This window comes from Chenopodium quinoa, unplaced genomic scaffold (genome assembly GCF_001683475.1).
Source record: "Chenopodium quinoa cultivar QQ74 unplaced genomic scaffold, ASM168347v1, whole genome shotgun sequence".
Taxonomy (NCBI): domain Eukaryota; kingdom Viridiplantae; phylum Streptophyta; class Magnoliopsida; order Caryophyllales; family Amaranthaceae; genus Chenopodium; species Chenopodium quinoa.
In genome coordinates this window covers 826,787-898,034 of record NW_018743051.1, presented here as the reverse complement: position 1 = coordinate 898,034, position 71,248 = coordinate 826,787, and the positions used below count along the sequence as shown (strand labels likewise).

Sequence of the window (71,248 nt, the reverse complement as noted above, 5' to 3'; positions counted from 1 at the left end):
TGAAAAACATATCTTTACTGTTCATCGACGAAGCCACTACTTGAAGTTGTGATTTCACCCTAAATCGTTATTTTTTTTTTTGATAATTTTTTTCCCTCAAAAAAAAAATGAAACCACCCTAAATCTTTGCCGATGAACAATAAAATAATGTTTTTATTTACCACTTTTCCATTTGAAAAACAAATCTTGTTTCTCTTGTTGAGAAACTTGAAATTTCTCTAAGTTGGGATTATATTGAGAATAATGATAGTTGAGATTATTTTGAGCAGATCACTAATTAAAAGTTGGGATTGTTCCTGTAGGCGTCGTTCGAAGTGCGCCTAAGTTAAAAGCATGTTGTGAATATGCTTGGCAATCATAGGAAGTGGGAATCGACATACGATTAGGGACAACGATAAGGGACAAAGCAAAGTAGGGAGCCGCCAACAAGTTTTTAAGGAACTTGTAAACCATTCACGGATCATAAAAGGCAACCACGATAAAGGGACAACGATAGGCAACAACGATTGACCCGTGAAGGTTACACCCCATTCATAATCCATGAGATTACTAACTCCATATGGTTCGGAACCACAAAAGGAGGATCGGGGATGATGGTACAAAGTGAGTCATGGAGTCACAGTCGCCCGTATTGGCCTCTACTCGATTCTTATTGTGAAAAGTGATTCCTGCGATCTCAAAGGCTGCAAACAAAATATTCAATTTGCTCCAATCTATTATTATGCTAAATTGGTTGAATATTAATGCAACACATAATTCTAAAATATTTGTGATCACTTGATTAAACAACAAGATTAAAAAGGAACCTAAACCGGTTGTCCAAATTATCTTATTAGGCGTGATTTTCAATTACATATTCCCTTTAAACATGCATTATTGTGATCATAAAAAATATAATAGAATAAACATTAATATTGGAAGCAATTTAACAATGATAACGTTAGTCAAATCAAATATAAATAATAATAACCCTAATCATGATACTAGCAACAAGAATAAAAATAAGAGTAATTAAGTGAATCAATTACTCCCTTTCCGCGCGTTCCTTTAAATTGCTACATCATGAATAAATTGTTAGTAACTTCAATAAAAAATATAAATCAAATGAAAATTAAATTAAATAAAATTAAAGTTGATTTGGTCCAAACCCTCAGTTATGTGTACCTTTCACGCCTTGGTTTAAGGACGGAACCTCGGGTTAAGTATGGACTCCTTGGAGATCTTAGGGGAATTATTATGGAAAAATAAGGAGTCTAGAAATTAGGTTAAAGAGGGAAAAGAGAATGATTTTTGGTGTAAGGTGAGAGAGAATGATTATTGGTGCCCCGAACTGCAGAAAGGGGGGGTCCTATTTATAGGGAAAATGAGCAGAGGGAACACGCGGAACCTTAAAAAGATAAAAACACTAAAAAATAATACTGTGTCACGGAAAAGAGCACCGCGACAGGCACCGTCAGACGGGGGAAGATCCCGTGACACGGGGAAAAACTGAGTGACGCGGGAAATAATTAGGTTATGGGAAGTGAAAACGTGTTTAGGGATTACTCGGAGAAAACACGGAGCAATCTCGTGTCACGGGATGTGCACCGTGACATGGGAAGAAATGTCGTGACACGGCATTGTCCACTGTGACACAGTGCAGTATGCCGTGTCACGGTGTAAAAAGTACGCGGAAATTACATGGAATATCCCCGTGTCACGGAATGGGCACCGTGACACGGGAGAAAATTGTGCAGAATTAAAAAAATGGGCATTGTATCACGGGAATAAGCTCCGTGACACGTCAGCATTTGCCGCGTCGCGGCATTTTAGCTGTTGTACGGTAATTTCAGTTTTTTACCCGTTTTTAAAATAATCATAACTTTTGATCCGTAACTCGAAATAAGGCATATAATATATCATTGGAAATCTTATCAAGTCTACTTTCCAACCCAATTAGAATCAGTTCAAAATAATTTTAATATTTTAATATATGGCCGTTTTAGTGGAAGGGTGTCGGTTTTAGGCCGAGTTTAGTGTTTTGCTCATATCTTTTTCGTTATAGCTCGGAATTGGGCTTATGATATATGGTTGGAAAGCTTATTTAAAGGCCTATCCAACAAAATAATAATTAGATCAAAATTATATAGCCATAAAATCAGTTTCTCTCGGTTTTGCGATGTGGACACGAAAAGTGGAAAATAGGTTATGGTTTAGGGAAATGAGCTAGAAATTGGATTGGTTCATAAAATATATTGGATAGAACATGATTTAAGCACTCCAAAGATCAAATACTCAACTCGACCAATAATGGCGGTGAAAGGTGTTCATCAACGGGTTTGGTTTTGGGGAGACATTTTTAGGTGTCTATAGTTCCCATCAATTTTTCCTTAAATTAATGGATATTTTGTATAATTGGAAGATTTCACTAAAAAAAACTAAGATATTTTACATGCATCACCTTTACCAGTAATTGCATAATTCAAAGCATTCTTCCGCACTTGTTGTAGATCCTCCCTAGTAACTTCATGCAGTCCAGCCGGGATTCATCTTAGAGATAGATGAATGTATCACTATACAAAATTATATAACATTAAAACATTTTGAAAAAAAAGAAAAAAGTATCTAAACAAATTATTTATTTATTTATTATTAAATTTACCTTTCCTTAAATACTTTGTGTTGCTAGCCTCTCTAATCTTATCTCTCCTTTTGATACCGCTTTCTTGTTCTCTCAATATTGTAGGAGTTTATAGGTACTAGGCAGCGGAAAATCATGAATCATATTCAATCAAGCACCTAATCCCAAGATCGCATGCATAACATACAAGATACATAATCATACCTTTGAAGCGTGAATTCCACGTAGCAATTTGACAGGAAAATCAAGGAGAGAATAGAGCCCCAAGCGTTGCTCCTATACTTAGTCCACGAGCTTCGAACGAGCCGTCCACCAATACTAGATTGGTCGAGTGATTGAGGAAAACCGCAATCACCATTTTTCTTGGACGAATCCAACCACCACGAACCACCACAATGGCGCCGATCAAGGAGAGAGAGCCGTGAGAGAGAGGAGAGTTTGAGAGGGCTAGGTCTTGTGTTTTCTAATTAGGGTTTGATCACACTGAGTAGTTAATTGCATACATTCTACAAATCCTAGGCACCAAGTATATTTATAATCATATTATAATTAGACTAGGTTTAGGAAGCCCAAAACCCTCAAACTTACTCCATATGGCCGGCCACTTAGGGGATGAGGCCCATCATAGGTCTCGTCCTCTCGTTTCTCGATCTAGACCCTTCGTGTAACCTTATAGGATCTGTCCATTTGGGATTTGGGCTATTTTACTAGTCCAAAGATCATTAGTACCTCTAGCTATGATAAACGACGACCCAAATGTCCGAACTTAATTAATTATTTCCATAATTTGATCCATTTATATATCTAATAATTGCACACGACAAAGACATAAATCTTTCAAATATGACTTTAATGCATTGAAGGAGACCAATATCACTAAAAATGTTGTAAAGTATTTTCATATTAGATTCATCAAAGGAGTGTTTCAAATTTCTCATGGCTCTAGAATGGAGTGCTCCAATTGTCCAAAAGAACATGTAAAGAACCCAAGGATTTTTCAGAATTGAATCAAGAGTCTCTATCACTAAATTTGATATTGAACTAAATTTAGCAGCTTCTGTGATGTTCAGACAAATAACATGAAAACAAATTGCCTAGTCACCACTTTTTTCCCATTTTAGATGAGATATAGAGTGCCCAAAATCACATTGACACCAACTTGATTTTGTAAAAAATTCAACACCCCATCATCATAACAATAGGAAACATCAATGTCGACAGCATTACTACATCCTTTTATCTTAATAACAAAACCATGCACAATTGATCAATTGCGGGGATTCCTCCAATATTTTTCAAAACACACTCCACATATATATAGACTTTTTTATGGATAAAAAAGGTAATGGTCACATCTTTACCTTTAAAGAAACCTTCAATCCTTAGGGTACATACATGATGCCTTATATCATCATAGGCAGCAAGTTTTCTATAGTGTCGAGTTCCCCTCTTAAAAAAAATTTCTCTCAACATGCACATAAAGTTCTTATATCTAGTACTCAAGGGTTGTTAATCTTCGACTTCAGAATATATGTTCAAAGTGAGTTTATCTTGGATTCTTAATTTTTTTTTAAATTATATACCTTGGAGAATGACAAAGAACACTCTTGTTATATCATTAAAATTAACACATTACAATCATATATGGATTAATACAATAAATTCGCATTGAAATCAAAACAGTGCATATTAACAGACATTTGGCATGTAAACATCTCTATCGCATTGAAATTAATTACTGAATATATAATAAACAGACATTTGGCATGTAAACATCTCTATCACAGTCAAAGGTACATCCATGATAAATCTAATGTGCTACAACCCGAAACCATTGAGTTAGATCAAAGCTTAACTTATGAAGAGAGATCTGTCAAGATTCTTGACAGTAAAGTGCGTAGTACACGCAATAAGAACGTTAACATTGTGAAAGTACTTTGGTCTAACCAAGAATATGAGGAAGCCACTTGGGAGGCAGAAGATGAAATGAAAAAGAAATACCCAGAACTGTTTCAGGTATGTTGAGTTACGGGGGCGTAACTCGTTTTCTTTAAGGGGGGTGGAATACGATAGAATTTCGCGCTTTTTCCCTATGTTTTACATATTTCTGGTGCTTTTTGCACAAATTCTATTAAGTGTTTTAGGTATTAGTGCTCTCAAAGAGACACAAAGGAGTGATAAATGACAAAAAGTACAGCAATACTATACACAAAAAGGAAAAGTTTTGAGATTCGTTTCCCAAGTTTCGGGACGAAACTTGTTTTAAGGGGGGTAGACTGTAATACCCCGTATTTTTATACGTATTTTATTTAATATATATATTTTATACGTATTTTATTTAATATATATATATATATATATATTTTATAAGGGTATTTAAATAATTCTAGCATTTTAATTATGATGTTTTAATTATTTATCCCATGTAAATTGGGAATATTTTACAAAAGGAAAGTTTGTTTATTTAATTAATTAATTAATAGAAGTTGGGGTTTTATTTTAAGAAATTATGATTTTTAACAAGTTTTAGTAGGGAAGGGATTAGGAAAAACTAAAGGAGGAAAGTTTAGGGTAAAAGGGGTGATAGAGAAGGCGTATAAATATCCCTCTTATGAGGCAATTCAACGTTGCCCAGAGTGGAGAAAACCCAAGGTAAACTTCTCTTCCTTTTCTCTTTATTTTTCTCTTTCTTTTTCTTTTTTTCTCTCTCCTTCCCTTCCCCTCTTGCCGCGCACATCCACCACCGGCAGCCACCACCACCACTGGTGGGCCGCCGACCACCAGCACTAGCCGGCAGCAGCGGCGACCACCGGCAATGGCGCCGACTTGCTGTCGGCAGCCACGTTTTTCGAAAAAAAAGTTTTTTTCTTTTTAAAAATCAAATCTTTATTACCCAAAACTAATCTATGCTTTAGTATAATTATAAATTATGAGTTTGGAGATTTAATTTTGATGTTTGGTTATTGTAATTGTGTTAATTAATTTTCAGATTTGGTTTTTAATTAAAAAGCCCCAGCTTTTGAAACCCTAGGTTCTTGATTCATGATTTATTGAAGGATTATGATGTATTATAGGGTAGGCCTTTATTTTAAGTGTTTTAAAACTTAATTACAACAAGTTTTAATTATAATAAAGTGCTAGAATTTTATGTAGAACACTTGATATTATGTTTCTTGAAGAAATTTTAATTACCCATTAATTGGGACTTAATTTATGGTGTTTTAAATATAATTTCAGCTTATTCTAATTAAATTATGAAGGGTTTTAAAATAGTATATATTGCTGGAAATTTGTTTAGAGTGGATATTAATACTCTATTATGGATTTAATGCGTAGGAGACTTTGAAGTAAGCAATTTCTACTAGTCGTGACAGTTTTAATAACGTACTCAAGGTACGTACGCGTACTTAGCATATTTTGGTGATGTAGAATCATGCTAGGTTTGATTTCAATTAATTACAAGTAGTATCATGCTAAGGTTTATGTATGGAATTGTGAATTTATGATGTTTGTGGTTGAATTGGGAAGCATGAATTATTTGTGATGGTTATAGATTGGAAGATTATATTTTGGGCATTTTGTGTTTGAACCACATTTTTATTTATGGCATGTTAGAAGGCATGATTAATTAAACTACATGTTTAATTATGTTTGGAATATTGAAAAGGAATTTTATTATGGTTCAAATAATTTTTATTGATGCTTTAAGCATGAGGAAGGAGCTATATAAGTGTCTATGTACACAAGGAATAAATTGTATGTTGGTGCCTTTGTGCACTTAAGGTGTTTTTTAACATCGAGGGATAGGATTTTTGGCGCATTATGCGTTTAAGGTGTCTTTGACACTGAGGTAGAATTAAAAAGGGTTCAACAATAAATAATATGTGGTCACTAATTATTCAAGAATTAAATTGGTTTGTTTGTTTGATTGAATAATTATTGTTGATTGACTTATTATGCTTTGAGAGTCATCACGAAGTCTAATAATATGTAAATAAGGTAAAGTGAAAGAGATTACGCACCAAAACTTTTGGAATGTATATACCTTGAGAATGAACAATGGGGGGAGTTATGGGGTTTTATATTTAACCATAACTTCTAATGGAGTACAGGACGTTGTATATTCCTTTTTTTATTTATTATTATGCGCAGGAATTCCGCCACCGTTGAGTGGTTTTGTTGCTGGCACGGTTAGCTCCCGTGTCAGTTAACCTCAAATTTATTTGGGGGAGGTTAGGAGGTGGAAACCCGTTCGATGCGTAATCAATGCAAAATGAATTAATTAGTGTCTAGTCACTGTGTTTTGTTGATTGGTGTGTGTGCTTGTGATCAGGTGCAATGAGGTAAGTGTGTGTTGATAGGTGAAAGCATGTTAGTGTGGCTAATTTACGCTTATGTACTCAGTTTTGCTGATTGTGTGTGTTTGTGTATTTGGCCATGTCTTGATCTTGGCCCTATGATGACCCATTTTTAATGGAGAGTAGTGTAAACAAGTAGAGATAAACTTTTCAGGTATTGAAGCATGATCATGATGGGGCATGAGAGAAGAGTGAATCTTACTAGTTTTCATTAGGTTACAAGGTGTTTTATGCTTTATTTATTTATGATATATTTTGTGTGGACTAACACAAAGGTTTGGTTTTGGGAACGGTTTTTGAATAAGGGCCTTTAATGGTTCCAAGTTGTAGTTTGATTTTATTTGACTTGTTCGTTTGGTTTTAAACTTTATTTTCGTTTGGTTGACTTTGGGTTGACTTGTTTAATCGGTTTTTAATTTTGAGTCTTCCGCTGTGTATCTTTGATAATTGCCTTAGCCGTTTTCACGGTGGCGGTAATGTCTTAGTTATTCCTATATCGTATTTTTAAAAGAGTAGAATGGGTATTTAAAGGAAAGGAATTTCTAGGGTGTTACGGTGTGGGAATTGTTTCAGCAAAGCAAGCCACTACTAGAAAAAGGCTGATTTCCGACGGAATTGTTCCGACGGACACGAAATTCCGTCGTAAACTTCGAAATTTTCGACGGATTTTTATTCCGTCGTTTATTTTCGACGGATTTTAACATTCCGTCGGAAATTTACAACGGAACAAAAATCTGTCGGTATAAATACACTTTCCGACGGAAAATTACGTCGGAATATTTAATTTCTGACGGAATTAAAATCCGTCGGAAATTTCCGACGACAAATTCCGTTGGAAAATTAATTTTCCGACGGAATCAAAATCCGTCGGAAATTTCCGACGAAATATTCCGTTGGAATATATGATTATATATAATAAGAAAAACCCGGCCTTTTATAATCTTCTAGGGTTTTCTCCTCCTCTCTCCAGATTCTCTTTCATCAGCCTCCTCTCTCTCCAGCTTCTCTTTCTCTCTCTTCCGCTCTTCTTTTTCTCTCTCTTCCACTTCTTCTCTTTCTGTGTTTCTCTCTCTCCTCCGCTCCTTCTCTTCCTCTCTCCTCCTCCATCTTCTTCTTCTTCTCATCTTTCCTTATTTCTCTTCTATTTCTTGGGGTTTTTATGGTTAAAAATCGGCATTAATGGTTTCTTTGGTAAAATTCGACCATGAAAAGTGTAGATCTAGACTTTTCATGATCGAATTTGGACTATTAAAACCAAATTTCAAGAATTCGAAGCCAATTTCAGTAAAAAAAGGTATGTTTTTCGAGTCTACTTTTTTTTTTGGGTTTTGTGGTGGCTTGGTGCCGTGGTGGTTTCGTTTTTATGGGTTAGGTGGGTTGGTCGGTTTTATGGGTTAGGTGGGTGGTCGAATCTGGTGGTTTGGTTGGATGTGGTGGGTTTTATGGGTTAGGTGGGTTATAGTTAAATGGGTAAGGGTTAAATGGGTTAAGGTGGTGGTAGATCTGGGTTATTGGGTTAGGGTCGTGGTGGGTCTGGTGGGTGGGTTAGTTCGGGTTAGGTGGGTTAGGGTTGAATGGGTTAAGGTGGTGGTGGATCTAGGTTATTGGGTTAGGGTCATGGTGGGTCTGGTGGGTGGGTTAGTTCGGGTTAGGTGGGTTAGGGTTAAATGGGTTAAGGTGGTGGTGGCGGCTTAGAGTTTGGCTTAGGGCTTATTTGGTAGAAGTTTCCGACGGAAATTCCGTCGGAATTTTCCGACGAATTTGGTTTCCGTCGGAAATTTACGACGGACTTTTCCGGGCCCCAATTTTCTTCTGATGCATGATTTTCGTCGAAAATTTCGTCGGAAATGTGTTTCCGACTGAAATTTCGTCGGAAAAGGCCATTTTTCCAAAGAAATGTTTTCCGACGACACGTTCCGGCGGAATTCCGTCAGAAACCCTATTTCCGACGGAAAACAGGGTGTTTCCGAGGAATTTTTTCCGTCGGAAAACGGCACTTTTCTAGTAGTGAGCAAACACTGCCTTCCTAACTAAATTGGGATGAAGGGTGTTAACCGAACCCAATGCCCTTTGGTCTCGTGATCTCCAAGCTAAATATTGCAAAGGCCGGTGCGATGTTGATATGTTTGAACCAAATCAAGGAATGCCAAATGTGCGTGCAGCTATTGGGAATGGTTCACGTACTCTTTTCTTGGATCATCTATGGGTGAGTGATAAGCCTCTCAGTGATATGGAAATTTCCCCTGTTCCTATGGAATTAGCTGGAGCAACTGTCGCGGGAATGTGGGAAATTGGTCAAGGATGGAGGTGGAATATTTTTGCACCGTACTTAAAATTCTGATGTAATTCAAAACCATGAAGTGCGAGAAGATCCCAATATTGGCGACTTGTTCTACTGGAAAGGAGACTCTGAGGGACGATTTACCATTAAGTCGGCCCTTAGCATCATGCGTCATGAAACCAATGTGCTTGATGAAGAGTGTTGGGATCTCCTTTGGACATCACCAGTCCAACAACAAATTCGAGCATTTTTGTAGCTTGCTTGCCACGATCGAATTCTTGGGAATCAAAACCATTATAAGAGGCAGCTTACTGAAGATCCTAGTTGCTTTATTTGCAGTCACAGAGAAAAAAATACCATCAACTTGTTGCGGGATTGCCCTGCTGCCAAACAAGTCTAGAGAATTGTCCTTACTCCCACTTTATTTCAAGGTTTCTTTTAAGGTTCACTAAAGTATTGGCTTACTTTTAACCTTAAAGGTTCTGGCCATGATGATGATCATGGTTGGCCGACTCTCTTCGGCATCATTGTGTGGTGGATTTGGCGTTGGCAAAATTGTTATGTTTTTAATCGACGTGATGAGATCCCCATAGACATGGGAGCTTTCATTCGAATTCGGGTAGATGAAACCTTTAGGAGTTTAAATGAGCCGAATGCTGGTACTTCCTCGAGGCCTATTAGGCAGCAAAAGTATGTGGAGTGGCGTCCTCCTGATTTTGATTGGTATGTGCTTAATAGCGACAGTGCAACTAAGGGGTGTTCCGGGCCAGCAGGGGGTGGTGTTTTAATTCGTGATCAAGAAGGCAAGTTCATCTCAGGTTTTGCTGCTAATATCGGTCATTGCACAACCTTTAGAGCCGAGGTTTTAGCTCTAACTCGAGGCCTTGAATTAGCTAAGAATTTACAGATTGAAAAGTTGGAAATCCAATTAGACAACCTAGCATGTGTGCAATTCTGAAGCAGGGGACAACTATTGGAGGTGAGAATGTGCATGAATTAAAAATGTGTATAAATATGCTTAACTTACACAGTTAAGAGGTAAAGAAAACTCATGTGTATCGTGAAGGAAATCGCGCGGCGGATTGATTGGCCAACTGCGGAGTCTCTCAAGACACGGATTTTGATCTTCTTAGTTTTATTCCTTTAGGCCTTAATAGTATTCTAGAAGAAGACGCTAGCTATTTGCCAAAAAAAAAAAAAAAAAGAACGACGCTAGCGGGGTGGCTTCCCTCGCCTAGTTCTTCCTTCTTAGTTGTTTGTTTTTGTCTTTGTATTTTTTCTTTATTTTGCTTGTTCTTTTTTTGGCATTGCCTCATTAGAATAAAAAATAAATAAATAAGGGTTTTTCTACATGGTACCCTCTAATTATCGCGTTTTCTATGTTGTACCCTTCTAAATCCAAACTTCTACACGGTGCCCACAAATTTTATGTATTGTTTAATATTTACCCTTTATAAGCGTTTTTGTTGATGATAATTAACTAGTAGTTAAATTAACCACCCACCTTAGTTAATTGCTAATTTATTAGAGGACAAATAAAACCTCATTCTGCTCAAATCCCTTCTCTCGCGCGCCCCTGTTTGATTGAAAACGACTATCTCATTGAATTCCCAATTGCTACAAACCCTAAGATTTTTACTCGAAAATTCGAAGCTAATAAGGATTGATTAATATATACAATAACATATATATCCAGAATTCTTCTTTGCTTTTTTCGATCAGAAATTTTGGTGTTCTTCGTTGAGGCAAAGGTATGATCGAACAATTTTTTTTCATCCAAAATTGATAGTTAATTTCTTGTTATCTTATGTTTACAATAATTAAAATTGATTACATTAACCAAAAGAATTGGTAAATTTAACAATAGTAGTTCGTTGTTGGGTTGATTATCAGTGTAAACTTCTTGCATGCGTACTTTATGTTTGCTATGTTGAATGTCTAAATTTGTTTGAGTGGAGTTGTTGTGGTTTACAAGTATATATTGAATTTTATGGTTTCTTGTTAGCAATTTAAGTTATTTGTACATGGTTTGTTTACGAATTTGATGCAGAATGGATAGGAGGGTGTTAAGAATTAATCATGATGGTAATGTTGTCGATGTTGTGGTTGATGATGTTGATCAATGTGTGCTACTTGATGTGATCAATGATATGTGTGATGAGTTCTCAAAGAAAGGTTTTGTTTTGCCCCTGTACCCAAGCATATACTATTGTGCTAGGCAAAAAAAAAATTGACCTTACTGATGATAAAAGCTTATTGAAAATGTTTGAAGATATTGGGAAGAAGAGTATTGATTTGTGGGTTGGTTGTTTGTCACAACCTTCTTTCATTTGGAATTTGGCAATGCAAGTGAAGGCGAACAATACACCAACTGTCCAACCTAATACCTCACAACCTAGCACTAGTAGGCAGAAAATATATGTTCGAAGGTTACCCGCAATGTTGGAGGAGTTATCAACTTTTCCACCTCATATTTTTCTTTCACAAAATCAAACAAATGTGACACTTGACACTCTTGAAACTCCTCCCCACATTAAATATGATGAAGCCATTCCTATTTCCCTTGATGAGTTTGAATCCTTATCACAAGTGAACAACTCACCACTACCCGACCCAAAAGTTACAACCACAAATCTTAATATTGTTACCCCAAAACCTAAGTCATGTAGGCCTTGTGTTTTCACTCATGGTAAGAAGATGCCCAAAACAACAGCTATCCACAAGGGATTATGGAACCCTACTAATGACAACACAGAGGTGGAAACACAAGAGGTTTCCGGTTCAAGGACTAGGTTTAGGGATAGGGAGCACACAATTTTCGGTCGGGAAATGGTTGAAGTACATGAGAACGGTAGTAGTAGTGGTAGTGAGAGTGATTATGAGTATGAACCTTTAGAGTCCGATGAAGGAAGTGACCAGTTACTTGATTTTGACTTTGACGCTGAGGAGAATACAACGGAACTGCTTAAGGAAAATTATGTGGATGGTGGATGGGAACCTTTTAGTGTGAGAGGTGATGTATATGAAGATGACGGTGGGTATTTGTCAAGGATGTATAGAAATGGGGAGGTTTATGATGATGCTGACATTGGAAGGATAAGGTTAAGAGCATGGCAATTATTCGTGGATAAAGACCATTTTAGAGATGTCCTTAGAGACTTTGTGTGCAAGAGGGATTCTCACTAGTGGTCAAAAAAGCTGATAATGACAGGTACACTGCAGAATGTGCTGATATGAGATGCTCTTGGAGAATTCATGCAAGTAAACTGCCAGATGAGCACACTTGGGCAATTGAAAGCATTAGAGAAGGACATAAATGTGACCCCTTGGTTAACAACCCAATGTGTAATTGTGACTGGGCTGCTACAAAACTTCTTGAGGACATTAGGGCCAGCCTAGATATTAAAGGGAAAGCTATGAATGCTTTGCTATGGGAGAGGTACGGAGTGACTATGGCTACCTCTACAATTTACAAGATGAAGGCCAAAGCGTTGCATATTATTCAAGGGGGGCATGATGAATCTTACAAAAACCTTGTATTCTATTGTGAGTTGATCAAGGATAGAAATCCAGGATCCATAGCTTTTTGTACATGGAAAGAACTTGAAGAGCCTGGGAGAACACTACAATTCAAGTCAATCTTCATAAGCTTTGCTGCATAGTTTAGGGGGTTATTGAATGGATGTCGAGGTCTTGTTGGGGTAGATGGATGTCACCTTAAGGGAAACTATGGCGGAATCCTTTTAAGTGTCGTGTCTCTTGATCCAAATAATGAGATATTCCCGATTGCTATCGCAGTGGTTGACTCCGAGAATAAGACTAGTTGGTCTTGGTTTTTTCATCACTTAAAAAACATCTTGACTAATGATGGAAGAGATGACAGGACGATAATGTCAGATAGGCAAAAGGTATTGTGTGGTTTTTTACATTTTTTTTATGATACATAATTATTTGCTATTTTAACCTTGTCTTTGCATTTGTTGATCTCTTAGGGTATTGACCCTTCATTGGATGAGGTTTGGGCCAAGGTTCCAAGGAGATACTGTGCTAGACATTTGTGCAAAAACTTTAAGAAAGATTACCCCGGAGTATTAATGCACAAACTTTTTTGGGGAGTTGCAAATGCATGCTCTGTGTTCACATTTAGAAAGTCAATGGAGCAAATTCAGAAGTATGGAGGCTTAGGTGCTGTGAAGTGGCTTAAAGAGATTGGACCAATGGAAAGGTGGACTAAATGGAGGTTTGATCCTCAATTATGCTCAGATGAGAACACAAACAACTTTGTAGAGAGTTTTAATAACACTATAGGCGTTGAAAGGACTTACCCAATCCTGACACTTCTTGAAGGTAATTAATTTAACTTGACTTATTTACTTTTTTAAATGACATGTAAATCTTACATCAACTTGTGTCATTATATGTAGGTGTTAGAATAATCGCAATGGTTAGACATGCAACTAGGCAACAATTATGTGAGGATTGGAAAGATGATGGAGTATGTCCTAATATTCTTGCTCAAGTTAGGGTCCTAACAAAGGATTCAAGACAATGCAATGCATACCCCGCAGGAAGAGGTGAATATGAGGTGTCAGATGGGAGAAGTATACTTCCCGTATCCTTGAACAATAAGAGTTGTGTTTGTGGTAAATGGCAGGTTAGTGGAATTCCTTGTAAGCATGCTATCAAAGTTATTTTGCATGCTGGAAATGACCCATTGGACTTTGTTAGGGAGTGGTACTCTGTGGCTATGTATAAGGAGGCGTACAAGGGGAATATTTTACCAATTCCTGACTGTAACCAGTGGCCTGAGCTTTCTGTCCCAAAGTTAATCCCACCTACTATGAAAAGGAGCGTAGGGAGGCCTTCACGTAATAGGAGATGAGAAGAGGGAGAGCAGAGGATAGGAAAGAGGAGTAGCACCGTTCAATGTAGTAAGTGCAAGGAATATGGCCACAATGCTCTCACATGAAAGGGAGGAGCAACACGAAAAGAGAAACTAATGCAACAAGGAATCACAGATACAAGTTCAAAAAAGGCAGCTTCAAAGGGGAAAAGTAATCTAAGAACAAGAGAACGCAAAAGTAATGAAATGAACATGATTGACCTCATGATTGCAGAATCGCAAGCATCTAACCACATGACGCAACTAAGGTCAAGCCATCAGCATTTGCATCAACAAAGTCGAACTCAACTCAACCTTCATCAAGTGATCCACTCCATTCTATAAGTTGTGCTGGCAAGAGACAAAAGACAAGATAGATTTGGTTTCCCTAATGTGTTGGTCTTATTCACATGTATTTCCCTTATTCTTGTGGGTTTTGCATTTTGTTAAACCTGGATGTTTTTAGGATTACGGTTTTAGTAGTGATAACTACTGTGTTTTTGGACTATTTTCACTGGTATAATGGATAATATGATGAACCAAACAGATTTTTATGATTTTTTTTGGATTGCTACTGTCTAAAATTTCAGATATGTTTTTTCTGTATTGCAGATACTCTACAGACTCTGTACTATATAAGGTTTTTGTAGTCCTGTTTTGCAATTGGTTTTATAAAATATCAAACCCGATCCTGCTTAAACAAAATTGCTCTATAAATCCAGGCATCAACTACTACCCTTTTTTGCAACTCTAACTTATGAATCATGGCAACTGGCATTCTAATCATAAACAATACAAAGTAATAGATAATGAGATATATGCTCTAGAAGTTCCATGTAGGATTCCATCTTAGTATATTATATATGTTCTCAGTTCTTTAATATAAAAGAATACAAAAAATCACATCATCATAAAAAAAAGGTGCTGAATTTTTTTAGATTGCTACTGTCATGATTTACAAATTTTTTTTGGATTACATTTCAGAGATAAAAAATCACTTCATCAAAAATGAAAGACAAACAATACAAACATAACTACTGTGTTTTTGGATTGCTATTTTCATGTTTTACAAATTTTTTTGGATTACATTTGAGTCGATTTGACATCGGAGAATGACGATACGGTGAATATGGGGCTGAATTTTAGGAGTTTACGGGGGAATTTTTTTGGGTTTTAACGGGGAACGCTGCGGGTTAGAAATTGGTTGATGTTGTTTGCTAATTCATTCTTGCATAATTCAGATTTTAATTAGAGATAAGTTGATTGAGAAAGTTTAGAGAAAAAGAGTTCATTTTGGAGAAGAAAAAGAAGAAGCTATGGAAGATGGTGAGCTTGGGGGGAAAAACAACTAAATTTATCTTATAAAGTTATAACTAAATTATAAGGTTATATTATACTAACCTCTTTTTTTTTTTTCTTTTTTTTTTAAAGTAAAAAAAAAAAAGATTGCTAACCATAGTTAATAGTCTATTTAAAAGTGTTTTAACATTAACTTAATAAATGGTTAAAAGTAATTAAGTTACTTAAACTTATGGGCACCCTGTAGAAGTTTGGATTTAAAAGGATACAACATAGAAATCGCGATAATTTGAGGGTACCATGTAGAAAAACCCAATAAATAAATAAATAAATAAAAAAAAAAAAAGTGGCGCGAGTTCCACTAAAATGGTTATCAACCATTTTTAAATCTTCTAATTTTAGTAGTTTTCTACTTCATAATGTCTCTTATACAACTTCATAGTTTTCCGTCCTCCTTTCTTCAAATCAATTTGAAACCTAAAACCCCAAATCACACTAAAAATTTCAACTTTTCCCTCAAATTTCCCCTTAAATCTTCAATTAAACCCTCCATTTCCCTTAAATTCTCTTCAATTCCATCATCCGCTGATTCACTCTCCTCTTCAATCTCATCTTTCCAATCAATCAAACCCTATATTCAATCGGAATGGAGGTTAATCCTTCAAGGTTGGACTTGCAGCGCAATTTCTGTGTTTTCTCTCTCCAAAATTGTTCCTAAAGCTGGGAAATTATCCCTAATTTTGGGTGATTTTAGTTCGATTAACAACGATGTTGCTATACTTGCTTCATACTTTGTTGTTCGATTGATTGCGAATTACTTGCAACAGGCGTTCTTGTGGGAGGCAGCGTTCAATTGTGCCTATAAGATCAGGGCTTATGTTTTTCAGAGGGTTTTAGAGAGAGATTTAGGGTTTTTCGAAGGCGGCGATGATCATGGTGTTTTTGTTTCTTCTGGAGATATCTCACACCGGATCACTTCCGAGGCTTCTGATATTGCTGAAACAATCTTTGCTCTTCTAAATGTGAGTTGGAATTTATCTTTTGATATTTTCTCCTATTTGAATTTCTTTTTTGCTTGGAGTTGTTGTTGGTGATTGCTAGAATTGTTTAAATGCAAATTGGTCATGAATTTCAATGCTTGTTTTTTAATTTTGAGCATTAAAATTTGATATGATTTAGGAGTTTTAGGAAGAAAAGATAGAAATGCAAAGAAGATTTGTGTAAATGAACTTTTGTAAGTTTGTTTATGGAATGGGATTTCTTCCTTTGTACAATATGATGTCGTCAAGTTGAATGCTTGCGTCGAGGCACTTGTTTGGGTGTACCTGTACATAGTTTGAACCAAACTTATGCAATTAAAGTAATTCAATTTGACTTTGGATATCTTATAACTGTTTTTGTTGATTCTTATGACAGACCATAGTTCCTTGCACTCTCCAGTTATCGGCTATGGCGGCACAGATGTTGGTCATCAGCCCTGTTCTGTCAACGATATCTGCCTTGGTAAGGAATAACTGACCTAAACCCAATTTTTATCTTTATTTTTTTAATTTTTTTTGAACTGCTACTAAATGACATAAAGTATTGTGTATATAAAGGTTATTCCTTCTGTGGCACTTGCTATTACTTTACTTGGTGCGAGGCTTCAAAGAATTTCAAGGAAGGCACATCAGAGTATCGCTGCTCTTTCCGCTTATTTGAATGAGGTTTGTTTAGGTACCTATTGGAGTATAACAATTTCATTTTAGCATCTTGGTTGATATTTTTTTTTCACTTGACCACATTTTTGGTCCATAATCGAAACCTGTTAGTGTGGAGGAAAAAGGAAAATTTTTACATTCTAGAAATATTTAAATGCAGTTATGGATTTTCTAGCAGTTTTTAGGCCAATGCAGACTAATGTGTTGATCAGGTACTCCCCTCAATCCTTTTTGTTAAAGCTAGCAATATGGAGTGGACCGAAAGTGTTAGGTTCAAACAACTTGCTCATGCTGACCTGAACCGACAGTTAAAAAAGAAGAAAATGAAGGCCCTCATTCCTCAAATTGTGCAAGCTGTTTATTTTGGAGCTTTGCTCATCTTTTTGGCTGGGTCGCTCTTTTTATCCAAGGGATTCTTCAACACTTGCAGCTTGATCACGTTTTTTACTTCCTTGGCCTTCTTAGTTGACCCTATTCAGGTAATAGTTTGGTCTTAGCTCTCTTACTCTCCCCTGCCCCATCAACACACAACCGCAATTATTTTTTATATCAAAAAAATACTCCTCTTGTTGACCTTAGGAACAAATCTATTAAGTGGAAGGCAGAGATAAATATTGTTTCTTGTAAGAATTAATGACTCAGGAAGCCACTATATGGAGATCTTGATATGATATTGAAGCATTTCTCTCTGAATTCCAACAATAACAAAAAGAGACTAGAACTTTATGACCATTCAATAAAACTCATAAGGTTTCTTATGTAACCGGTAACCCTGTGTTTATTTCATTTTTTGTTCCTCCATCACACAATAAGGTGCTGTTTCATGCTGTCAAACTGAAAAATGATCATTTTGCAGGGTGTTGGAAAAGCATACAATGAGTTGAAGCAAGGAGAGCCAGCTATTGAGCGTTTGTTTGATCTTACTAGATTCACCCCTCGGGTAAGTAGTGGCCAGATTGGTTTTTCCCCCTCTGGCTTGGGGCATGGATATACCTTTTTTAAAATGCTTCTTACTATCTAAAAGTTGAAGTGCTGAGTTCCATGTTAACAAGATATGTAGGATTGTAGGGTTTTGTTGCCCCATCTTGAAGTGAGAATTTTTTTTGTATTTAATGGAAATCTAGACATTAACTAATTACTGAAGCTTATCCTAGCTTCTCTCATGGATTAAATATCTAATTATAAATGTATGCCAAGCTATATTGTTCATTCTAACCTGGTTCTGATTGGAATTTCTTTCTTTCTTGTATGTTCTTTTTCTTCTTTGTCTTATCTACTTTTTTCTGTACGCCGTACTCATCATTCCCCAAACCCATGCTTGGTTTCAAGATATCTTTTTTTTTGCTCCTTTCCTGGGACTATGGAGTTTATAGATGACATAATTTTGTGGAAATGGAAATCCCCTCACCAGTTCATTCCCTTCAACTTCCTATTTGTCTACGAAAACTTGACTCTTGTACTAGCTAGGCCACCACAAATAGACATATCAGCTAGAGGATAGTAACATCTGCCTTTTACTATTTGATTCCATCTTTCTTTGAAGGTTTTTCTTGCAAAATTGTACTAGCTGGAAGGGTGGCATCAATCTAAGTTGGAGTGAGTATCACTGGATAAGTGGCAGCTTTGTGGATACTGGATACCATCCCCACTATGAGGAATTTCAGATTGACTTCCATTATATTGATAGTTTTAAGATCTTTAATAAACGATTTTGAAATTTGAAGTGACTAGACTTAACTTCTGAATGCAGATTCTAATTTGAAATGCTAGTATAACATGAGAATGTGACAAAAGATGGTAGATCGAGGTATCAAAAACTACTTGAAAAGTGTACTTTCATATAAATTGAGCGCAATGGTATAAGGGCTAATTTCCAAATTCTATGGTTTTTAGATGGTTTCAATGTGAGCAATATGATATAATAGACTTCAATTATGTAAAGGCTATGAATTTCTGTTGCTGTACATTTTACTACTTTATTGTGCCAAATCGCCATGCCTTTGTGATTTAATACTGTGCTCGTTTCATTTCAATATATATATCTTATGCATTCTAACATCAACTATTGATATCATGCCTTTACAGTTTGTATTTCTGGAGGGCAATCGTACGATTCATAACTGACCTAGCTTTTCAATGAAGTTCTTACCTTCTTTAATATATAGGTGATAGAGAGAGTGGATGCAATTCATATAAATTCTGTCAGAGGTGAAGTGAAGTTTTGTGATATATCATTTCGATATAAAGATGGTTTACCCCTTGTCTTGAATGGTGTTGACCTCCACATTAAAGCTGGAGAAATAGTTGCTATTGTGGGCCCATCTGGAGGAGGGAAAACAACTTTGGCTAAACTTCTTCTTCGCCTATATGATCCCTTGCATGGTGAGTCACAACAGGCTCTCTTCTCCTCCTAAAAGGGCACATATCCTCATATTACAAATTCTATTAAGTTTTACTATTGATTTTGGTCTAACTAGAGATATTGTTTGTTTGCTTCTCTGTTTGGTAGGTTGTATATTAATTGATGGACTCAACATTCAATGTTTTCAGCTGGAAAGTTTACGGAGACATGTTGCTTTAGTGTCCCAAGATATTGTGAGTACAATACCATTGATTACCAATTTCTCTCATATTTTTTTACGTATTTGCAGTTAGAAAATTTGTATAAATAATGATGGGTTAATGTAACTTTTGGCTATGTAACAGTGTATAAATTATATGAGTAATGAGTTAGACTTAGGTAGGTTGTATGTCATGAACCAATAACTGACAATTTCACTTTCTATTGGCTTATATGATACTTGATTTAACCTAGATGCCTTTGCTGACCACTGCTTAGTTTACTTCTCATCCAACTCCATAATGCTTTGGACCTCTGATTGGAGACTTTTCAGATTGATTCTCGTATCAAACATTTTTTTTTTTTTTAATAAAAAAAATCTTATCATTAAATATCCGGTGTTGTGCCCTAAATAATTAATGCTGCAATGGATCTGAATCTGATCGTTAGTTGGGAATCGGGACCATGTTTCCTCCCTTTGCCTAATTATAAACTTTGAACACAAATTTCAGGTCTTTTATTAGAGAAAAAACCCTCTATTTTGTGTCTTGTATGAGGTTATCTCTGTGATGAAAATGGTTTGAACCTTGGAGATATTTTCTGATTAAAAAAATATTTTCTTTCCATTTTGCTGGAGATCTACTAGATGCTGTTTTCAGGGACAGTTGCTGAGAATATTGGCTATAAAGATCTTATGAGAGGAATTGACCCAGAGAAAGTTGAGCTAGCTGCAAAAACTGCAAATGCTGATGAGTTCATCAATTTGCTTCCTAGAGGGTATGAGACTTATATTGGTTCACGAGGCTCAATATTAAGTGGGGGGCAAAAGCAAAGGTTAGTCCAATAATGAATTAATTGTCTTTGTGGCTATTATTTAAAGGTTAGTCCAATAATGAATTAATTGTCTTTGTGGCTATTATTTAAATGATTTATCACTTCATGATAAGTCTATGACAAAAAATGGAATGGAAATTAGTACTTTATTTATATAACTTAACACTAACTGTACCCCATATCCTCTTACTTGGCTCCTGGCATTCAGCTGATGTTAAGATTGTAGGTCATATGCTAATGTAAGCAACTATATCCTTATGGATGAAGAAAATTTAGTTCTTTAAGACCCTTAATCTTAAAGGGGTTGGCTAACTGAATACCACAAATAAAAATGAAGAACAGTTACTTGAGATTTGGTCCATAGTAAATAATTCTAAAATTGCTGATGCTGATCCTTCAATTTCTGTTGATATTAGAGGGAAAAAAAACAGGTGAAACCTGACCTTATCCTATTCTAGGCTTTAATTGTGCAAATCAAAAGTTTAGCTTGACACAACAACCACTGACCACCATTCAGTAGCATATTACTAGGTCTTATCATTGAAAGTATTTTGTCCATAACTATTGTGATTTAATGTTTGTTACACCAATCAAACTGATTTCAGATAGCATAATAAGAAGAAATCTTTTCCAAGTTTTGTCCTTCATAAATTACACCAATTCGTATCTAAATCATGTGATTTTTGTTTAATTTGATATGTTGTATTAAAAGCTTTTTTTTGGGGTTTTAGGGCTGATGAATGATGATGCTGTGGGTTTTGTATTATTCTACTTCTGTTTTATTTATCTATATACTCACTTTCCATTTATGTTACCCCCCCCCCCTTTTTTTTCCCTGCTCCACTCACTTCTATTTTATTACATTTTTGATAAAATACCCTTTACTATCTTTACACGCTCTTTTCGTATGTTTTCTATTTGTTTCTTATGCTCTTCCATCTTTTTACTCCATCTCTCCTACTTTGTCCGCCTTTTTCTTACAAATGCCTTCTTTTTTGTATCTACCAAGTAGAATAAATAAAGAAAAAAGAAAAAGGAAAAGAAATTGGAGGTAATATATTTTATGGGGCAAATAATCTGAAGGGAAGGGGGCTAAATCTGGGACAAACTATAACAATTTATTTCTTTTCAGCTTCAATATTGTTTTATATTTCTTGTCATTGATAAAAGACAAATGCAACTCATCATATCTGTAGTAAAGGATTATTCTTTGGTTGACATTGATAGCTCATTTTCTGTTGCCCCTATGCAGGCTTGCAATAGCAAGAGCAATTTATCAGAACTCCTCCATTTTGATTATGGATGAAGCAACTTCTGCCTTGGATAGCAGGTCTGAGCTATTGGTGAGACAAGCTGTGGAGCGTGTGATGAAAAATCATACTGTGAGGACTTGTGCTTCTTCATATAGTATCTTTTTTGCACCCCCTGCCCCACCCCTCCCTCGTCATCATTGGACTTTTGTTTAATTTTCATCATGCTATATATTTTGTTTTGGCATTGAATTGGCTTCTTGTATCTTTCTTCAATACCTTGCTATTTCACTTGAGAAAAGTCCTGTATCTCATCATTGTACAATTGCTCCAATCAATTTAAGCTGTGCTGAGTCCTGAACACATTCTAAGATTACAAACAGATATTCTGATTCAAATTTGTACACTTGCCTCTTTACTTCTCTTCGTTTGTCTTTATATCCAATTTTTTTCCTGTGCATATGGTTGCAAGCCTGTAACTATGATGGAAAAGAAGGGCCCCTGAAGACTTGTCTCTCTGGCAGACTCATTAGCTTTTGTATGTTATTTGTGGCTGTGTGTAATACTAATGCTCTCAGTAGATAGGTTCATAGGTGCAAGGTTGTGCATTGCATAGTGAGCTAATTAACCAAGCTGCTGTTACTGGGTTGATTTCTGTGCTACCGCCTAGACCCTAGAAATCCATATGCACTTAGGAACTTTGATGATGTTCACAGAATCCCAACTGTTTTTTTTTTTCCCAGCTTCTTAGAAAAAGAATTGCTTTTGTGGTACTTTTTCAGCTTTGGAGACTCAGTGGTCTATTAGATGCCCTGTTGCCCCATGTTGGTGCATCTTTAATTAGGATCTGCCAGAAGCACTGCCTCTACAATTAAGAGGATTTTCATGTATATTGACCTTCTCCTTACCAGGTAGGAGAAATCAATCTGCATCTGCTGCTAATAGGAATATGGTATCCTTTGTGTGGTCCACAAATTGTAAATACCATCAAGTCATGCCAAGTAGGTGCTTACCATGATTTTCATCCTGAGTTTTCTTAAGCCTTGCGTGGCTTTGTGGGATTTATAATGTACAAGTATATAACTTTTTCATATGTTTATGTTTTTATTGATGATAAAATCAATCGCGACATCTCATGTGCTTGAGGTGATGGGACTGATGGCAATCAGCTATCTTATCCTTCTACTGTAATGGACTAGCCTAAGGAGGGGCAATATGGGTAGTCTAGTGTTATTACTTTATTACGTTAATAGTCTTATAGTCCTTAGTTTTAGTATATACAGAGAGAGGGGGAAAAGGAAGAGTACGTAGAGTTTTGGAGTGAATCCTTAGGATAGTTGTGACCTCAATTCACTGTTTGGAGAGTTGTGACCTAAAGTCACTAATATGAGATTTGTAGGCAAAACCTACTACCTTTTGTAAGAGCATCAGCAGGTTTAATATAATTTCAAGCTTTCAGCCTTAAATTTCTGCTTATTTGTATAAATATACAAATCAGAGTGCTAGTCTGTTACATCTACTAGTCCGAATTAGGTTGACTGTTGGAAGGATTAAATGCAAGAGCTTTATAGTAGTGCTGGAGTGTGATTAGCTAGATGGTAGTGCTGAATATTCTGTTATATTGTCTATTTAATCATAATTGAAATATATGAAGATAATGAAATGATAAATTGTTCTGCAAAGTTGTTAGCTTGTCACTAGTAATTGGCGCTTTGTTCCATTTGTGTGAACTCACATGCAGCTAACAAGATAATTTCTAGAACATTTGAATAAATGTGGTTGAACTGATTTTATGTGAAATCTGATATAATAATATCAGTCTTTATTTTCCATTTTCAATGAGATTATTTTAAAACCTAATGATTTTTTTTGCAGGTTTTGGTCATTGCTCACCGGCTTGAAACAGTTCTGATGGCTGAGAGAGTCTTCCTCCTAGAAGCTGGTAGGCTGCGAGAGGTTGACCGTTCAATGATAATTAATAACTTCCACGACTTGCAATCATCAGCTAATCTTGTCATATGAACTAGATCCAGAAGAATGCCATGCACTGAAAGGACAGGCTAACCCCTAACGCCTCATTCATGGCCAACCACTGTATTCTTGTTTCTGGAGCAATTGTATTTCAAAGCTCTACAGTGTGAAGCAATTGGTGATTGGCTTTAGAAAATGTCACTGGAAGAAAATGGAAGATCCTGATCTAATTTTATGAGGTACTTTCGGGGTTAAAGATTTGGATTTCCAAATCAAAGTAAATATTGGTTGCAACTTTCTTGTTCAATCTGGGTAAAGGTGAATCAGGAATTCAGGAGTTAGGATACATTTTTTGCTATGTTTACTGCGTTATAAGAATGCAAATTGTAATATTGTTTATAGATAATATTGATATAGGTAGCACAGGTTTTTTTTTTTGAAACTTGTCATCAATTTTTTCTAATTGTATGACCGTGGATTGATCATGTCTTGATGTCTATATTACTATGTATAATTTATTTGCATTATTAAGATGGATTGTTAGTGTTTTGTCTCAATGACTATTATCAAACGGTTTGAAGGCCTTTGAGACCGCCTCAAATAAGACCAACTTCGAGGTCAGCTTAACCAATATGCTGCCTGATTTGAGACTCTATTAGAGTTTTAGGTTGTAACTTCCTACTCAAATGTTCATATTTATATTAAAGCCCTGTTCTCTTCACCTTAAAAAAATAATATTAAGTAAAAATAAGTTCAGTTCAGTAAAATTAATTTCAGTTCAGTAAAAATAAGTTCAGTTCAGTAAAATTCAGTTTTCTTAAAGAAGAATTATAATAGAAAATCAGTAAAAATAATTTAAGTTCAGTAAAAATAATTTTAGTTCAGTAAAAATAAGTTCTGTTCAGTAAAAATAATTTCAGTTCAGCAAAATTAAGGTGAATCAAACAGGGCCTAAATATAAATATGGAGGACATATCCTTGAGCTTGACCAATGTAAATTTGGTTTGAGTGTCAAAATGTCTGGTGTAAGAATTTACACCAAATCCTAATTTCCATGTATTAGTGTGAGTATAAACTAATCTATTTACAGTAATAATAATTAACACATTTAAAGCACATAGAACTTTGCTTTGCTTAATTAAGCTTGTCCACTTACAACTTTCAGATAAACATATATAATACGAATACCGAATAGGCAAGAGGTTAAACTATTTTGGTCATAAGAAATTATATTAACTCAGGTTTTAAGATAATTTTAATTATGGGAAATTACATTCAACCTTTCTGATGTATATAAGATGTAAAAATTATTCTGGATGAAATATAAAGAATATCTAGATTTAAAAATATTTCTAGAGTAAAGTATACACTACATAACAATAATAATTGCTAATGTAAAAATATAAAAGTAAAGACAAAATTGATGTATTAAGTAACTTGAATTTTGTTGTGATTGCCTTTTAATTTATTTCTCTCTAATCTTCTTGTTAATTGCAAAGATGACCCCTGCCAAAATCAAGATGGCCCCAGATACTATGATGGTTGTTTTCATTTGCTGCATTGGATCATTCTTTGCACATTTCTTCTTTCCTTGGGGCTTGTTTGGTTTTGATAAATCCTTCAATGACATCAAATATAAGTCAATATGACAATATAATAGAGAACTATTATGGCATCATATTGTAATAATATTTAACTAGATTAACCCCTTGCGATGCACGGTTTTAAAATAAGAATTGAATTATAAATTTCTTAACACGTACTGAAAAAAATAACTTCCTCATTTTTCCTAACTAATTTCTAATTAAATATGAATATACAATTCCCAACAGTGCATAATTTTCATATTTAATTAAGAAATTTCAATTAAATTATATTACTCCGAATTAACTATTGTTAACAACTCGTAAATAACCAAGTAGCATAACATGTGTAGAAAAACCAAAAATTTAAAATTTAAAATGGAATATATATTCCAATATATGTTAAATAGAGTAGCTTAAAAATTCAAAAAAATTATGACATCATCCTTGCATTTGGAGGGAAAAAATTAAATAAAATAGTGACACATAGGCAAAGGTGACATCATCGGTTGTTATTTTAGTATATATATTGATAGATATTGACTCAACCCTAATTTCCCGTACAAAGTAACCTTAATTTGTAGTACCTAATAAATTATTTTTCAAAAAATTTTACTTCGTATTTTATACCTCTAGAATCGATCTCATGATCTCTTGGAACGATTCTAGGAGGGAAGCTCTAACCACTTGAACTATCCCTCACTCTCTAAGATATTAATTAGTGAATATAATATTTCTTTAGAATTTATAATATGATAGTATATCTTTTAGAAGATTGTTTCCTAATTTCTATCTTATGATATAATAAAAGGCTTTATATAAATACTCTAAGATAAAATAATATATATATATTAGATGAAACCTGTGCAACTCACGGTTTGTTCATGATAAATCATTTAATTTTGTTCATGATAATTTTAAAAAAACTGTATTCTTATGTGTCGCTCTGATAATATATTTTTTTTATTTATAAATCTACGTAGCGCTTAAAAAAGAAAACTAATCTTACGTGACATAATCATATTGTAGCATTTTAAAAAATTAATTATGTATGTATGAAATAATTGAAATATATCGATAATAAAACACTATGTAACATTTTTATCTTAAAAAAGATTTATTCAAAATACTTAGCATTCTATGTGTCACAATAACACTTATTTATCGTGGCACGACACTTGGCGAAAAACTGAAATGCCAAGTGCCGCTGTCTCGTGGCCGAGACCGGCTTTATTTATTAGTAATGATTATATTAGATAGATAATTTAGATTCTATTATAATCCTAAATCCCATCTTATTATTTACTAAATAATATCTTAAAATTGTTTCAAAAAAAAAATAAAAAAAATCTTAATAACCTAAACAATTCTAAATACTCCATATATTATTCTCTAAATAAAATCAATATGAAAATATATCACCGATATTGATTATAAAAAGGTTCAATTTTACCTTGGCCATATTAGAGGGCGTAGAATCAACTTCGAATTCCGTGTGATTGCCAGGATTCAATTCCCCATCTACATCTGTAGTCGGAAATGCTGCATCATTATTCATTGCATCAGCTAAAGTTTCTTCGTTTGCCATATTCTTATTGATTCAATTCTTTTTATTTCGTTATTCTATTTTAAAATGACTATGAAATTTGTGATTTAACAGAATATAGACTTTTTGGATTAGTGAAAACAATAAATGACAAAATCCAAATTTTATAAATCCTCCTTATTGGCTTGCAAAACAAGGTTCCTACGAATTTGTCTCTAACGACCCTTACTATAAATACTATTACTTGAGAATTTTTTTTTTACTAAATTTATTTAATTATTTTTTTTTTTTGTGCAACCATTAAAAATTCTATATTTAAACATGTCATTTGGGCAATGTGTCTTGTAATTGTTGGCTCCTATTTTTTCAAAAATAAATAAATAAATGAACGATGGAGAGCGAGGTTAGTGTCGTTTTTTTCAATTAATTGAAAGAAGAGGTTATTGTCTTGTAACAATTTATTTGTTTTTCATATTTGTCAATAATCCATAATTTTACCCATTTAATCTTTAATTATGCATTTATAAATACTCGTATTAGATATTATTAAGGTAGACACTAAGATGAATCTAATAAGATTCCATACGAATGTGTTGTAAGCGATAAATCTCTCTTTTTTTTTAAATAAAAATGAGTATTAAGTTTAGATTTCGATTACAGGCTTGGGTATTATGTTCAGATTTCCACCACACTCTGCGTTATCACTTATATATTGGCAGAAAAAAATTGCTACTCCCTCCATGTTTTAATAAGTGTTATAATTTGAATAACACATAATTTAAGACTATAATGACGTCATAGTTGGGTTTAATGGGGGTTTGGTAGTAATCGCAACATCTTAAAATTTTTTGCGGTAGTAATTCACAGCTTTTTTAATTTGCGGAAGTAATTTACAAAGTGGTATTAACTTGTGGTAGTAATTGGCAAATTTTCCTAACACATATTTACATCATGAATATTTGAAATTATCTATGAACATATAAAATATTATTATGAATATAAGGCATTTAATTATGAACATAAAAATTGAAGAAATAAAAAATAATATGATTATGAAACATGTGCATTATAAGTATTAAAAATATGTACATATTTAGAAAAAAAATGTGAATATATACATTCCAGAAAAAGAACATAATAATGCAAAATATGATCATATTCATATGTTCCCTTAAATGTGAACACTAGCTTTTCAAAGAGTAAACATAGGCATAAAAAATATGAACATATGCATTTTAGAAAGTGAACATAATTATTCAAACTATGAACATAAGCATTGGTTTCCTAATATAAAACAAAAAAATCGAACAAAGTATCGAAAAATTAGGACTTAAAGTAACGACGAAAGTCAGTGATATTCATAAAAAATTACATTAATTCAAACAAAAATCAGAGAAAATTTACCTCTTTTAGGACAATCCTTTTGATTTTGCATCTCTTCTCATATATCCATTGTTAATTTTTCAGTTTTAAGTGAAGTAAAATCATGTAGAGGAGAGATAATAGAGTTTGGAGAGAGAAATTAATTGCAGAATTTTATTTTTGAAAAATTAATGAGAAGTAAAACGGTTTTTTTATTTTTTAAAAAAAAAATTGAAAACCAAAATATGGATTTGGAGTGGGTTGCGTTTGGGAAGTGAAGGTTTGGGTTGGGTCGCGTTTTCGTTTCGGGGCATTTGGGTGTGTTTAGCAACTGGGCTGCTTCTTTATTGAGATGATGTTGCATATATCCTAGCTACATAAGGATACATGTAAGACCAATTGCTTGTCGAGTCAAAGCAGACCTTTCGAGTCGGGTTTGGGCTTTTCTAAGCTTACCCACACCCCTATCTTCGGGCCTGGCCAATATTGATCAACTCTACTTGTAGTTGTTATAGAATTCTACTTATTCAAATATCTAAATAGTTTCCTATTCCTATCAAAATTGGGTTTTCTAAAAATAATCCAATAGTTAGTTGATAAACATAGTTTTATATCCTAATTATGTTAGATAGCAATTACCTCTTATATAAATACTTAAACACCCATCACCATAATCTTGACGAAACGTTTGCCAAGAGATATCCTAGTGCAAATAATTTGTAGATTGCCAGTTACTACTATCTTACGATGTTGTCAACAATTTTCATGCATTAAATATACATTTGACAAAATTATTTCAGACCCTATGTTCCCAAAATTATTCCAATATCATAATACTACTCGTAATAATTCATCTATTATTGCTTATGACAGCAAAACAAACTCTTCCATCTTAATTGACTATGATCATGATTACCATTGCGAGTTTCGCCTTAAAATTTGCGATTTTTCGAAGATAGAACAAGAATAGTTTTAAGCGGATGTAGTGTTGTAGCTTCTTGCAATGGGTGGCTACTTGTTTGCCAGTTGTTTTACCATATTCGGTCGTGTTCGGTGTTAGCTTTGTTACGCTTGGTGAATCCCATCACGAGACGTTGTGTAGTCCTTCCTGAAACACACTGTCAACTAGCGTGGCGAAATCTTAACTATGGGTTGGGTTACGGATCCAATAAGACTGGCCTATTCAAGGTGGTTAAGTTGTGTCAACAATATGGTAGTACTAAAATTGTAGCCGAGGTTTTGACAATAGGTACGGCGGCTACTTGTTCTTGGGAGGTCATGGATACTAAATGCTCGATTGGATTGATTCGAAGCAAGGCAGTGGCTTTGAATGGTGCTCTACATTGGCTTGTAGATGATAATTTGATACTAAGGTATGATCTAGACGAGAACAAGTTCGAGTTTGTCCCAAAGATTATGGTTGTTGTTTCCTATCTAGGTGTATTGGATGGGATGCTTTGTGTAGGCTCTTCAACCACCGACGGAAAAGCTGTGGAGGTTTGGGTGATGAAGGAGTATGGTGTCGAGAAATCTTGGACTCGTTTTACCATCATACATGAACTTGATGTTAATAATGCAAGTTTCCAGCTAATTCCTGAGCTTAAAGATGGCAAGGTATTGATATTGACTACCACATTGTCATCGTCGTCGCTCAATTTCTTTCTTGATGTATATGATCCTAAAGAAAAAAAGGAGGGATCGAAGGGTGCCTTTATTGGAGGGGATAGATGAAGTAACTAGAGGAAGGATGACAGTTGATCATATTGTGCCTAGCTTCTTGTCATTGAAACTAGCTTAATAATCTTACCAATTTTATTACTAGTAATGATTAAGAAAGAGCCCAATTGTAAATAAAAGAAACACTAGTCTTTCTCATTGTAAATACATGTACACTAATATTCCAGTTTTTCTAAGATTTCAGAAGTGTGTTGAGATTTGAGAACTTTTCTTGACCTCTTTCTTAATTCTTGACTGTCAAAAATTACATGTGGTATAACACATCATCTGTTTCCAGACATATCAGAACAGAGGAATTGTTGAATTGTACATCAATAGGCAAGGGCGGAAATTCATGCGGTTGAGTTGACAGTTCAAGAACCACTTTCAAGCAGAATTTCCAGGTTACACCTTAGAGGTAAAACCTGATATGCGTTTTGGCATTGTTTCGTGTTTAGCATTTCTAAAGGCAAAATTTCCAATCAATTACTTGAACCAAAGCCACGAGGACTTGGTCTGGGTGAACCTGAATCTGCATATTGCTTTCTCGACACTGATCTTCTCTTTCTCCTTGCAGTTCCAGGTGGAGCCTATTATAGGAGAGAGACTATACCAGTTAAGACATACATTGAATTCACGTTGACACAATGTCTAAAAAAACATACAAATACACCTTTTTTTTTTTTATGAAACCTACAAATACACTCCATCACATGTATCTTCAATCATCTATGCTTTCCAAAGGAGCCATATGCCATATAATTTTTAAACTGTTTCTTTTTCTGCCAATTCAACATAACTTGAGTTGTTTTTATTACCACAACAAAATATGTAATGAATTAAAAGGAATTTGTTGTCGATCTTCATAAACACTTATTTTTATCCAAACTAGAAAATTAGGTATTTAATGTTTATAAAAGCAACTGAGGGACATAAAAACAGCTCATGAGCATGCAGAATAGGGTTTTGCATTTTCATGAATACTAAGCAACCAAAGCTGTGTTTTCATGCAAGTACTGAAGCAGCTCTCAGAAAAAAACTTACATCAAGTGCTTTTTTTTAATTTTATTTTTATTTATTTATTTTTCAATAATGAGTTGCTGGGAGTCAAAAGTATATTTATAGTTTATTATTATTTATCATAAAAATAATCACTTGCTCTATTCTCAGGATTAGAAGATGACTATGGATCATTTACATGTAATTATACATCAATATACCTTTATATCAGAATAACATATATCAATATACTTTTATATTCCGTATCTCAATAAGAAGTCTCAAGTTCAACATGCCCAAATTGGAGAATTCAAGATCACATAAAAACTTATTTATAGACAATAGAGCAAGGATATTTCTGAACCTGTTGTTCGGATTTAAGTGACTCTTGAAGATTTTCAAGGGCAGGTATAGATCCACCTTCCATTGCACCCATTAAATTCTTCATGCGGACACGCATCTGGAAAAGCTGAGCCACAAGCTGACTAACCTGGTTCATGATATTAAACCCAGTTTAAATTGCTACTTTTATGCTCCCATGAACATTTAGTTTTGCATTTTCTCAATATTAGGTTAATAGGAGTAGCCATGCATACCTGCTGTTCAGTTTTCCCTGATTCTTGGGCAACCCTTTTTCTCCTTGTTGGAGATTCAGCCAAGAGTTCCGGTTTCTCTCTTTCCTCTGAAAACCAAAAGCACTCAGAATGGCCAGAAAACATTATACTGACACGTAGATCAAACAGACAAGTAATGTAATACATAATGTGAATGGACTCTCAAATATTTCTGCATAACTGAAACAAAATCCATCATTCTTACAAGCAGATGGATGGATCAATACCAACCAGTACATAGCATTCATGCTTACAAGTCATTATTACAGCAAGGGGGGCATACACACGATAATAAGAAAAAGGGAATAAATACATCTAAAGAGAAAGAAGTGTTAACCTAATGACTAATGAGTGCCTGAAAAGGCATCAGGTGCTAATCTTGCTATTAGGCTAACCTAAGCCAGCCAAACCCCAGAGCCCACCCGTAGAGTCATACCATAGAGAAATAAGACTTACCCCACAAAGACTTCTAATAATGATTCTATTCATCGTCCAATCATTAATGTCATCCCGTCCCCTCTCCAGCCGATCCAAAAAGCCCATATCACCCACCCAATTAAGGCAGTGTGAAAAGAGTTGATTTATGGATAAATGATAGAGAGGTAAAAGTGGTTTATCCATGCCAATTCCACACCGATATTCTATTCCAAATCATAAATTCATAATAATTACTCAGGCACCACTTTCTGGCGTGCACGAAATTGCCCACTGCTCTAATTCAAAATCCCTGGCAACCCCGAAAACAGGCCCTGTTCCCCTCCTTCACAATACGGTACCTCTCACTCTCTCAGTGATTTGTCTACCTCTCCTGCATCTCCATCTCTTAAAGTATCCAAGCAAAACCCAATTTGACATGGTTGCAGTAAGCAGGAAAGTTTCAGTAACTTATTGCTAGTGCCTCCCTTCTATCCTTGTGAAAAATAGTTCACTACATTAGGGATGTGGAGGCTATTATTAAGAGAAAGTTATATAGAGGCCAAGCACTTAAAAAGGCTTAGGCACATGTGAGAATTTTCCTGACGACTTCACATCATGTAGCAGTGAGCACAACGACTAAGTTACCACGACCAAAATGATGTGGAGATCAGGGAGAAAGACACGCTCTGAAATAATCGATTATTGTCGAACCACATGTTGTGCACATCTGGGTCATCCTACAATGGGGATGAGGCTAGATGTCAAGCACTTTATAGGCTTTTACTTGAGTAGCTACTCCATTAACATTGCTTTTGGGGTGAAACCTCCTTTGGGCTCGTTAGTGGCCTAAACTCTCCACCACCTTCCTAGGTAGCCTAAGCCCATTTTCAATATTCTCCAAGCTTGAACAATCATCTACAACATTTAACTGAGAAATTTCAAGACAAATTTAAATACCTGCCCGGCTGCCCCAACCCACAAGGCCCTCCATGCCTAACCTTTCTTAATTGAAAGTCCAAATTCTAAACATCATGATATAATGGTAACCCAAGTGTTTTTTTTTTTTTTTTTTTTTTTTTTTTTTTGTGTGTGTGTGTGGGGGGGGGGGGGTTCTTACCCAATCAAGTAATTAACAACTAAGAAGCTTGTCAATGAAGAATCTTAGCTAAGCCCCTATAAGCTATAACAAAAGCTAAATCCCTGAATCATGACAATCAAACTGTAAACTGACTCTAATTGGGCACTAATCAGGGACATGGAATCATGATGTATAAATACTTGATCCATTGGAACAGTTGAAGACTTGAAGTAAGTTTGGACAATCAAACAAAACTAAAAATTAACAAAAAAAAATTATGGGAGAATGGAGATAAGTAAAATGTCTAAAAACAAGCACTAAATTTCCATGACAAATCAGAATAGAACCTGGGGTCATTGCTTCAATCATTGCTTCCATTATCTTCAAGCTCTTCTCTGCTTCCCGAATTTGTGCAGGGGTAACCTAAATTTATAAGGCGGTGGAAAAGGCTTAATTCCATACATCTCAAGTCCTCAAAAGGATTGTTGAAATAAACAAAAACAATTTATACATGGATTCATAATCAAGCAGTTTTCAGTTTCTTACCTTGGACATGCCTGGAATCATCCCAATAACACGGCTAACGGAACCCATCTGTGCAACTGCACGAGTTTGCTTTAGGAAGTCGTTAAAGTCAAACTTTGCACTCATGATCTTCTTCTGAAGGTTTTCAGCATCTTCTTGTTGCATCTGAAAATGGTTTAAGACATGATGTTGAATTGCAACCTTCAAAAAGTGTAATTCTATCATTATGTATTACACTTACAACTTCTTGTGCTTTCTCCACAAATGAAAGAACATCTCCCATCCCTAATATGCGTCCTGCCATACGATCTGGGTAGAAAGGTTCAAGATCCTCCATCCGCTCCCCTCGGCCTACAAGTTTGATCGGCTTTCCTGAGACCTAAAACCAATGGAAAAATCAACTATAGTAGGTTAGTAGATGCACATAAACTCTTGAGTAGCAGAAGATCTATCCAAAACCATGATACTTAAGCATTATTGCATAAATTATGACTGAAAAAGGATTTAACTGTTGGCATACCAACATAATGTGTAAATATAGAAGTAAAATGTCATAGGTCAGATACACATGCAAGCTTATTCCAGTTGCAAGGCTGACTATATGCAGAATAGTAAAGGGATTTTAATTTTGTTTTAACATGCTTTAAAAGGGTTCAATACTATTTTGCTTCAAAAAAAGCTTCCTAGCTGAGCTATCAGGATTCAGGAATTAAGGATGTACCCATCAATTATATTATATATAAAAAGAAAGAAAGAAAAAAAGCAGGATGTAGCTTCATGTGAGTTCCTTGGGTATTTTAAAGCCTTGGATTGGAAGAATTGGTGACTAATGGGTGTCCCAAGAATTTAACTTGAAACAAAAAAGAACATGCGAATAAGAGCACTAGTTATTTTGTTATGAACCAAAACAGATTATTCAACAAGCAAATGTTGCTCATTTATAGTTCCTTGGGTATTTTAAAGCCTTGGATTGGAAGAATTGGTGACTAATGGGTGTCCCAAGAATTTAACTTGAAACAAAACAGAACATGCGAATAAGAGCACTAGTTATTTTGTTATGAACCAAAAAAGATTATTCAACAAGCAAATGTTGCTCATTTATAGTAACCACTATTTATGAATTATAATAATACCAAGATTAACAACCACCACTAATGAATTATAATCACACTAGTCAGACCCTAAATTCCAAAGCCTATATTTCCACTGCTGATACAACACTATCTAAACCAAAGATCATACTTCCATTTTAAGGAGTATTGCAAAATTCACTTCAAACCCAATCACCCAAATCAAAATACAAGTGAAATGAAAGAAAAGTATACCAGAGAATAGCCTCCTATTCCTAGTTTGAGAACTAATGGCACAGCTTGAATGCTTGATGGATGGTGCCATCAATATTGCATTTATAATATTGGACATAGTCACATAGATGTTGCATAGAATGAAAAGTAAAAAGTAGCTCTCTTCGGATAGAAGACTTTACACATACACTTTATAATCATCATTACCTCTTTGACACTGAGAGCAGCCCCACCTCTAGAATCTCCATCAAGCTTTGTTAATATAGCACCAGTAATACCAATTTCCAGATTGAATGTGGTAACCAAAGCTGCATTTTCAAAACCAGCCCACAAAAAAAAACAGAGAGAGATGTAATTGGGAAACAACAGCATGGTTAGCTTCATTATCCTAGAAGAGACATAGATAGGCTCAATATTATCTTTGCCTTGATACAAATGTCTCATAAACTCGTAATGGAATACATAGATTAAACAAGCAGCATATAATTCTATACCTGCAGCTTCTTGACCAGTCATTGCATCTACAACCAGTAAAACTTCGGTAGGATTTACTGCTCGTTTCACTTCTTTTAACTCATCCATCATTCCTTTGTCAATCTGCCAAAATTGAAGCTACCTAAGTCCAGTATATGAAGCCAACCATGTAATAGCAACTAGACCATGGGATTGGATTGATGCAACATCACCTGAAGTCTACCAGCGGTATCCACTATAACCACATCAATATTTTTCTTTTTGGCCTCTGCTAAACCTTGCTTAGCTATATCTGAAGGATTTACATCAGTACCTGCTGTATAGACAGGCACATCCACCTGTCACAAGCTTGATGATAAACATGAGAGTGGATATACTTCATGTATAGAGACAAAGCACATCAAAGCTATTACCACGCTATGAATGTTGATATTATGATTACATAAAATCAATTATTCTTAAAAGTCAAAGAAACAAATGATAAATTCTACAGTTTTACAGAACTATTCAAGAAAAGTAGATTAAAATGGCCATAAGCTTTTTTTCAAAGAAAGGGATCTAATTGTTCCATCTTTTCTTAGAAAAGGCTGTACACTTTTGCCTCCCACTCCCTTCCCTCACATTTGGCAAAAGCATCTTTAGAGGCAGTTGAATTTCAAAAATCTCCTTACACAAAATCTAAGAGCACTTAGTGCCAATTCCATACTATCACGGTACTATTTTATCTTCCCTTACAGATTTTTTATCTTTATTTTATTGTTTTGAGGATCTTTTAAAAAATAACCATCCTTACTAACAAGGGGTAAAGCTGCACAAAACTTAATACCCACCAGTCCTCCTATCCTAAACTCAAAAAGATCCCTGATGTTACTAGTTTATACAAATAGTTGCATGAGAAAGATCTATAATTTTTATCATCAACTGGGAAAGATAAATATGTGACAAATTCAAGTACCAACCAACTTCTCCAGATTCAATCAATTTCACATGAGAATGAGAAGCATGGTATTGCAAACTCTGTATCTATCAATAATTAGCAGAAAGTATAAAGGTTTGTAAGGTAAGAGGTCGCTATTCAAAAGATGTATGGGTCCAAAAATGCATCTAATGAAACAATGTGAGTTTATGGTAACTAATAAAATTAATATTATTTACTCTTCTGGTTTGGTCCCATCATGTCAGAAACGAAATAGCTTAATTCACCATATTGATTTCAATGCAAGTTTTCTCTTTTGAACATTCAGCTGTTTTGCATTATGAGTTCACAAAAAGACACTAAGAATTTTGAGCATTTAGAGTTGAATCTTCGACATCTCAAGGACAGGTTATTTGGAAAACCAAAATGGGAAAAAAAAATCCAAAATGCTGATACTCCTCAGTAACTTACAGAGACAAGAGAACAACACATAATACAGGGAACTTTAGGTCATTACCTGCTTTCCTAGAATTACAAGTTGGTCAATTGCTGCAGGTCTGTAAACATCTCCTGCAACCAGCATGCAACTCTTCCCCTGGACGTAAATCCACATAATTTTAACACAATAGAGCAGCAGGAGAATGTGTAACAACAAAATAGTTTGTAAGCTCAAGGAAAGAATTCATTTATGTACCAGCTTCTTAAGATAAAAGGCTAATTTGGCAGAAACAGTTGTCTTCCCAACACCTTGTAATCCTGCCAATAGTATCACAGTGGGACCAGACTTTGAAAAAACAAGCTCAGAAACCTCTCCTCCCATTAACTTTACAAGTTCATCTTTTACAATCTGCAGCAGTAACCAGGCAGCAAGAATTACAATCAGTGTAACTAAAACATCAAGCTAGGATTGTGCACACATTCTACAGCTACAATCTACCAATAATATGAAGGAACCAGAAAATTAAGCCTTTGATTTTATTTTATTTTTTTCCTAGCCATTGAAAGTCTGATGCATGATGAAAACTTCAGTACATAGTCATATCAGGTCGATGCAGTGAGAAAGAAACAGGGGCAAGAGAAAGGAAAAGATAAGTAAAAGTAGGCCAATAAGTGGCTTCAGCAAATCATACTTTGACCAATTGTTGATCAGGTTTAACTCCTCGGATCAATCCAACTCCAACTGCTTGATCACTTACAGACTGAACAAACCTTCTTACTACTGGAAGGCTCACCTGTCATGACATGAATCAAAATAAAATCACGTTATCCAGGATCCAGCATGCTTTTACTCAACAGCATCACAACTGACTATAAACTCACATCCGCTTCCAAAAGAGCTCTTCTGATATCTCGCATAGGTTCAGCAATGTTTTCTTTGGTCAGGACCTCTGTTGAAAAACATGAAAAGAACATGGGTTACCATCTCTTTTCACACGAATGGTTTATATATTATATATAATCAATACATCATCTACAATTTCATATAATAATTCATTAGCACAACATAAACATAAAACTGAGGAAAAGATTTTGGATATTATCTGAACAATAGCAGATTCTGAGAAGCTTCTGTAATTTAGCAATAAAATTCTCTAAACTGCCAATACTTATGAAAAATAATAAAACCAACATAGATGTGTTACTCCAGATCATCCAATTTTCCAGCCACCACGGACGTGCTTATTCTTGCACGGACATATCCCATGGATACACAACACCACTTCACTACCTCAATTTCTCCAATCAAAGCCAGCATTATGTCTTCAATTTTATGTTTGAACCATCTCACATAAACCCAACAGACCTCTCTACACATCTTAATAAGGGAATTGGTGTAATTATTTTGACTACAATAGATCAACTTTGAAATGTCACAAAATAATTACCATATTGTCTCAAATTCTAAACATTCTATGATTATATACATCAATATAATTAAAACAAAATTAAAAATCAAAGCTAACAACCCAATACAGTATGATCATAAAATTTACCAAAAAAAAAAAAAAACAACACTACCTAAACGAAATGTGGAGTAATTTAAATTACATTTTCTAGGTTTCTTATTAATTGCAACATTTTAACGACTAAATAAAATACCTTGGCCTCGGAGTTTGGACCAAGCAGCTTCGAGGCCAGTGGTAAGCTGTCCGAACATCTCGGCCCTAATAACTCCTCGCATATCTCTTTGACTGGTTACATTCACCGCCTTCGAATTCACAGCTCTCCATAATTCCCTCTGTCATTCAAACCCCAATTTCTCCTTCATCAATCAAAAAAAAGGTAAAATCCCTAAAATTGAAAATTAAACCCTCGAAATTGGGCGAAAATTAAGAGCTTACAGAAAAAGGATTCCGGGACGAGAGGCCGACAGCAGGGGTTGAACCAGTCCATGAAGAAGAGAGAGAATTGGTGGTTTTAGTGGTGGAGGAGAGAGAAGAAAATTGGCGGGAAAATGGCGATATTGCAGTGAAATGTAAAGCTTCCATGGAAATGGGTATCTCAGTTTTCTCTCTCTAACTAAGTTTCTCTCTCTACTGTGTGAATTGGGAAGCGAAGAGAAGAGCTTAGCTAAGGTGGTACTGTAATGGTGATGGAAGAAAAGGGAGAGAGAATATCTTATCCAGCTGAAAAAGATGAATATCTTATCAACTACCAACGTTATTTTTAATTGAGATACTTTGATTAATACTGTAGTAACGGGGTATATTTTTTAAATGTTACTCGTACACGTCTACACTGGTCTCATTTGACCGTTAAGAAAATAGCTAGTTTTTAAAATCCATTTTATGCTCACCCACTCTCTCTCTACTCACTTTCTCTCTCAACAAATTAATTTTGCTCATGGGCAAATTTTTTTTACATTTCTTCTCCTAATGGTGAGCAAAAAAAAGCTCACCCACCACTATCTCTCTCTTACTTTTTCAATACCCCACCATTACTTTCTCTCTCCTACACAACACTTCTTTATTTATTTATTTCATTTATATTTTAACAATGTTACTCCAAATAAATAAAAACTAGTTTAAATTTGTGTAACTTATTTTTTTTATTGTTGTCTTTTTTATCGTTAAAATTTGTCGTAAAATTAAATACGTTATATAAAAAAATTGTAAAAAAAAGCTCATAATTTGTTAAATGTTTTTATTTATTTTAAAAGCGGTACAATACTAGAGAACAATTACATTTGCAACGTCATGCGTAATTAAACTTAGGAAATAAAATAAACACAACAACTAAAAAATAACTCGACTGCGTACGGAAAAGTAGCTACGCCATAGTACTTGGCTTTATTTAAGTCGTCTAATTTCTCCCTAATTACGTGGCCCGTATCGTTGCCAAATATGTTCGACTAAATCACGTTTCAGAGATAGATGAATTTCTCTGTCACGGAGGGAAGCTTTTCGCTGTAGAAATGCGTTGAAGTCAAAGTTGGTAGGTCGGCCTACGTTGAATTCAAACGGTGGCGTTGTAGATGTTGATGCTGGTGTTGATTCTTGTTGATCTTCTTCGTAGAACGCTCTTAGAACTTCGGCTCGAGTGTAGTTGTGGCGCTCATCTTCAACAATCATGTTGTGCATAATGATACATGCTTTCATTATGTCTCGCAGTATGTCCTCATCGTACGCCAGTGACGGTTTTCGTATTATTGCAAATCGAGCTTGCAAAACACCGAATGCTCTTTCAACGTCCTTTCGAGCAGCAGCCTGGTGGTCAGCGAACAATTTATCTTTTTGAAGTTGAGGGGTTGTGATACCCTGAACAAAAGTTGCCCACTTCGGATAAATACCGTCGGCTAAGTAATATGCCATGTTGTATTCATGGCCGTTAACGGTAAAATTTACCGGAGGAGCTCGACCATGCAGAACCTCATCGAACACTGGGGAACGGTATAAGACATTTAGGTCATTACAAGATCTATGATCCCAAAGAAGGAATGCCATATCCATAAATCCTGATCTGCAACGGCTTCCAGTATTAGCGTTGCTTTCTTGTTCCTACCGGCGTACTGCGCTTTCCATGTCGTTGGACAGTTCTTCCATTCCCAATGCATGTCTATTTATAGAGAATTTAAGAAAATTAAAATTTGGAGGATTTTAAAGTGTTTACAAAATTATATCAAAATATATCAAAATGCTAGAGAATTTAATTTTATGACCGTTGGTAAATTATTATTTTTTTTTTTACAAAATATATTTTTCTGAAAATGCTTAATAAATAAATAACCGTTGTAAACGGCTAGTAATTTGTGATTGGCTCCTCCGCTGCATCTGCCACGCGTCGCTTCTCCACTCGCCAATCGCCTGCACGCGTCAGATCTTCTTCCTTTTTTTTTTTAATTCTGGCAGCTCAAAACGACGCGTTTTGAGGCGCGCCTTTGAGACTACTTCATCAAAACGCGTCGTTTTGATGGTGGGGGAGGCGAAATTTTTTTAGTGGGTCTGACGCGTGTGGGGCCCACTTCATTTACTGTTCATCACCAAAAAAGCTCAAGTTTTGAGCATTTTTATTTTTGCTCATGAGCTTTTTTTCCCCTTTTCCCTTTTCCTCACCATTGTAAGCCTTGAGTATTTTTTTTCCTCACAAAAAAAGCTCATGAGCAAAAAAAAAAAACTCACCATTGCTAGTGCTCTTAGGGGTTGTACTTAACTTAGGCCCCGTTCGTTAGAGCTGCTCTGCTCTGCCCAAAAAAAATCTGTTCTGCACTGCTCTGCTCTATTTTCAAATAATAATTAATAATAACAATAATAATAATTAATATTGTATTGATGATAATAATTTATTATTTTGAATAATTATAATAATTATTAATATTAAAAATTAGTTATCTTTGTTAATATTTAATAATTCAAACTATTAAGAATTAATATTTAATAATATTATCAATTAATAATTTTTAATAATTATAACAATTTTTTCAAAAAAATAAATAATAATAATAACAATTTCTTTTATAAACATTTGATATTAGAATCACAATGTGTAGAAACATTATATGTATGTGGGTATTGATTGTTAGTTCATTGAGTTGAATTAGTAGTAGTAGTAGTAGTAGTAGTAGTAGCAGTAGTAGTAGTAGCAGTAGTAGGAGCAGTAGTAGGAGTAGGAGTAACAGTAGCAGCAGTAGTAGCAGTAGCAGTAGAGTTAGCTAGTAGTAGTAGCAGTATAAGTAGTAGTAGAGTTAGTAGTAATAGTAGGAGGAGGAGGAGCAATAGCAATAGTAGCAATAGTAGGAGCAGTAGGAGCAATAGTAGGAGCAGTAGGAGGAGTAGTAGTAATAGCAGCAGCAGGAGCAGCAACAGGAGGAGTAGTAGGAGTAGTAGTAGCAACAACAGTAGCAGTAGTAGTAATAGTAGAAGTAGTAGTAGTAGTAGTAGCAGCAGCAGCAAAAGTAGCAGTAGCAGTAGTAGTAGTAGGAGTAGTAGTAGTAGCAGTAGTAGTAGTAGTAGCAGCAGCAGCAGGAGTGGTTGTGGTGGTGGTGGTGGTGGTGGTGGTGGTAGTAGTAGTAGTTGTAATCCCCCGTATTTTTTAAATATTTTATAAATGAAAATTTATTTTATTTATAATATTTATTTTTTATTTTTCATAATTTAATTTCAAAAGTTTCAAATTATTAATTTGGGTCGAAATTTATTTGAACAAATTATTTTATGCACCTTTATTCTACAATTTATGTTCAATCACACAAGCCTAACCCATTTGTAATCGACCCATTATTTTTATGAGGCCCAATCTTCTTATTTACCCTACAATTCTCTCCTATAAATACCCCATGAATCCCCAAAAAAAATTCCCACACAAAAAGGTTAGTCTTATTTTTTTTCTCCTTAGTTTTATTAACTAGCATAGTGTATAAATCAAATTATTAAACCCGTAGGAAAAATAAAAATAAAAACAGAGGTAATTCATTTACTATTAAAGGACTTGGTTACTAATGGTCAATAAAAAAAAATTAAAGGAACATTATTTGAATAGTATTTTATGTTATTTGAATTTCTTTTAATTTTTTATAATGTTATATTCTATTAATTGAAAAATAATTGAATAATACTCCACATAGCTATATAAGAAATGGACTAATTTATTTATATCTCCTGTTGAGAAAAAACTATAATTTTCTTATCATACCATCCGCATCAGTAGCTACAATCAATCTAATATATACATGTTTTATTTACCCGTTGCACTCATTAAATCTATAAACACAATAATAGCCTTATATTTGACCTACCAGAACATATATTTTCCTAAGTTAACCATTGTGACAAAAACTATATATTATATAATAGTCACATATATAACCAAAAGCTGATTAAATATAGTATATAACACAAATACTTCGTATATAGGTATGGATACTGATAATTTTATATAAATAAAATATACGGAATATATATTACTAATATTTATCCCTACCTTAATTATAAAAAGGTTAACAAAACTCTTATAATAGTGCATGGACATTTATATATATAAAAATGTTCTTTTTACATATATTTTCCCCCATTTAATTTTAAAAGCCTTAAAATTGTCTCTTGATTTCGCTAAATTGATTTAAAAGGTTATGTTTATTTCAATACTTAAAGCCATTTACTATTTTCATTTCCTTTTGTTTTAATTTTTCTATTTAGAATTTATTAGACTATTAGGTTTCAAGATTGAAGTCAATATCTTTTTACCGTACAGTCACTAAATCAAAGTCGCTCAACTAAAGTTTTGGACATTGCATAGCTACACAACATCCAACACATTTAATGATTACATGCAAATAATTTTAATAAAACTACGCATTCGATATAAGTTATTAAACAATTTAACTATATATACATTTTGATAGGTTTATATCTTTCATATTAACAAAAATTTACAAATGTTATTATTATTATATTTTGAAAAAAAAAATTAGACTTTGGAGTTTTGTATAAGATAGATAAAGGATAAGTTAATTCCCGTCATATATGCATTGAGTTTTGCGTGTTCTATCCGGTTCACCCTTTGGGCTAATCCAGATTTGAGGATCAGTTCTAGGTTATTAGGTTCCATTCCCCTTCCGATTGTTGTTGCAGGGAAGCGAACACAGGTCCTCCCTACCTAGTGTAGTCTCAGTCACCACTACACCAACAACCAATTGGTGTAGTGATGATTGGGACTACACTTGGTATGGAGGACACGTGTTATAAAATATTATATTATATACATATACTTTTTTATATTATAAAAAATATTATATTATATACACATACTATTATAGTTAAAAGTATTATTATGTATAAAACAACATAAATTATTGCACATGATTGTTATATATCTAGTATAGTACATGAGCAATGCACAATTTTTAAATTCATAAGTAATAACATTGTTATTACGAATATTACAATTTAAACACACGAGTAATATTTATAATACATTTTATATCTGTCCCTTTTCCGTCAAATGTCTAATTCAATTTAACTTTTATTCTTCTTGTTTAGATTGGTTATTGATTCAGTTTTTTTTTTTTTTTTTTTTTTTTTTTTTTTTTTTTTTTATGCAAGAAAAACAAAAGGTCATTGTAAAAGACATTGTATAGAAAATGAAAGGCCGATTAAAATTAAATTTATGTTCAAGATTATGTATTTTTTTTCCAAGACAACATTTCGGCTCAGCATTCAATATTTGTCAAGGAGTACAACAAACGATAAAAGTAATTTTTACACTATTTTGTATCTTTATCAAAAACTTTTGTATTCATCCGATTACTTGAATTGAATTGAATTTAGGGTTGTTCCGATTGACTGAACTCAGCTGAAATGAACTAAACTGAACTGAACTGAACTGAACTGAGCTGAACTGAACTGAACTGAACTGAATTGAGCTGAACTGAACTGAACTTATTAATTAGTGATTTTTAACTACGGATTAGTGATCTTTGATTATTTATTGATTATTTATTACTATACATATGTGTATATACAAATGTACATATTCTTAATAATAATAATATTATTATTATTATTATTAATATTATTATTATTAATTATTGATGATTATTATTATTATTATTTATTGATTATTATTATTATTATTGTTATTATTGTTATTATTATTGTTATTATTATTATTATTTATTGATGATTATTATTATTATTTATTGATTATTATTATTATTATTTCAATTATTATTGTTATTATTATTATTATTTATTATTTATTACTTATTGATTATTATTATTATTGTTAATATTATTATTATTATTATTATTATTGTTAATATTATTATCATTATTATTATTATTGTTGTTGTTGTTGTTGTTGTTGTTGTTGTTGTTGTTGTTGTTGTTGTTGTTGTTGTTGTTGTTGTTGTTGTTGTTGTTGTTGTTGTTGTAATAAGAGTTTAAAAGAATGAAATTTGACTTTATATCATTAGCAATATCATTAGACGTAAATTAAGAGTTGAACTGAACTGAACTGAACTAAGCTGAACTGAACTGAGCTAAACTGAACTGAATTTCAACGAAAGAGAACAAGCCCTTAGGATAACTTGTAGACTATTTTGGGTAACTTTTATCAATAAAGCATAAATAACTTTCATTCATTACAGGGTAGATTTTATAATAGGTGCACAATATTTTATTGTACATCTGATTTTTTTTTAAATGTTTGTATTGATTTCATAATTGACGTCAAACTAAATTCTATCGATTTTATTTAATTTTCATAAAAAAAATATTAGCCTTTCAAAATACGAAATATTTGTTCCTTAATTATGCCACTTTAATCATATTGCTTCAAATTAGTTATTATTCTTTAAATTGACTATAAATAAAGATTGGAAAGACTTTATGGATTATTTGTAGTATTGGAAAGTATATATTTATTATAAAAAAAATTAAATCAATATTTATGTTAGGAAATCATGAAAATCTTATGCATGTATAGAAACTTGCTTTTATTGTTTGAAGTTTAACAAAAATAACTATGGTTGAATATGTAAACAATAATTATATAGATATATTTTATACATAAGATAAGCCAATGAGAGAGTGACATTTGTCATCCTCACATTGATGCGCTTGTCTTTTAGTATGATAAATATATAGATAGATAGATTTGTGTAATTATAATTATTGATTATGGATTTTGATTTTATTGTTTGAAATTAATTTAATTAGTATCAAATTGTATTTTGATGATTAAACTTTATAATTTCAGATTTTATAAGTGTCATAATTTTCAAATTTTGTAAATTTTATAACCTAGGGTTTTTAATTATTGAAAATCATGATTTTAGGGTTTTTATGAACAATTGATTTAGGGCTTTTATAGTAATGATGTTTTGAAATTTTGGTGATTATAAGTACTAATTAGTTTAACTTAATTCCATATTGTTTTGAACACTTAAATTCGTGTTTTAATTTTAAGATTTTCGTTCATTAATATTAATCCCGATCAGGTTCTGAACTCATCCGATTTTGACAAAAAAGTAGTGTTTTCCATGTGGAAACAACGTTTTAAGAAAAACTCACTACCTATGGTAGTTTTCACCACCCTCTCGTGGCCAAATTCAGCCTCTAAATATGATTTTCGGGCAGTTTTTGATTTTAACGAAGTTTTTTATACTTAAAATATTATCCTTGAGTTTGATTAATAAAATTAATTATGTTTAAAGTTAATTAAGCATAAATATATTTTTTTTATTGAAGTTTTAAGTGCTGAAAATAGTTCCTAAGTACTACTTTTGATGTTTTATAAAGAGGGTTTAATCACCCATTAAAAAGGGAAATTATTAGAGGTTTTTAAATAATTTTAAGATTTTTATTAAACTTTAAACTTGCTGTAATTTCATGTATAATGATGTATTTTATGGTTTTTATGAAGAAAATTTAAAGAACTATATATAAGCCTTTAATTTTAATTAAAGGAAGGGTTTTAAAGTGTTGTTTGATTTGGATTTTGAAGGTTTTAAAGTAAGTTAGCGTTGCTGTAAATTTGATTGATTGGGTATTGATTGAGATGTTATTGTTTGGTTTAGGAGAGGAGTTTAATGAAGGTGATTTCTAGTTTTTAAGTGGCAAACCGAATTGTTTACACGAGGTATGTACATGTCTACTTCGTTATAAGTAGTATCATGTTTAGGTACCAAAAGGAAAGAACTTAGTTTTATGATTAGGGAACACTTTGATGGAAATTGTTTGGTTATACATTTAATTAATTCATGTGCTTATGTTTATGAGACATGTTTTGGTGAATTGATTATGTTTGTATGGAATTATGGATGCAAACATGTTGAATTATATTGGATTTATTGTTTGTATGGAATGTTGATACAAGCATAATTTTATTGGATTGGTTTGTTAACCACATTTGGATTATTAAAGGATTGGAAATGAATGGTTTAAGTGGAATGAATTTATTAATTATTCCACAAGGTTATTATTTATTTATTTATTTATTTATTTATTTATTTATTACTCAATCATGACTTGTTAGTATGTTGAGTAAAGGTGGATTAAGCCGAAATGGCTAGGTGGGTTGACTATGTTCAACAATTTTGAATAATTTAGAAGATTAATGGAATTAAAGGTCAACTTGTGATGTGATCACCATTGTCCTAAATAAGATTAAAAGTGAATTGATGTATGATTGTTATGTATGGTCTTCTTGATTGAGTCGGCTATTAATTAAAATTGTAATCACGTAAAGTGAAACATGGATGAGCAATAAAACTCTGGAAAGCGTGCACTTCTGGAGTATTGGCAATTATGGGTTGGGGTACACGGTGGTAGCCCGTGGCTTTTCGAGGCTTGTTTGATCAACATGTCCTCTTCTCTTTTGGTATTTACATTTTTATTTTATAATGAAAGTTAGATGGGATCCTAGACTAACTTTGTGAGAATGGAGTCGCGCCCATTCTTGCATCGCGCTAAACTTTTATTTTAAATGGTCATTGGGACCAAAATGATTTGGTGGATTGGACAACCTCGCCTATTACTTACTCCAAATTAAATTAATTAAATTAAATATAAAAGCAGCAGCAGCAGCAGCAGCAGCAGCAGCAGCAGCAGCAAGCAGCAGCAGCAGCAGCAGCAGCAGCAGCAGCAGCAGCAGCAGCAGCAGCAGCAGCAGCAGCAGCAGCAGCACAGCAGCAGCAGCAGCAGCAGCAGCAGCACCACCACCAGCAGCAGCAGCAGCAGCAGCAGCACCAGCAGCAGCAGCAGCACCAGCAGCAGCAGCACCAGCAGCAGCAGCAGCAGCAGCAGCACCAGCAGCAGCAGCAGCACCAGCAGCAGCAGCACCAGCAGCAGCAGCAGCAGCAGCAGCAGCACCAGCAGCAGCAGCAGCAGCAGCAGCAGCAGCACCAGCAGCAGTTAACTACTGGTCTAATAGTTAGTTAGTTACTACTACGTTTAAAACTCAACGACTATGATCAAACAAAGCAACACTTGCCGCCAAGCCCGATTTATATGTCATCTTCCCGCCACTCTCACCGTTCAAAACCCATCAAATCGTCCAACTTCCACCACCTTCGCCGCCACCGTCAACGAATGGAACCTTCAATTACGAGAGCTTTCGAAGCAAGATCAATTCTTAAATGCCCTTCAATTATACCTCCGAATGCTGCGATTTGGGCAATCCCCAGATTCCTCTACATTCCCCTTCATCCTTAAATCTTGCGCCTCTCTTTCTCTCTTTTTCACTGGCCAACAGCTCCATTCCCATGTCCTTCAAACTGGGTCACTCTCAGATACCTTTGTAAGAACCTCTTTGATCTCGTTTTATTGTGAATGTTATCAACTTGATAGTGCACGCCAAGTGTTTGATGAAATTCCCCAACCATTTCAGCACCAGCCCACTGTCTGTTACAATGCTATGCTTTCTGGGTATTCGATGGAATCCCGGGTTTCCGATGTGGTGTCCTTGTTTGGTGTAATGAGGTTTTTGGGTGTGGCTTATAATGATGTTACCATGCTTGGGTTGGTCCCTGTTTGTAGTTTGCCGCCGCATTTGAGGTTTGGGATGTCTCTACATGGTCTTAATGTTAGGTGTGGGCTGGTTAATGATGTTGCTGTAGTAAATTGTTTGTTGACCATGTATCTACGATGTGGGTCGGTTGATTCTGCTAGAAGATTGTTTGACAAGATACCAGAAAAGAGTTTGATTACTTGGAATGCCATGATTAATGGATATGCACAAAATGGATTTCCTGCTCGTGTTTTGGATCTTTACCATGAGATGGAGTCCTTGAGGATCCGTCCTAATGCTGTAACGTTAGTTGGGGTTTTATCCTCTTGTGCGCACCTTGGTGCTCGTAGTATTGGTTGTGATGTGGAGAAGCAAATTGAAACCTTAGGGTATAGTTCGAATGTGTTCTTGAGAAGTGTATTGATTAATATGCATTCTAGATGTGGAAATTTGGTGAAGGCTCGTGCAATTTTCGATGATACACCCAAGAAAAGCTTAGTCATTTGGACGGCTATGATAGGTGGTTATGGCTTGCATGGGCAAGGAGAGGTTGCAGTTGATCTGTTTGATGAGATGATTAGTAGTGGGATTCAACCTGATGGAACAGTTTTTGTGAGCGTTTTATCTGCGTGTAGTCATGCAGGCCTAATTGATAAAGGTTTGACATATTTCTACTCAATGGGAAAATATTACAATTTAGTGCCCAAAAAAGAGCATTATGCATGTATGGTTGATCTATTAGGACGAGCTGGTTGTCTTAGCAAAGCTCACGAGCTCATCATTTCTATGCCAATGCAACCTGATGCAGCTGTTTGGGGAGCTCTTTTGGGTGCTTGTAAGATTCATAAAAATGTTGAATTGGCTAAATTGGCTTTTCAAAGAGTTGTTGAGATTGAACCAGCAAATACTGGTTACTATGTCTTATTATCAAACATATACTTGGATGCTGGAAATATTGAGGGTGTAAAGAAAACCCAAGTGATGATGAGAGGGCTGAAACTTAGAAAAGATCCCGGGTATAGTTATGTTGAACATGAAGGGAGGATTCATATGTTCTTGGCAGGGGATACATCCCATCCCGAGACAAATGAAATCTGCAAAATGTTGGAAAGATTGGAAAAGTCGGTAGGGAATCTTGGTGAGTTCAGGCAGAGCAATAGTAGATTACATAGTGAAAGGCTGGCAATTGCATTTGGGCTACTCAACACTCTGCCTGGTGCAGAAATTGTTGTGATAAAGAACCTTCGAGTATGTGAAGACTGTCATTTGTTTATAAAGCTAGTTAGCAAGACCGTGGACCGGCTTATTGTTGTTAGAGATGCAACTCGCTTCCATCATTTTAGAAACGGAGCATGTTCTTGCAAAGACTATTGGTAGCAAACTAGCAACTGATGAGAATAATTGATCTTTCAGCAATCCTACCTCAGAATGTTATGAGCTGTAAACACTAAACAGATTACCAAGATTATCAAGGTGTATCTACAGTATAGGAGACTGAATGGTAGGATTCCTGAAGATGTTGCTACACAACAGTACGGTGAGTATGTGACAAATGCATTAAACCAATAAAGAAATGAGGACTGATCCATTTGACTAAAGTTTTTGGTTTTTATAATGTGGATTCTAAAGCTTTAATGTACCCATCTCCTAATTATTACTCTTTTTTTTTTTTTTTTTTTTTGAGGAAACCATCTTTTAAAATATTGGAGTACTCCATCTCCAACTACAATATACTTTAGAAATATACTTGTACAGTTGTATTTGGTGTGGTGTTAAAATTAAGGTTAAACCTTTATCATCGAAAAGAATAATCAAACTATCAAAATGATTAATTTGACTGAGCCGTACATGTTTATTGGTTTATTATTACATATTTCACCGGAATTGATGGATGTGCTCATTTTCCCACATTAGCTATTGGATGCTTTCACTTTTTTTTAGTAATGTACTTTTATTGGGGTCTTTGTTTTTATTTGAAAGATACTAAGAAGAGGTACGCAGCTTTTTTTCTACTAAGAAGAGGGTGAGTAATGCTCGTAGAATGTCTCATCAGGTCGAGGAAATTAGAAAGAAGTTGGATGAAATTGTTAGCAACCATCAGAAGTTTGGTCTTAGTGTAGACTATAATCCTATTGTTAGGAGGAGGGACGACACTTATTCCTACGTGGACGCACAGGCTATCATTGGGAGAGAGCATGATAAAAAGGTAGTCATTGATATGTTGTTAGGTTCAAATGATGTTGATGAAAGTATTCGTTTCTTGAGTATTGTGGGAGTGGGTGGATTGGGTAAGACTGCTCTTGCTCAACTCGTTTGTAATGATAAAGAGGTTGAAGCAGAGTTTCCGGATCCCAAGTTGAGGTTGTGGGTTTGTGTCTCTGATCAAGATGGTGAGCAATTTGATGTCAGATCAATCCTTTGTAAGATTTTAGAATTAGTTACTGATCACAAGCCTGATGCTACAGCCACAATGGAATGGGTGCAGAAGAAATTTCAAGAGAAATTAAAAGGAAGGAAGTTCTTGCTTGTTCTTGATGATGTATGGAATGAAGATTGTGAGAAATGGCGTTGCCTGTACAGGTTCTTAACGTTGGGTCGGCAGGGTAGTCGGATTGTGGTGACCACACGTTCGGAGATGACTGCAAAGATTATCGGGGAAAAACATGTGCACAAATTGCAAGGTTTGTCTCCAGAGAATTCTTGGCTCTTGTTTGAGTCTATAGCATTTGACAAAGGGGAACAAGAGCTCGTTAATCATCTCAAGTTAGTTGATATTGGAAAGAAAATTGCTGAAAAATGCTACAACATCCCGCTTGCTATAAAGGTGGTCGGAAGTCTTCTATTTGGTCAGCCTCTGAGTAAGTGGCAGACATTTGTGGATAGTGGATTGGCTAAAATTGGACAAGGTGATAACGAAGTTATGTCTATACTTAAGCTTAGTTATCACAACCTTAGACCCTCTTTGAAGAATTGCTTTAGCTATTGTGCATTGTTTCCCAAAGATGCTTATATAAAGAGGGTGAGATTGATTGATCTTTGGATGGCACAAGGATTCATTGTGCCATTGGATGGAGGTCAAAGCATAGAAGATGCTGCAGAAGAACATTTCCTGATTTTGGTACGCAGATGTTTCTTTCAAGATGTAAAGAAGGATAAATATGGTGATATTGAGGGAGCGAAAATCCATGACTTGATGCACGATGTTGCTCTAGAAGTGGGGGGAGAGGAAATAAGTGTAGTGAGTTCTAATACAACCATATTGGGAGATAAAGTTCGTCATGTGTATTTTGCTAGTGATCGATGTCCACAAAGTTTCTTTTGTAAGAGTAAGATTCGTTCGTTTATTTTAAGCTCTCATTCAACATCTCTAGTGGATACACCAATTGACAGTTGGATCTGTTTAAGGGTGTTGTACTTGCGGTCAGCAGGTATGATAAGGCTGCCTGATTCAATTGGTAAGCTACTGCATTTAACGTATCTTGACCTGTCTTCAAATTGTGATTTAGAGACACTCACTGATTCTATTACTAGACTGAATAATCTGCAGACATTAGTGTTATCTGATTGCAATAATTTGAGGGAGTTGCCAAAAGATTTTAGTAAATTGGTAAAACTTAGGCACTTGGATTTAAGAGGCTGTGATGAGTTGAGTAGAATGCCTTCTGGAATGGATAAATTGACCAGACTTAGGCACTTGAATTTACGACGATGTGAGTTGAGTAGTATGCCTTCAGGCATGGGTAAGTTGACCAATCTTAGGGTGTTAACATTGTTTGTGGTGGGTAAGGAAAAGAGAGGTTCTACAGAAGAGCAACGTATGGGAGATCTCAAAGACCTAAAAACCCTGACTGATTTAAAAGGTGGCATGCGGATTGAAATCGGAAAATATTACATGAATGATGGTGAAGGAAAGTATTTGAAGAGCATGAAACATCTCAGCAAAGTTGAAATATATTTTTATTCAGATGATGATAGATGTTCAGAGTGTGAAGGTGTGATGGAAAAGCTAGAGCCATCTTCGAATATCAAGGAATTTGTCTTGTTGAAATACATGGGTACGAAAATTCCGAGGTGGGGTAGAGCAGAGGATGATTGGGCAATTTCTTTCCAACATCTTGTCAACATTAAGATTAATTTTTGTAGAGAGTTGGAGCAAATACCATTGTTGAGTAAACTGCGCTATCTAAAATCACTGTCATTTTGGGGCTTGGAAAAGTTGTAGTATATGGAGATTAGAAGCAACAACACGAGCAGTGACGGAGAAGAATTGACCACATTCTTTCCCTCCCTTGAATCTCTTCAGATTCAATATCTTGGAAGTTTGAAAGGATGGTGTAGGGGGGAGGAGTACGTGGTTGATGAAAAGGATGATGATCACATCTTGAGGAGTAGATTGGCATTTCCCCGTCTCTTAAAATTAAAGATAGAGTGTTGTGATAACTTGATGTCAATTCCTTCCTGTCCAAGCCTTAAAGATTTGAACTTCCGTTGGAAGAACAACAGGGTACGAGTTGACTGTGATGGAGATTCACAAGGTGAAGTCAGATTAAGGGAGGTGAAAATCAACGATATGGACTTTCTCAAGTTAATACAGTCACTCTGTCTTACTGCCCTATGCATTGATTCCAATGAGAACGTGGAGAGTTTGTCAGAATTTGGAGAAGTACTCCAGAGCCGAGGGTCTTCCCTACAACAAAGCCTTCAAGACTTAAAAGCTTTGCGTAAACACTATAATTCCTGAATTAACTGGTCAGGACTTCACAACTTTTCTTCGGGCAGCATAAAACCCTTACATTGATTTGGCTGAATTCTTTGACTGATTAGAGGTAGGCTCTCTTTCTTTTTCTAATAAACAATATCCCAATTTGATTTAAGCACATAGTAGATTAGTAGTTAGTAGTTACTTTCTATTTTCTATTTAGTATCAGTTTTGCTGAAGTGCTTGTTTGATGTTGCAAAATATGGGTAAACATTCAGAATGATTGAGCAGAGGAGCTTATGATAAGTTTTCTTTCATGACCTTTGATTTTCATCCCCTACTCCATAATGATTTTCCAACAAGTCAGCAACTTATTACAAATATCTGGTTATTTTTGCTTTCTCTGGAAGCTTCTTGGATTTGATAGTAGTGTAAGGTAGTATACTAGTTCGCGGGGTGGCACTATTAGTTGAGTTCTGTTTTATATCCTATCTCAATTTGCATATCTTTCTTTTTGTGCAGTAAGTTTCAAGTTGTCAGGCATCAAAACATCAGTATTTACTGCCTTGAAGTTTTACGTTGTTGCTGCAAATGTCGATGCTGCTGCTATTGATGCTAGTTAAAAGTATCTACTGTATTTGCTCCCAAGATTTTGCATTTGTATGCTGTGCTGAACAGCTGAACTATGGAAAAATTGGTGCAATTCCTCTTTTTATGCCCTCGGATTGAACTGATGTATACAGTTCTAGAGTTCAAAGATAGCAAACGGTGATGAAAATGCAAATGAAATTGAAGCGTCTGCTATGACTTTCAGCACTGTCATTTTGTCGTGGCAGATGGTTTATGCTGAGGGTCAATCTTTACTAGCTCACTTTTTGTGCTCAGTATATTCTTGGTTTTAGTTTTTTGTAAATTGTTGAAGCTCAATCTCCCCCTCCATTGAGGTTGTGGTTAATCTGATCAACATAATTTGCTGGTTTTGAATTTTGATGAAGTCTTAAGCATATAGTTTCATTAGTCATTTGGCTGACATCTATTCTTGTTATCTAATTCTAAACAACCGTTCACCTTTGTTTTGATCACTGAAGCATAAGCAGCTCACTCCTTTTAAACATCTTATACTTTTTTTTTTATACTAACGTACAACGTATGTTTTTGAATGATACACCCAAGTTTGGTCATTTGGATGGCTAAAGGTGATCATGGCTAATAATGAAAAGCTTTCCAAGGATTAGGTCTCTGTGTTCTATGATGCTTGCTTGTGCAGTACCCCCAAGGCTTAACCGGACAAGCTATTGACATTTTAGCATACTTTATATCGACCAACACACGGTAAACAGAGAGAAAATTGAATTGGCCTCTTAATTAACTTTGAACAGATGGGGCAATTTTATACTCGTTTTGACTCAATACAATATCCCAACTGCTACAATGTGGAATGTTGATTAATAATGAAAAATACTGTAATACCTAGCTAAATTTTCTGCATAATGTTGGAGGGTTATACAAATAAAATGAACTAATGTTGGAAGGTTATACAAATAAAATGAACAAAATAATACAGAGCATAAAGTACAAAGTAAGAGCCTCTTGAACACCCTATAAGTTGGTTTTAGCTTCTGCCCCAATGATCAGATCCACTGTTAATATGTACTATCAACAATCCTTTTCTTGATTCTCGATTTAGCTCTCTTCTTGTGTTCACTGTTCTGTCAAAAAACTAATTTCACCATATTTGTACTTACATCAGAAAAATTGAACAATCAGAGTTGCTTGACAAGCCCACCAACAGTGATAACGGAATGAGTCCTAGACATGCACACATCTTCCAAAAATGGAATCGTTTTCCACTCTCAAAGCCATAGGTGATAGGTTTTCTGCACAAGTGGACCAAATTAACAACTGATATCCCATATCCATGTTTTGAAACCGGTAATTTGATAAAATTATACCTTACCTTCACTGAAATTATCATTCTGTGTGCAAATAGCAGCATAATGAGTATCAGCCAAGTCAAGAAGGGCCAACTGCCATTCCCCAGTTTGAAACTGAGATGGTTCAACAGCAATATCAGATTCCTGGTAACCCATGAGGTGGAAGTGACCAAACATGTTAGATTTTATGGAATAGAAAAGAAAAACAGAAGGTAAGCTGCAAACACTCGTACAATATTAGCTTTAAAAATCAGCAATATGTTAAACATTTAGAAATGGTAGCATTTTTTTATAGTACACAAATAATGAAAACGCACTGATAATCTACCCAGATCCTGATAAAACCAAAATCAAGTTAGAACAGGATATCGCAAACCACATCTGGATTGAAGATTGAGCATTAACGCTGAAATATTAAGAAAAGCTTCTCAAAATGAGCTTAACAACATATTAATATACTATTGCATTCTAGGATATTAATCTCCCAATTGAAGGTTCTTCGTAAAAATACAATGAAAAGGTAGAAAATAAATCAGAATCACATATTGTCAAAAGGAGCTCTTGAAAATCATGCCTTACTTGAAAATCAGACCAACTAAACTAGACCAAACCCGGAACACATGATTCTGCTCCAGTCTTCAGCTATAACTTTTGGCAAACTACAAAAACGATTTGCTGTCGAACTAATGGAACAAGTTTCTATTGAATTCTTTTTTTGGTCAAGTCTATTAACTTGGTTAGCTGACCAATTTCTACAGTGACTATATGTTTACATGTATCTCCCATCCCCTCTTGGACAACAAAGCCCTAGTCAAATTTAAAGGGTTTACATTAAGCTTAAGTTATTATACATTAATAACTTTCTTTTCCTTCTTGTCAAAAAAAAAAAATTCTTTTCCTAGCTATGTACTTTCTGGAATTTATAATGCCAAGTGATATATAGTTACCCACCCCCTATTTGTCGACCCACTTATCTTCTATGTTCTATCCAATTGTCTGCTTTTTTGTAAGATCATTTGGTGAATAAAATAACTAAAAAAAATTGATCACATATTTATACAGATATGCTAAATAATTAAAAATCATGTGAGATTTTATTATAAGCTTTTTACAAATTTTACATACTTGTATATGTTATTGATTATTTAAGATAACATTGGCCAAAGTATGCATTGGAGTCTGTGAAAAAGATATGTTGTGATTGATTGAGAACATAGGAGGTATATTCAAAAGGCACTATAGCGGTAGGAATTGGCAAAAGATAGATAAATTTAAGGAACCAGACAATCAGCAATCCGAGTCTGGACTAAAATTACTGAACCATTCTAGTCCAGATTGGTTTTAAACAGATAAATTAGTAAGCCACAAACTTTCATTTTTCAGTTATATAATAACACTAGCTACAAGATCTATTGAAAGGGAATCAATTTCATCAAAAAGGACAGAGAACATCTGAAGGAATACCTCAAGAGCAGCAGTTTTTGAAATATTAGACTTATTTTTTGAAGAAGCTTTGAAGTGAATCCTGAAGGTCTTAAATGGAGTAGCCGAAAATCCCCTTCCAATTGCTTTTACGAAAGCTTCCTGAAAGTTTTAATTACACGTGTAAGGTGAGATCTGAGCATCAATATATTAACTGTCAACTACAATTTCAAAGCCAACGAAATACTGAATAGAAAGGGCCAATTCATGAGATTTAAGAGCTTATGGACTGTCAGTCCTGTCTACATACATAGATTGAGTGTAATTTAATTAATGCTTTTCATTCTTCCCCTTAACATTGCAGACATTTACTGATTCAACCTTTACATGCCTTAGTTAATGGCAAGAAATGGATGGTTCTTTTTCCTAAGCAATATAACACTCAGATACTTCACAATCTAAAAAGGTAAAATTGAGGCAAAGTAAAGCAGTTTTACCATTATAAAACTGTATTTTTTGTAGCCTGAAATTTTCAATATAATGAACAGTTTTTCTCACACATGTCACGCTTGTGCATGAAGTCTTATGATATATTAGTCATTACCTTGAGTGTCCATAATTTTATAAATTCCTGGCGCTGTAATTCCGGTTCTGAAATATTGGCCAAGTGATCGACTTCACAGGGAAAGAAGAAGCGACAAGCAAATGATATGACATCATTTTTTGTTGTTCTATTCTTATCTTCAGCATCAATTCCGATCTAGATGGCACGGAGAATCAAATCAAAAGTTTGCATCAAGTAAGCAGTTTTCATAAGCTAAAAAGGCAGAAAAAGGTATATCTCACAGGAGAATAGGTTGTAATTCCACAGGCAATCAAGGATGAGGTGTGTGACAAATTAAAATGCAATGGTGGCCAACTTATATCAGGTACATCTTGCCAATCAACCTGCAAAATGTAGAGCAACCATAATAAGAAAAGATAGACATATGACTAACCAGAGTAATGAAATCAATAGTTAAATAAGGGAAGACGACAATAACCTCGGGTTTTCCATAGGTGTTTTTCTTAAACTTCAAAGATCTTGGGTCAACAAAAGAATTTGTCTGATCTACCATGAAATGCAATCAGAAAATCAGTAATTCATTATTTAAGGGTGACGTTTCTGTTACAAACAAACAGATGACATAAGAATTGTGAAGTCCACTGCTTGCGATAATAATAGTCCTAACTTAGAAGGTCAAGAGTACAATTTCAGACCTCTTTTATTGTGGTTAAACAATATGGAGCTTATCATGGTATCCATAATTCCATATGCTACAATAGCATCAAATGAAAGAATGCACTCTAGAAGCCTCTGTTTGGTGTGGCCCAGATTTTAATAGGCCCATTACTTTGAAGGAGTATTGGTTCATGTTTTAGAAGCTTCCGGATACATGTAGATTGTAGAGTGGTTGGTATTGCTCCTCAATTCTCTAGATTTTTCTACAATCTCGTATAGTCGTATCATACAAGCTACTAAAATAATCTAGAGAATTCTTGACATGTGAATTTTCTAGAACCTCATGAATACAACAATGATGGAGGAATTTTTGGAATTTTCAGGCCATTTCTACCAAGCTCCATCTAAAACTATAAATATGAGTCATAGGCATTCAAGACATACACACATAAGAAGCCATACCATACACACTAGCCTTCCTACACCTCCCTAAACTATACACATATCTTTTTATTTCATCTTTCTCCTATTATTTTATCAATCTCTACCTCCCCTAACAACCTCTATAACCATGCTCAAATTAAAGAGTCAGTTAGCCATTTTTGTTCCAGACATTGAAAGATACATACAGGTAGCACATTAACACAACTCAATATCCCAATGAAGCATTAAGTGTATATTAATCAAGCATAAAAGTTTGTACATTAATCAGTAAAAACTCGATATCATATCTTTATTGAAAACAACTAATAAATTTGGTTGCTTAGAAATGTCCGATTAGCAAATATTTCAAGAAGGCATTGCAATCTAAAAGATCGCCTAATCACTGGAAACGCAAAAACCCTTTAAAATGCCACGACATACCAACCAATTAGATTTACACAAAACAATTAAAAAATTTTTAAACAAATTGAGATTAGTACTGACATCTAGCAATGGTAGTGCGAACCAAAGCACGAGCTAAAAGGGCTTTCTTCCTGATCTCGTCTTCCCGGAAGCTAAGAACACTTTTTTTCTCAAAAGGGGAAAGGATATCCAGATATTGTTTCAAGAGTGATGAGCTCTTTATTTCATCAGGAATGACATACCACAAGTGAGTTTCCCTATAAAATTTCACGAAAAAATCAAATTTTTATTTATTACATCATTGAATTGAACAAGTCAACCAAGTAAAAGTTGGAGAATAAAGGTAGCACATATGTACCCTCGAAGTGGAAGAGGTAGAGGATGCAAAGGAGGTTGAGTGGAGAGAGAAAAATGTCTATTGAAACAGCGCATGTTATTTCATTAGAGTTATAGAGTTGACAGTTGTTGTGAATCAATACAAATTACAAAACACATGTAGAATAGACACAAACAACTAAAAACAAAATTAGAAAACATATCAGATTATCATGATATATACAATATACCAAGGCTTAAAAATGAAAAATCAATCGTAATTATGCGATCAAGATTGTGTGATAAGTTTTTTAGTACTCGAATAGATTATGTGATATCTTTGTGATTCTCTGTACAATTCTCACTTACATTGAACTATAGCAACCTTTTAAAAAAAATACTACCCGGGTAAACTGAGTAGATTATTAAATTATTTAAGTGTGAAAAGTAACCTTATACAATAAAAATTACATTAAATTCTTCTCAATTGTCAAATTAAATTCCAATATCACATTAAATTCTTCCCAATTATCAAATTAAACTCCAAAGATCACATTGAATTCTTCTCCCTTAAAAAAAATCAGCGTACATTGCACATATAAAAATTCTAGCAACAAAATTAATCGTCATAAACATTCATAACTTAAGCAATTATAACCAAAAGTTTGATAATCCGTTTTTGAAGAACCCTAAAATTGAATATACTGACAATTAAAGGAATGATAAACCCTAGATTGTGAAATTGATATTCAATGAATTAAAAAAAGCGTCTTACCTCAGAAGCAGCTTCAATGGTAGAAAGAAAACTCAGAAGCCTCTTCAATGGAGAATTCGTGAGTACGCTTCAATGGAGGCGAGACGGTGAATAGGTGGCGAGCCAATCAAAAGGGGAAATTCCTAATTTCTAACTTTGATACTCACTTCTTGCATACTCAATTATCAAATTCCAGCAATTTTGAATCAATGGCTGCACGGCTGCACCTCTGATTTTTTTTTTTTTTTTTTTTTTTTTTACAAATACCTCTGATTTTCTAAATTGACTCGTAGAATCATACAAGATGGCTCTGGGTCGTCCCTCATGACAAGCCCATGTGCTTTAAAGATAGTTAGGCCCAGGCCATGGCTCGGCCACGAGTTTTTAAAAGTTTGGCCCGGTCGCACAGCCTAGGGCCCTAGGCCCACGTGCCATCGAGCCGAACTTATATAATGCCTAGGTTAGGGTGTAAAAAATGTACCTGACCCGAAAATATCCTTGAAATCGAATTGTTTTCGAACTAGTTGGTTTCAAAAAAAATTCATCTAAATTCGATCTGGAATCAACCCGAATTTAACTCGAAATCGATGGTACCCAGTAATTTACGATCCAAATTCAACTCGGTACCGACTAATTGTTTATCGAATGCGTAAAAAACCCTATAATTCAAGACTTGGATTCGATTTAACCCGGACGAAATCTACTCGAAACCATATATACCCGAGAAATACCTCATTTTACCTGACCCTTATTCAACCCGATCCAAAACTACCCACGACCCCATTGAACTCGACCCAAAACTTATTAGAAAATTTGTATCGACTTGTTGATTATAACGGAGAGCAACGAGAGAGATTTTAAATATAAAGTATAGTTAATGGGGGTTATATTTAATTGTTAATACAAGAGGGAAATTCTAAAACACTTGTTATATAGGGTTGACAGGATTAAAAGATAATTTATATACTTGTATAGAAAATAGCTTAATAATGAGTTTTTTTTTTTACACTGATAATGAGTTTAAAATTACATAATTGATTCAAACTGAGCTCTAATCAAAACTGAATTGATTTGAACCAAATCTGAAACCCAATACTAAGTCTAATAAATCCATTTTTACCCAAATAAACCCAATTAAATCCGTCTTTAAACTCACCTAAACTCGACATGACTTGACTTAAATTTGACTTGATCCAAATTTGATTTGTATCTGACCATACTTGGACTCACTTTTGACTCAAATATAATTAAGTTTGACCCGACTTGATTTGGTTTGTTAGGATAAAATTACCTGTCATTACCTGATCTAAACCCCCCGACCCATCATGGGACAATCCAAACTCCATCTGAGTACCCTATTTAAGATAGACAAAGTGAGTAATATGAAGTAAATAAAAACCCATCCTACACGTTCACAATTTAGTAATAAAATTCAATGAGCGCTCATGTGGCACACATTAGGTGAGTCTAATGTGTGTTCAATTCTTGTCATGTTGTGTTACTTGTGTACGTGCCTGATTGAACCTATTGACTTTCTAATAGAAATTAGGAAAATTTGATAATTACCACCATCTATTGTTGTCAAAATTGAAAATACCACCTCAAGTTTTATTTATTTTTTTTTTTTTTTGAATTTTACCACCTAGTTTTTTCCAAAAGTTTTGAAAATCCCACCACTTTGTGAGATGACGTCATTGTGGGACCCACAGTTTCGTTTTCCCTCTCTTTCCCACGATTTCCCCTATTCTTCCACTTCTTTCTTTCAATTTCATCTCTCAAATTTGATTTCAATTACACAAATTTCGCAAATTAGGTTAAAATTTCTACAATCTAACCTACAACGAACTGAATTAATTAGTTTAATTAGGGTTTAGGTAATTAATTTGGGGGTTTTGCTAAATTCGACAAATTAGGGTAATCAATTTGGGAGTTTTGCTAAATTCGACAAATCAGGATAATCAATTTGGGGATTTTGCTAAATTCGACAAATTAGGGGTTTATTCGTGGTAATTACTTGTTTAATTGTCCACTTATTCTTTCAATTTTAACTTCATAAACCCTAATTTGTCCAATTTAGCAAAACCCCCAAATTAATTACCCAAACCCTAATTAATCTAATCAATTCACTTCGTTTTAGGTTAGATTGTAGAAATTATAACCTAATTTGCGAAATTTGTGTAATTGAAATCAAACTTGAGAGATGTGAAAGAAGGGAGTAAAATAATAGGGGAAATCGTGGGAAAGAGAGGAAAAACGAACTTGTGGGTCCCACAATGACATCATCTTACAAAGTGGTGGGATTTTCAAAACTTTTGGAAAAAACTAGGTGGTAAAATTTTTTTTAAAAAAAAACTTAAGGTGATATTTTCAATTTTGGCAACAATAGATGGTGATAATTATCAAAATTTCCTAAAAATTATGTTAACACTATCATTAGAAGTTTCAACTACTATACTTCATAGACTATAGAAGTTGTAGAACTTCCCTTATTTTCCCGCAAATGATATTTACGTCATAGCATGATAACATGCCATATTGTCAACTATACAATGTTATTAGCAAATTAAGGACTTGATTCATACAAAAATCCAAAGCCTAAATATGCTTTTAAAACATACAACTGTTAGCTCTTCTGGGGTTAAAAAGGAAACATCCCAAATCACTTCAGAACAGGTTAACAGCAAATCACCACTCATACAACATATAAAATCATCCAAGAAAAGCCATAATAGATACTAAATACATTATTCCAAAGTGAAACTACAATTTCGACTTTGGATCACCAGCCACAAAAGATGTAGACAATACAACCATTCCCCCAACTGAAGACATGGATCTATTAAAAAGCGGAGTAAGCACAACAAGATTTACCGCCAAGCTTCAATTCTCTCATTCCTTGGTTTCACACTGCTAACAAGGATGGATCCCTTAGTTTTCTCTGCCGACTTAGAGGCAATCTGAACAACCAGTTTTTCGTTACTCTTTCTAGGTCCCTTTTTAGTTGTAGAAGTCTGTCCATTTTTACTATTCTTCTGCTTGTTAGATGGCTTGGGTTTGGTGTCTGCAGGTGTTGATTCTTCTTCTCTGTGATTGCTAACTGAGGACTGATTTTCTCCAGGAATGACATTAATGTTCTCAGCCGAGGTGGCTGGTTGACCGGCTGCAGCACGGTTCATGGCTTCAGAAGTACGGTTTTCTACAACTTCTGGCTCACTTTCAGTATTCTCCTCATGAATGGTTTGCAAGGGAGTGTGACAACCATTGTCACCTGAAGGATCCCTGCTGTAAGAATCAAGAGCAGAATCTAAAACCGAATCCTCTCTTTCTTTTAGAGTCCTTTCAATGAGTGTCTTAAGGAAATTCATCACTTGGACTGCATGCATCAATGCTGTTAAAGGGTCTGCCATCTGCAATTTATGACAACAGCATTGTAAATCGAATTGTCAAAGAATAAAAAGAAAGAAAATCATACTAGAACCAAAGTGACTCGAGATGGTATAAAACTGGAGACAGCCTAAACTTTTTAGCTCATAGACACACTAATTAGGTCCAGACAGAATAGAGAAGCAAAAACTCAAAGTACAGCATGAATAAACAGAAACTATAATTAACCTTCAGAAATAAACTTTCACTATTCCCACCTAAAATCATTATATGTGATCACTGATCAACACTTATGTTTTAATTGCATGGCTTTAGAACTTTTTTTTACTTACATGAGTCATGTTTGGAGCAAACACCATAGCAACATTGCGTGCATTCATTTTGTTCATATACTCAAACTGTGCAACATCAGCCATCAGATTGACAGCCCAATCCAGAAGAGCAGCTTCTGTTGGGGGAAGAAGCCTTGCAAGCTGAAAGCACTCCTCTTCTGTCTGCGATTCCATGACTTGCTCCGGGGAAAGACAGTCTAAAACACCAGTTGGAAGTTCTCTGAACCAAGCCTAAAAAAAAGCACAAACAATCTGATTATTCACCATTTTTATTCCATGCCATAAATGTGAAGAAGCTATAGCTGATAATATTTCAAGCATTACCTTAATTAGACCTGCCAGGCAATGAACATCGACATCATCAGGAATTAGTCCTCGGTTTAGTTGATCTCTGACAATATCTTCTTGCCCATTATCAGGATTAATTCTGAAAATTCCTTCGGCCTAAGAATTAACATATTAATTTTAATCAATTGCAAGCCAAGGGAAAAAAAAAATAAAAAAAATAAAATAAATAAAAATAAATAAATAAATCGTTAAGGTGATGTTTAGTACTAAATGGTAAAGAGAAGAAAGAAAATGCTTACTTCGAGACCTCCTAAAGCATACAACCGATGTTGCATCAGCAAGAGTATTGTAGGCACACTGTTTCCTCTGGTGTCAAAGGACAGTTGCATGGAATTGGTCGAGACTCCAAAAACTGTGGTACTATAATGAAAAGCACAACAACCAAATGAATTTGCAAGCTTAGTTCCATAACAGTCATAATAAACAGATCGAAAAATCATGATTCATTTCAAAACATTCCACATAGAGATGAGAACCAAAAAGGCCTTATAAAAGTTCATATATTACTATGCTCTTAGCTAAATTGATCAAACATTATGCAAAAACCAGCCTTATTTTCCATGTTTTATCAGCAATCAAACTATGCAAATCTTGAATTCTGAGACCCGATACCAAGTTACCAACAACTAATTGCGAGATCAACATCAAAGTATTGTTCTTGGGGTCTATCTTTTTTAACTACTGATTCAAAATTTCAAATTACTATTCAAAACATATTGTAAGAAAATATATTGGCCCACAAAAAAAAATTACTTCTGCCCCAACAAATCTACTTGGAGGTCCCTAGATTGAGACTATGATGAACCACCTTTACCTCTTTATTATCTCCTACATACAACTTTATGGATTGAAGATGGTCCCATTTTTCAAGACTATGTCTCTTTTACCAGCAATTAAAAATACAGTAACTCAAATTATGGTCTAAAACATGGTGATTAATAGTTAACAAAAGCCGGAAAAGGGGGAAGGGATTTGTAGAATTATACATTTATATGGTATATCAATAGCTAGATTGTAATAATTCATACACATTTGTCGGATCGACAAAGAGAAATCTTATACAACGGTTGTACCACATATATTTCCATGTTGGATTAGGTCTACACGAGTTATGGTGAACACAACCTTAGCATAATAATGAAATTAACTTCGTGTTGTTTTAGAATTTATATATCAAACTTAAATTTCAAATTCAAAACTGAGAAAAGGAGAAATTTTTTGAAAAGTGCTTAAAACCTCTAAATAATTCACTCACTTCTTAAAACAAATGAAAATAAAAGACATTGTTTACCATGAAGAAAGTAATTCACTTTAATGTAATTTTCAAAAAAAAAAAAAACAGTCAAATATCAATTCAATTCAAACAACAAAACAGATACAAAGAACATAACATAATCAATCAAAGAATAGCATTTAAAAAAAAACACATACATCCGCCCAAATATAGTTGTCACATTGCGAACAAAGAGATATAGTAGTCACATTGTGAATTCAAATTATACAATCAACACGACTATTAATTCCGAACAAAGAGAGTATACGTCGTAATTACCTAGCACTAGGAGCTCTTCTAGGGACTTCAGGCTCAAATTCAACAGGAAGACCAAGAAAGCCATTGAATCGATCAAATGTGACATGAGCAACATGCCTCACATTAGTAGGCAAACCAATTTCCATCCCACCAAAAGAAGTATTCGAACCCGAATTCGAAGTTGAAAACCCTGATTTAATATCACAAGAAGAACACCCAAATACAGATCTCCTAAATGCAGTGAAAAACAATCCAACAAATTTCAACTGAAATTCTCTATCTTCTTCTTCAACTTCTCTCCTCCTTTTTCTCTCTCCTCCACCCAACTCTTCTTCTTCAGAACAAGTATTACTAGTATTGATAATACTATTATTATTACTACTATTACTATTACTATTACGACTATATTGTTGGTACAAACCATCATTTCTAGTGGGGCTACTTTGAATTGAACTTATACTTGAAGATTGCACTACTTCTATACTCATTTTTTAAAAATTAATTAATACCCACTAATTTTTCTTCAATTAAAATCAATACCCACAATTTATTTTAAGGAAAAATCCTACCTTTTTAGGAAATTGAGTAAAAACAAAGAAAGAAATGTTGTGGGTATTTCTTTTTTTTAATAAATTTTGGGGGAAATTTAAAAAATTTGATGAAGAAGTGGAGTTAGATTGAAGAAAGGGATATGGTTATGGAAGGTGGGACTAAAGCATCATCAATAATTTTTTAAAATATTAAAAAAAATTCCCAGAAATTACAATTGCTGGTAAATTGATTGAGCCTGAAAGAAGCAAAGGAGGGATTTTGCAGTTTATGATTGGTGAAGAAAGATGGAAGAGAGAGAAAATGAGGAATTTAGAATGCAAGAAAGAAACAGAGAGAGGAGAGAGAAGTTTGTTTGTGTGTGCTTCAGCGGGAAGACACAAACTTGGAATAGGTGAGAAAGAGTAATAATCAATAATCATGAGTTATGAGTAGCACTGTCAAAACGGTTTGACAGTTCGGTTTCGGTTCGGTTTGAAATCGGTTCGGTTTGAAATCGGTTTAAATGTCTAACGGGTCGGTTTCGGTTCGGTTTAAATAATTATCGGTTCGGTTCGGTTTCGGTTTATTCTTGAACGGTTTAAATTCGGTTCGGGTTCTAAACGGTTCGGTTTGTAAACGGTTCGGTGCAAACGGGTTGCGGTTTGTTAACGGTTCGGTGTAAACGGTCTTTAACCCGGTTTAAATTCGGTTCGGGTTGTAAACGGTCCGGGTAGTAAACGGTTCGGTGCAGACGGGTTGCGGTATGTTAACGGTTTGGTGTAAACGGTTTTTAACCCGGTTTAAATTTGGTTCGGGTTGTAAATGGTCCGGGATGTAAACTGTCCGGGTTGTAAACGGTTCGATGCAGACGGGTTGCGGTTTGTTAACGGTTTGGTGTAAACGGTTTTTAACTCGGTTTAAATTCGGTTCGGGTTGTAAACGGTACGGGTTGTAAATAGTCCCGGTAGTAAACGGTTTGGTGCAAACGGGTTGCGGTTTATTAATGGTTCGGTGTAAATGGTGATTATACCGGTTCAAACAGTTTCAGGTTGGAAACGGTTCGGTTCTTTTTTGGTGTAGTTTTATTTTAGTTCGGTTATAACTGGTTCGGTTCGTTCACGGGTTTGGTTCTTCTATGATTTAACATTATTTAGATCGGTTTTATTTCAGATTTACTAAATTACGGTTCGAGTCTAGATCTGTTTTTGATTTCAAAAAATTTTGTACTACTTTCTAACTTTTTGCTAGTTAACAAGTTTTATATCAAGCCGAGACTTCATCACTTCATATTGAGGCATCATATTATATGCAAATTCTCATTATTTTTATAAATACATATCATGTTATGATTCAAGTTTAGCCATACTGATCTTACTAGTTTATTACGAAGTAGATTATAAAAGTTTAGTGCATTAATGTATTATTGTTTTACTATCAGATTATTATCTGCTTCTGATTTGATCATTTAGTTAACAGTGTCATAATCATGATTTGATGAGTTGTTGTAACATCGAAATTTGCAATTTGGTATTCGATTCTTAATTAGTCAACAAGACTGATAATTAAGGCTCGTTTATCATTATATATTTGCATAAAGTTATATATGAAGATATTACAAAGTAGTTTGATTTATACAATATAATGAAAGAACACATTAATGAAGAAGAAGGTAATATTGATTCTATATCCTTTACTGGTTTACCCCTAAGGCTTAAGTCACTAATTAGTAATTAGTAATTATTTAATTAGACTAACAAGTTAATAAGAAAGACTAACTTTTAACTTAAGTCTAACATATCAAATACTGAAATGGTATTAGTATATTACCGAGTAGGATAGTCTAGTACACTATTATTCTATTATGCAGCTATGCTAAATTGACAATTGCTTATATACTATATAGTCATATTACGATATTAGTCAATCACTCATGTAGTCATAACACATTTCTAATTAAGTAATTTGTATTTATGTACTAATCTACTAGTCAATTATATCATTTATAAGTTTACACGATTACAAGTGTATTGCTTATACGTACAAATCCGTAATATTACTAGCTCTCTAAGATATGACGTCATTATATTATTAAACGGTCTTCGATTTTTTTATTAATTGCAACGCTAGACATTTACACGCTAACTGATTCACATTTTATAATCTAAAGAACTTAATATTTTAATGTGTGTGTTAAAAAAATTTATAAAAAATTAAAAACTGATATTATGTAGGTGTATATCGTTTTATCGGGATTCGAGAAATGTAATTAGTTTTTTTTTTTGAAACCATGTAATTAATCAATTGTATAAAAGTTTGTTTAATGTTGTTAAACAAAAATTAAAAATTTTGATTATTACAAAGTGGAAAATTGATTTTATTTTTTGGTTGACAATTTCTTCAAAATATGAATGGTGGGAAATTTCCCTCCAAAAACCAAAAGGAAAAACAAATTTTAGATTTAGAATTTAGATATTTTGAGTTAGAATTTCCCTCCCAAAATAAGAAAAAAACCCTAGCTTCCTTCTCTTCCTTGATTCTCAGCCGTCATATATAAGTTTTTTTTTTTCCCATCTTTCTTTCTTCTTTCGTTCTTAGCTTCTTTCTTCCAGTTCTTTCTTCCAGTTCTTTCTTCCAATCTCCAAGCTCAGCAGTCAGCACCTTCTTTCAATCTCTCTCTAGCTACTCTCAAGCTAAGTTGAAGGTAAATTTATACTTACTCAAGCTAATCTCGATTTTTTTTCCGATTGTTCATGATTTTGATTGTTTCCGATTTTTTTTCTGTTTTTTTTTTTTTTTGTTTTTAGCAATTTATACGATTTTACAACCATACCATCCCAGCTATATGATTCTGTGATATACTATACTTCGTATTAATCAATTACATGTATTTTTTCACTAATTAATTTCTTATACATTATCTGTATTCTAAAATTGTTTAATAGCTGAGATTAGTGGTGTTACTGGAATCTTATTGGTAGTAATGTGTTAAAGATTTCCTCAAGTTTAATCATCTGAAGAAGTATTTGTGAATAATACAAGATGTGAGATTGATCCTTGTTAGAATTTTATTTTTAACAATCTTCTGCTGCATTTAGACTTATAGATTAGGAAACTCTTAGCTAGAACGAAAGACCACTTACTGAAATGTAAAATTCAGATGTAAAATAGAAAGACCACCCTATTATTCAGATGGTCATTCATTTTAAACTCAGATGTGAATTCCACTGCTGGCTTTGGTTATGTGAGGTTATGGTTATGTGAGGTTATGGTTATGTGAGGTTAGCAGTCTTGTTTTGGGATCTTGGTTGGGGGTCATATATTTCTGAATTCTTGCTGTTTGAGTGGTTTACACCAATGTCTGTTCCTTTTATCTATTAAATTTCATCTTTTCCCCCTGCTTTCCTATCTCAGACGTTATCTTGACATTTTGTTTTTTGTTTTTTGTTGTTGCTATTTTTGTAGTATATCAATCCAATTGTACAAAATTCACAGCATCCTCTGAAAGCAAACTTATTGTATGCAATTGAAAGGATTTTGAAGCTCTCAGTGCCAAATTTGTACGTTTGGCTGTGCATGTTCTATTGCCTTTTCCACCTCTGGTGAGTTGATTGCTACATCTCCATCAATCATATTGTACCTTTGACTAGTGTAATAGGAATGGGTCCATTGAAAAACATGATCAATCATCTTAAATTGAATAGAGGTAATCTATGTTAGCTTGAGCGGAAGTGGAGAATGGGTCGGACAAAGGTTAAATTCATGTTTAAATGTTTAATGGTGGGACTAATATAATACTAGTAATAAAGTTGAGTCCTTTTTTTACGAATTCATGTTCAATAATGAGGAGTCCTCAGAGGGTTGTTTCCTCTATAAAGATTAAAGAGTATGAACAAAGTTTGCTATTAGGCTATTAGCCATAGCAAACTAATTTGTACTCTGAGCAAAGAACAACTCTTGTAATATACGGAGTACTTTGTAATAATTAGATAAATAAATAGATACATTCATAAGATGATATGAAGGAACTCATAATAAGAGTGCAAAAAGTGGTAAGCCTCACAATATTTGAAGTTATATAAAGTGCAAATTCAACTACCAAACATAGTAGTTGTCCAAGATCTAACCAATGTAATCAAATTCTCTCTTTCTTTGTCAAAAAAAAAAAAAAATTCTCTCTTTCAAAATTAGCCAAGTCAGCTATCACGATCAAAGATGATTTATTATTTTAGTATCCATCCAAAGTTTTGAAAGATCAATAAATCTACAATCCATTTTTTATTTTTTTTAATTGACTGAAACATATGAAAATTGACATATATCCAGGATTTTATCCCAAGTAAAGGCCATAAATTATTCCAGTAATGGAGCAAGAGTTTAATGGTTTTGATGAGGATTCTACTGTTCAGGATCAAGATTCTACTCAATATACCACTAGTGGCAGTAAGCGTGGACGAACATCAGATGTTTGGAGGTATTACACCTTTTTTGATAAGATGGTTGGTCTTGCTCCGATAAAATATGCTCGATGCAATGTTTGTGGTAATGAATATAAAACACCAGGTAATGCTGGTACTTCAACTTGTAAAGCTCATACTAAGACATGCATGAGTAAAAATCCACACCATCCTGGAAATAATGAAAGTGGTGTTGAGCTCCCGTTTAATCAAACTCGTCATTTACAATTGCTTGCTAGAGCTATAATTTTGCATTCCTATCCTTTAAGTATTGTGGAGCATCATGGCCTTAGGGAAGTTTTTACGAATTTGAATCCCAACGTGAATCATGTGTGTAGAAACACTATTTTGAAACATTGTATTGTTGAGCATGATAAGTTTAAGTCGATGTTGTTGCAAACTTTTTCTGGAGTTGAAGGTAGAGTTAGCTTTACTTGTGACTTGTGGACAGCATGCACTAATCGAGGTTATCTTACTTTAACGGCACATTATGTTGATAAAAATTGGTGTCTTAGGTCTAAAATTCTGAATTTTAGATATTGTGGTCCTCATCATACTGGTGTTGAGGTAGAAAAATTTGTGCTAAAACTTATTGGGGAATGGAACCTTCGGGGTAAAGCTTTTGCAATGACTGTTGATAATGCTCGATCCATGGATGTTATGGTTAACCTTTTGAAGAAAGATTTAATGTTGACTTCTCCTCTTCCTTGTAATGGTAAATTTTTTCATATTCGATGTTCAGCTCATGTCTTGAACATTATTGTTCAAAGAGGTTTAAAAGAAGTTGATAGTAGTGTTCAAAAATTGCGTGAGGTTTGTAAATATATTGATTCTTCAGACTCTAGACTCACTCAATTTGAGCATGCTCTTCATGAGGTTAACTGTGTGTTTAATGGAAAGTTACGTCTTGATGTTGTGACTCGTTGGAATGCCACATATACGATGCTCCGAAAAGCTTTGGAAGCCAAGGAAGCCTTGAAATTGGTTATTGATAGGTTTATGGGTTATGAATTCAAACTTTCGAATGATGAATGGGATACCCTTACTAAAATATGTAATTTCCTAAAGCCATTTCATGAGATCACTGTATTATTTTCTGGTTTAGAATATCCTACTGCAAATTTGTATTTTGCTAGTGTTTTAAAAATTGAGCACACAATAAGTAAAGCCCATATAGATTCTAAACTTGCACCCATGGCAAAAGTTATGCTTGAAAAGTTTGAGGGCTATTGGGATGAATA

At 34.3% G+C, this 71,248-nt stretch overlaps 7 protein-coding genes across 8 annotated transcripts; 3 read left to right on the top strand and 4 right to left on the bottom strand.

Annotated features, from left to right (window-relative positions):
• The first annotated feature begins 15,163 nt into the window (after positions 1-15,163).
• On the top strand, positions 15,164-24,312 carry LOC110730999 (ABC transporter B family member 29, chloroplastic-like). The gene is made up of 10 exons (XM_021910851.1): positions 15,164-16,462; positions 16,857-16,943; positions 17,039-17,146; positions 17,353-17,619; positions 17,997-18,080; positions 19,306-19,522; positions 19,650-19,735; positions 20,347-20,534; positions 21,787-21,916; positions 23,660-24,312. Exons 1-10 carry the CDS (start codon positions 15,860-15,862, stop codon positions 23,804-23,806), a joined length of 1,917 nt encoding a protein of 638 aa, XP_021766543.1. The 5' UTR covers positions 15,164-15,859; the 3' UTR covers positions 23,807-24,312.
• Positions 24,313-30,093: 5,781 nt separating this feature from the next.
• On the bottom strand, positions 30,094-38,952 carry LOC110730998 (signal recognition particle 54 kDa protein, chloroplastic-like). Its single transcript, XM_021910850.1, has 15 exons — positions 38,632-38,952; positions 38,390-38,528; positions 37,610-37,677; positions 37,420-37,521; positions 36,984-37,136; positions 36,807-36,884; positions 35,586-35,711; positions 35,394-35,496; positions 35,107-35,207; positions 33,837-33,974; positions 33,617-33,760; positions 33,418-33,493; positions 31,558-31,643; positions 31,326-31,451; positions 30,094-30,552 (listed from the first exon to the last, which is right to left on the bottom strand). The coding sequence occupies exons 1-15, from the start codon at positions 38,776-38,778 to the stop codon at positions 30,445-30,447; spliced, it is 1,695 nt and encodes a 564-aa protein (XP_021766542.1). The 5' UTR covers positions 38,779-38,952; the 3' UTR covers positions 30,094-30,444.
• A 651-nt stretch (positions 38,953-39,603) lies between these two features.
• LOC110731053 lies at positions 39,604-40,233 on the bottom strand. Its single transcript, XM_021910905.1, has one exon. The coding sequence runs from the start codon at positions 40,231-40,233 to the stop codon at positions 39,604-39,606; it is 630 nt and encodes a 209-aa protein (XP_021766597.1).
• A 7,458-nt stretch (positions 40,234-47,691) lies between these two features.
• Positions 47,692-49,625, top strand: LOC110730996 (putative pentatricopeptide repeat-containing protein At3g11460, mitochondrial). Its single transcript, XM_021910847.1, has one exon. It carries the CDS (start codon positions 47,696-47,698, stop codon positions 49,610-49,612), a length of 1,917 nt encoding a protein of 638 aa, XP_021766539.1. The 5' UTR covers positions 47,692-47,695; the 3' UTR covers positions 49,613-49,625.
• A 629-nt stretch (positions 49,626-50,254) lies between these two features.
• LOC110730995 (disease resistance protein RGA2-like) lies at positions 50,255-53,044 on the top strand. Its single transcript, XM_021910846.1, has one exon. It carries the CDS (start codon positions 50,277-50,279, stop codon positions 52,455-52,457), a length of 2,181 nt encoding a protein of 726 aa, XP_021766538.1. The 5' UTR covers positions 50,255-50,276; the 3' UTR covers positions 52,458-53,044.
• Positions 53,045-54,273: 1,229 nt separating this feature from the next.
• On the bottom strand, positions 54,274-59,418 carry LOC110730997 (4'-phosphopantetheinyl transferase-like). Of its 2 annotated transcripts, none has more exons than XM_021910849.1 (8): positions 58,717-59,418; positions 58,440-58,615; positions 57,334-57,401; positions 57,137-57,238; positions 56,895-57,050; positions 56,333-56,452; positions 54,887-55,012; positions 54,274-54,811 (listed from the first exon to the last, which is right to left on the bottom strand). In XM_021910849.1, the coding sequence occupies exons 1-8, from the start codon at positions 58,788-58,790 to the stop codon at positions 54,788-54,790; spliced, it is 846 nt and encodes a 281-aa protein (XP_021766541.1). In that variant the 5' UTR covers positions 58,791-59,418; the 3' UTR covers positions 54,274-54,787. The 2 variants fall into 2 exon arrangements, with proteins under 2 accessions (XP_021766541.1, XP_021766540.1); XM_021910848.1 differs by having other exon boundaries at positions 54,892-55,012; positions 58,717-59,416.
• A 2,481-nt stretch (positions 59,419-61,899) lies between these two features.
• On the bottom strand, positions 61,900-65,964 carry LOC110730994 (rho GTPase-activating protein 5-like). Its single transcript, XM_021910845.1, has 5 exons — positions 65,044-65,964; positions 63,731-63,851; positions 63,468-63,587; positions 63,144-63,374; positions 61,900-62,834 (listed from the first exon to the last, which is right to left on the bottom strand). Exons 1-5 carry the CDS (start codon positions 65,508-65,510, stop codon positions 62,295-62,297), a joined length of 1,479 nt encoding a protein of 492 aa, XP_021766537.1. The 5' UTR covers positions 65,511-65,964; the 3' UTR covers positions 61,900-62,294.
• Between the last annotated feature and the right edge of the window lie 5,284 nt (positions 65,965-71,248).

Coding starts and splice junctions, on each gene's coding strand:
- LOC110730996 (XM_021910847.1), top strand. CDS start 47,696: ATGATCAAACAAAGCAACACTTGCCGCCAAGCCCGATTTATATGTCAT.
- LOC110730994 (XM_021910845.1), bottom strand. CDS start 65,510: ATGAGTATAGAAGTAGTGCAATCTTCAAGTATAAGTTCAATTCAAAGT. Junction 63,588..63,730: donor ATGCTTTAGGAGGTCTCGAA/GTAAGCATTTTC, acceptor GTTAATTCTTAG/GCCGAAGGAATTTTCAGAAT. Junction 62,835..63,143: donor TTGCTCCAAACATGACTCAT/GTAAGTAAAAAA, acceptor CATAAATTGCAG/ATGGCAGACCCTTTAACAGC.
- LOC110730999 (XM_021910851.1), top strand. CDS start 15,860: ATGTCTCTTATACAACTTCATAGTTTTCCGTCCTCCTTTCTTCAAATC. Junction 16,463..16,856: donor CAATCTTTGCTCTTCTAAAT/GTGAGTTGGAAT, acceptor TTCTTATGACAG/ACCATAGTTCCTTGCACTCT. Junction 18,081..19,305: donor TTACTAGATTCACCCCTCGG/GTAAGTAGTGGC, acceptor TTTAATATATAG/GTGATAGAGAGAGTGGATGC.
- LOC110730998 (XM_021910850.1), bottom strand. CDS start 38,778: ATGGAAGCTTTACATTTCACTGCAATATCGCCATTTTCCCGCCAATTT. Junction 37,137..37,419: donor CTGATCAACAATTGGTCAAA/GTATGATTTGCT, acceptor TTACTGCTGCAG/ATTGTAAAAGATGAACTTGT. Junction 31,452..31,557: donor CAGGGAAAACTGAACAGCAG/GTATGCATGGCT, acceptor ATCATGAACCAG/GTTAGTCAGCTTGTGGCTCA.
- LOC110730995 (XM_021910846.1), top strand. CDS start 50,277: ATGTCTCATCAGGTCGAGGAAATTAGAAAGAAGTTGGATGAAATTGTT.
- LOC110731053 (XM_021910905.1), bottom strand. CDS start 40,233: ATGGCATTCCTTCTTTGGGATCATAGATCTTGTAATGACCTAAATGTC.
- LOC110730997 (XM_021910848.1), bottom strand. CDS start 58,790: ATGCGCTGTTTCAATAGACATTTTTCTCTCTCCACTCAACCTCCTTTG. Junction 57,402..58,439: donor TCGCACTACCATTGCTAGAT/GTCAGTACTAAT, acceptor ATTTCATGGTAG/ATCAGACAAATTCTTTTGTT. Junction 55,013..56,332: donor CAAAAACTGCTGCTCTTGAG/GTATTCCTTCAG, acceptor ATGGGTTACCAG/GAATCTGATATTGCTGTTGA.